The sequence below is a fragment of the Staurois parvus genome, unplaced genomic scaffold (assembly GCF_062004578.1).
Source record: "Staurois parvus isolate SC_StPar_1 unplaced genomic scaffold, SC_StPar_1.0 ptg002753l, whole genome shotgun sequence".
NCBI classification, from domain to species: Eukaryota; Metazoa; Chordata; class Amphibia; order Anura; family Ranidae; genus Staurois; species Staurois parvus.
Window position 1 is genome coordinate 3801202 of NW_028320549.1, and position 68459 is coordinate 3869660.

The 68459-nt window shown below is 49.1% G+C and overlaps 1 protein-coding gene across 1 annotated transcript; it reads left to right on the forward strand.

Moving 5' to 3' along the window:
- Positions 1–23184: 23184 nt before the first annotated feature.
- Positions 23185–59177, forward strand: LOC149429326 (putative proline--tRNA ligase, mitochondrial). Its single transcript, XM_089666561.1, has 3 exons — positions 23185–23271; positions 54728–55326; positions 56973–59177. Exons 2-3 carry the CDS (start codon positions 54738–54740, stop codon positions 57746–57748), a joined length of 1365 nt encoding a protein of 454 aa, XP_089522687.1. The 5' UTR covers positions 23185–23271; positions 54728–54737; the 3' UTR covers positions 57749–59177.
- The last annotated feature ends 9282 nt before the right edge of the window (positions 59178–68459 follow it).

Below are 68459 nucleotides of genomic sequence, written 5' to 3' on the forward strand. Positions count from 1 at the left end.
CCTCCCACTGACACCAATGATGAGGCACTATTCCTCCCACTGACACCAATGATGGGGCACTAATCCTCCCACTGACACAAACGATGGTGCCCCATCATTGTTGTCCCCTCCCTCCTAGATTGTAAGCTCGAAAGAGCAGGGCCCTCGATCCCCTCATGTTTTGCATTATATTGTTATTGTTCTGTCACATGTTCCGTCCCCCTTTGTAATGTACAGCGCTGAACGAACTATTGGCGCTTTATAAATACTGTATAATAATAATCATTGATGTCAGTGAAGGGAGGAATAGTGCCCCATCGTTGGTGTCAGTGAAGGGAGGAATAGTGCTCCATTGTTGGTGTCAGTGGGGTGAGGAATAGTGACCCATCGTTGGTGTGAGTGGGGGGAGAAATAGTGACCCATTGTTGGTGTCAGTGGGGGGGGGAAATAGCACCCCATCATTGGAGTCAGTGGGAGGAATAGTGCCCCATCATTGGTATCAGTGACACCAATGATGGGGCACTATTCCTCCTGCTGACACCAATGATACTTACCTTGCTGACCCCTGCTCCAGCCTGGGCTCACTCCCTCTCTCTCCCATCTACAGCCAGCATACCTGGCTGCAGCAGCACCATCTGCACGGGACAGACACTTACCGGTCAGCTGTCTTCCTTCTCCGGCCACTCTCTTCACTCACTTCGGCTGCTCCCTCACTAGACCTTCTTTGATCATTGCGCTGCCGCTCGGCTCCTCCTCTCCAAGCTCCACCTTCTCGCTGGTGATTGGCCACCTGTGTGCCTTTCCTGAGCTACAATTTAGGCGGCTAATCACCGGCAAGGAGGCAGAGCTTGCAGAGGGAGGGACAAGCTGCCTTAGGCTGTTGAGTGATCCTGGGGGTGTGGCCAGATGACAGGGGCGGCATGTCATCCCGCTCACACATCGCAATCCAGGGAAATGAAGACACCGGATAACCTCTTTACCCCTCCTCCAGCAGCACTTCGTGGACCGGATTGACGTGGGACTGGGACATGGAGTCGCGGACCCAAGTAAGACACAGCAGCCCGCCCATGTACTAAGTATCCCTTCTGTGGGAAAGGGGGGGGGGCGGCGGAGCCGCCGCCGTGCCACCCCCCTAAAATGTGCCGCCCTAGGCAAACACCTTGTTTGCCTCGCGGCAAATACGCCCCTGATCTCAAGGATGATCAGTGGGAACAGGATGCACCAGAGCTCAATTTTGAGTGTCATGGCAAGAGCTGTGAATACTTATGTACATGGGTTTTTTTGTTTTTTATTTTTAATAAATTGCAAAGATTTCAAAATGAACTTCTTTCATGTTGTCATTAAGAGGTATTGTTTGTAGAATGTTAAGGGGAAAAATGAATTGAATCCATTTTGGAATAAGGCTGTAACATAACAAAATGTGGCAAAAGTTAAGCACTGTGAATACTTTCTGGATGCGCTGTACATAAGAAATCTTCTGCTTATAGGCACCCAGGATCTCACAGGCTCAAGATGTGTGCACCCTTTAAAGTACTTGGACTGATGTGTGCTCAAAGAGAGGAGAAGGTTTCCCATAGAGCTGTAACATTTATGAAATATTAATAAAATTCATAAAAATACACTCACAAAATAACAGAAAATCACAGGCTCATGTAAAGCAGACTCATGCAATCCCCCTATTCTATTCAATCCCCAGATTAGTTCCCTTAACATATTCAGACCTCTGATCAGCCCCCTTTACATGCAGAACCAAGATAAACTCCATTAACGTATCCTGGCCCCAGATAAATCCTGTTGGCATATTCTTGCTCGAAATAAGCCCCATTAACATTATCAGACCACTGGTCAGATTCCTTAACATATGCAGACCCCAGATCACCCCCCTTAACATATTCCAAACCCAGATCAGTCCCTCGTAAGATATTCAGACCCCAGATAAGCTCCCTTAACATGCAGACCCCAGGTCAGCAACCTTTTGCATATTAAGCCCCCAGATATGCCCCCTTAAAATTCAGATGCCAGATCATTCCCTCCCTTAACACAATGAAACCCCACATAGTTGATGCATTTGAAATGTATTAAGATTTAAACTGAAAATTCATCTGGGCTTTACCTCATTCAGCCTGCTTAGTTGTGAATTTTTATTAGACATGACAGGTTTCTTCTAACCCAGTTATTGTTTTCTCCTAGTAAAACATACAAAACAATTTACATTTACAATTCTTTTCATGTTATAATGTGCATTTTGAGACAAAAAATGACCTAATACCCCAAAATATTATATATAAAGCAGAGAACCTGTAGAATGAAAGAATAGCTAGTTGCAATTTTTATGTTGCACTATATTTCCGCAATTTTTTGTCAAACCTAAATTTTGAATGTAACCAGGTGCTGGCAGGTCTGTTCCCACTCAATACTTGGAGCCACTTAGTACAGGGAGCTGTAGGTCTCACTTATGCCTGCTCCCTCTCTCTCTCCTCCTCCCTTCCATCCAGCTGCTGCTAAGCCCAAAGGGCAGCCAAGGGAAAGACACAGCCACGAATGGCATTCTGGAACGTGTAGTCCCGTGAAGGTGATATTGTACTGTGTGGAGCAGGGAGAAGACTACCGTTCCCAAGGAGCCACAGGACACTGAGGGTGGGGCAGAGGCATACATACCAAACTGCCCAGGAAAGGTCATGGCAGTTGGCGCTGGGACGATGGAGAGTTAGCTGTTCGGGATCCCAGCCAATGGGAAAGCCTATGCCCTAAACCATCACTACCTGAGGGTGGTCTACAGCCGCACTGTTCACCTTGCCACTGCAGAATAGTCAAAGAGAGAGGGAGATAAAGAGACCACACAACACCACCCACAGCTCTGATCGCCAGAGACACAGAAAGAGACCTTCTGCCACAAATGCTGTTCCGTAGCACTGGGGAGAGGGCTGTCAGGCTGCTATCTGTACTGTTTGGTAGGAACTGAGTTATCCAGAAAGCCGCCATCCACCATACACTTTGCACATACACTCAGACCTGCTACATACATCTTGCAGCAGGCTCTCATACAGCTCTCATATTCAAGATAACAAAATACTTCTTAAAACTGCTCTTATATCTGACTTGATTTTATTCAGTCTCTGTTCCCTAACTATCTTGCAACTGAGCCAAATACTACACTGGTTCGCTAGCATACCCTAACTGGATGCTACCCAATGGTAGCCAGAAGAAGAAACAATTTAAGGACTGCCCCCTACTACACTCAAATTTGCCCATATACCACCTTCTGTTACTTACCCTGGACCGCCTAGGCCTGGACAGTGTCCTTCAGGCATTCTTGGTTTAGCATAGCCAGCCTTGTGCATCTGGGCAGTATAGCTATGGGGTCTTATACACATCTGGTTTTACTGCGGCTCGTTGTTGCACTTCAGGGGATGGCGTTACTGTTTAAGCTGCCCTGGGTGGCTGGTATCAATTTAAGCTGGGTACACATTATATGTTTTTCTTTGTTCAACCCAGCAGGGTGAACGAAAAACAATCCTGAGAGATCGCTGTACTAACACAAGCTGCCCTGGGTGGCTGGTATAAATTTAAGATGGATATACACTATACGTTTTTCTTTGTTCAACCCAGCAGGCTGAACGAAAAAAAAAACCTGAGAGATTGCTGTACTAGCACAAGCCATGTTAGTGTGCAGATCTCCCCCGCTGTGCTATTGTATTCTGACAGAGGGACTGCTCCGACCCCCCCTCATGAAACACACTGATCAGCACTGGCAGCCATTGGATACCGGTTGGATGCTGGTTTTCTACCATGACCGTTTGACAGACCATTGACATACAGAGCATTGTTTACTGCTCTGTATGTTAATTGTACTATTTTATCTCTGTCATTTAATGCCTTTTTCTTTTGTTACTCTCATGTTACATTGTTTACCCCTTACTGTACATCAATACACAAAGTTTGCCTTTAATGATTGTTTTGCTGTCTATTCTTTCAAAGTAGCATTATTGCTGAATGCAAGATTAACTTTAGTGATTTTCTTGTGAGGACTAGTGTTTGTGTACTCAGCCGGTTGAGTCAGAGAGGCTGGGGGTTTTGACTAGGTTGAGGCCAGCATCAGAGGACCCATCTCAATCAGCAGCTCCTTTGGGAGTAGCATTACACTATAATAAGTTTAATATTCACCAACACAATATAATTCCCAATTTGTGTAATGTTTAAAAGAAGAGACTGTGTGGAATATAAATTGTCCTCAAAAATTATACTCAAAATTTATCATAGGCAATGCTTTAAAATCTTTACAGCTCATTGGTTTAGCATTACCCATGAAAAAAGGCCCTAGAATATTCCTCTCATGCTAGCAAGTGTGGTGATAACCAATATGTTTTACCTTAACACTCTTATATACAAGTACATCCTAGGTTTATGCACAGGGGTGTCCAAAAGCAGTGATTTTCTTTTGTTTTTTTTTAAGGCTGACATTTACAAAGGAAGAAAACAAAATACAGGCAAATGACATCTCTCTCCTGCTTATTCTGCATCTCTCTCCTACACACAGACCCCAAAGGTCCCCCAAAATACATAGCAGTCCCTTAAGGGTCTGTTATGTATTGTGTGGAACATGGGAGTGGTTTGTGTGTTCTATTATTTTCTGTAAAAAGAAAATGTCTGCAATTTGAACTGTATCATTTTTTTTTCTTTGTACATACCACTTTAGCTGTAGCTCTTCTATGGCAAGAATGCAAAGAAATTTGCGGAGAGTCTCCACAAAATGCGTACCAGATGCTTTCAGTCTGGTATAGATTTTAAGGGGGTCCCTCATGCAAAAAAAAAAAAAAAGTGTGCGGTCCCCTAGAAAATCTATACAATAGAAATAAGATGAACAAATCGATATACTGCATATATGTCCTACCATCAGGTGATAAAGGGGTGTGGCTACATATTAACACAGAAAAATTTGAATGCACCTGCTGAACGCTGCTATACAGCCTTTCTAGCCATCTATGTATAAAAAACCAGGATTTTTAGTTCACATACATTGCAATACATGTTTAGGTTGGCCAGTCGTGTCACAGTAATCCCCTTCTGGCCAGCCCCTACTCTGCTCTGCAAAATTCAAAATACTTCATGTACTACAGTAGATATAGTTCCAATATAGGGCAAATGGACACAGACTGCAGGCGAGCGACAGTTTCAGATCTGGTCACTGACCTGCACTATACAATAGACACCAATATACACCCTTTCTAGCAGCCTTTGACTAATAACATGGATTTTTAGTTCACATGCATTTCAATACATGTTTAAGCTGGCCAACTGTGTCAAAGTAATCCCTTTCTGGCAAGGCCCTACACTACACTACACTACATTACACATCACTACACTAGCTTACGCTACTCTATACTACACTACTATACTCCATACTAATCTACTCTACATGACACTACACAGTCACTACAGAACTCTACTCTTCACTACACTACACTACACTACACTACTCTTCTCTCCTCTCCTCTACTGTACTGTACACAATCACTACACTACTCTACTGTTCTCTACTATTCTCTATACTACTCTTCTCTACTCTATACTACACAACTGTACTCTATTCTACACTACAGTACACTAAATTGCTCTGCTCTGCACTACTCTACACTATACTACGCTACGCATCACTACACTATACTACACTACTATACACTATTTTACAGCCAGGCAGCCAGTAAATTGGTGATGTAATCACTAACATGTATAAAATAGTTGCTGACTTAAAATAGTATTTTTGACATGTCCGGATGGCAGTTGCTGGAGTTGACATTATCTGCAATATGCTGAAAATAATTGTTGCCCTGGTGATCTTACATAGGCTGCATACTTGCAGGTCTTCAAGTCTTACCCGAGATGTTCTTCAAACTCTCTCTTTTCCAAACTTTGTGGGATTGTCCTTCCATGACCTGTAAAACCATAAATGTGTTCAGTATAATGCAGTCTGTAGAAATGATTGTAACATCAATTGGCCGCAGAAACATTCAGGATGATGGATTTCAAGGTACAGATGGAAATTTGAAACCGCTACTGCCATTCACTTGGGACAACTCAGCAACTTTTATTTTATTACATTGGCTAACTTACATACTTATATCTGTCTTAGGGTGCTTCATAAATATCATTCTCCCTTTACTTTACCAATGCAATGGTTTTCTGTTCATTAAATTGGAAATATCACAAGAAACCATATACAAATGATGAAAGTCTGGTAATAAAGCCACACCTACATCACCCCTTTTTACAAATGCATGACAGATCTATTCACCACTACATGATACAGCCTCCATCATGCTATATCTGTCTTACCTTTTTATGCTCCATATCATATATGGCAAGTTCACATTTTGTGCTATGGCTGTGAAGATATTTTTCATATACACTCAGTGGACTCTTGATGATCATTGCTACCTAGTTTGCCAAATTCTGATTCAAGCTGTACTAGGTGGATAGCGAATTTAGGGCTAGTGTACGCCTGTGTCACCCTCTGAAAAGTGATCCACAGTGGTTTGCTTGTCAGAGGATGTTTGACAGATGGCAAGGAGGTGTTAGGTTGCCTCCTCCCCAACTGTTTACAGCAAGTGTAAATGAACCCTCTGAACATGGCATCCAGACATTGATCTTAGGCAGTTGCACAATGCACTAAAATCTACATTGTTGGGTATTCTAACAACACGTCATGGGGCCTTTGTGGAATCAGGGGATCCATTTTTGGCCATTGTAATCTAGGGCAAAGTTAGTCTATAACAGCACTGAACAAGTGTTTCCATTTTGTGGGCAATTTTGGGAACATTATATGACTTTTGGAGGGTTGTTTTATTTGTCAGAGCTATTCTAAGAGTTTAGACTTTTTACTGTCTTGCTGGCATTCTTCCAGGGAGACCCAGGCCTTCATCCTCATCCTCCTGATGCACTCCCTTGCTGCAGCTTTAAACTGTGGGATCTCGATGAACTTCTTGACCACGGTGTAGATGGAATAGTAGAAGTGGTCATCTTTTTCCATTTGGTTGGCAAGAAAGCTGAAGACACAAATACATGAAATGTAAGAGTCACCCAAACGGATGTACAATTAGGTTTCTATAGGTATGCTTCTTCATATTTGAAAATCCTGCCAGTAGTCATTCTGTAGAGGATGTGACAGAGTCAGCTGACAAGCTTCGTGTGATGCAGTTTGCTGTAATTGCAGTGCAGTTTATCGCTTGACAATCATGGCACAACTGCACTGCATTTTGGTGCCATTAAAAATGAATGGCACCCAAACAGGCATTGTGTGATTTGTCATTTTTGTAGAGCACTTTGGGATTGCAGACAAAACAGTCTACTTTTTTCTGTAAACTATACCCATCCTCTATCAGGGGTGTGGGAAGTTTTTTAAAAACTACTTGTCCAGGGACTAAATCGGGGTCCCAATCTACTTGTCCAGATAAAAAAAAAAATTGTAAGCAAGCCATATTTACAGTGCCTAGAAAAAGTACTCATAACCCTTGAAATTTTCTACATTTTGTCATGTTACAACCCAAAATTTAAATGTTTTTTATTGGGATTTTATGTGATAGACCAACACAAAGTGGCACATAGTTGTGAAGTGGAAGGAAAATGATAAATGGTTTTCAAAATGTTTTACAAATAAATATCTGAAAAGTGTGGTGTGCATTTGTATTCAGCCCCCGAGTCAAAACTTTGTAGAACCACCTTTTGCTGAAATTACAGCTGCAAGTCTTTTTGGGGATGTCTCTACCAGTTTTGCACATCTAGAGAGTGACATTTTTGCCCATTCTTCTTTGCAGAATAGCTTAAGCTCTGTCCGATTGGATGGAGAGTGTCTGTGAACAGCAATTTTCAAGTCTTGCCACAGATTTTCAATTGGATTCAGGTCTGGACTTTGACTGGGCCATTCTAACACATGAATATGCTTTGATCTAAACCATTCCATTGTAGCTCTGGCTGTATGATTAGGGCCATTGTCCTGCTGGAAAGTGAACCTCCGCCCCAGTCTCAAGTCTTTTGCAGACTCTAACAGGTTTTCTTCTAAGATTGCCCTGTATTTGGCTCCATCCCTCTTCCCGTCAACTCTGACCAGCTTCCTGTCCCTGCTGAAGAAAAGCATCTCCACAACATGATGCTGACGCCACCATGTTTCACAGTAGGAATGGTGTTTTCAGGGTGATGTGCAGTGTTAGTTTTCTGCCACACATAACGTTTTGCTTTTAAGCCAGAAAGTTCAATTTTGGTCTCATCTGACCAGAGCACCTTGTTCCACGTGTTTACTGTCCTCTCCACATGGCTTCTAGCAATCGCAAATGGGACTTCTTATGGCTCTCTTTCAACAATGGCTTTCTTTTTGCCACTCTTCCATTAAGGTTATATTTGTGGAGTGCATGACTACTAGTTGTCCTGTGGACAGATTCTCCCACCTGAGCTGTGGATCTCTGCTGCTCCTCCAGAGTTACCATAGGCCTCTTGGCTGCTTCTCTGATTAATGCTCTCCTTGCCCGGCCTGTCAGTTTAGGTGGACGGCCATGTCTTGGTAGGTTTGCATTTGTGCAATACTCTTTCCATTTTCGGATGATGGATTGAACAGTACTCCATGACATGTTCAAAGCTTGGGATATTTTTTTAAACCTAACCCTGCTTTAAACCTCTCCACAATTTTTGTCCCTGACTTGTCTGGTGTGTTCTTTGGCCTTCATGATGCTATTTTGTACTAATGTTCTCTAACAAACCTCTGAGGGCTTCATAGAACAGCTGTATTTATACTGAGATTAAATTACACACAGGTGAACTCCATTTACTACTTCGGTGATTTCTGAAGACAATTGGTTCCACTAGATTTTAGTTAGAGGTATCAGAGTAAAGGGGGCCGAATACAAATGCACGCCACACTTATCATTTATCATTTTCCTTCCACTATCACATAAAATCTCAATAAAATACATTTACGTTTTTGGTTGTAACATGACAAAATGTGGAAAATTTCAAGGGGTATGAATACTATTTCAAGGCATTGTAAATCTGAGGTACTTTTAGGAATCATGAAGTGACGTGAAAAAATGCTGCTCTACACAAACCAATGGTACAAACCATTATATTACCAAAAAAACAAAGTGCAAAAATAATAAAGAATTATTAGAAGAAAAACTAGTAGTAGAAAAAATATTATTGAAATAAAAAATAAATATATAACCACACAAAAATAAAATATAAAAATACAGAATATATTTAGTATGAATCAAATAAAAGCCAAAAATCAAGTTCAATCAATAAAGTGTTCGTTCAGTGTACCCTCCTTTGGATAACAAAAAATATGTGCATCTGTCATCAATTCCCATGCAAAGACATCCTCCACCATATATCTGCTCACCTCACGCAGTGTGACCTCACATTATACAATGTTACTGTCTAAAAGCACTTTTGGTCCCATATGGACTCAGAAGATCAGCTTGCTGAATGAAGACTCCAAAGTATGCTCCCTCCTGATGAGCGTCTTTGCATCAGCTGTATTCCTCATTAAAAAGAACTCCTTTTAAACTTTTATTCATCAATTAAAACATATGAAATACATGTTCCGGAGGTGTATTTTGCACCAGGTATGATGAAGATCCGGTGATGCACTGATTAAACACAAGATGGCAGTATCATCTCAGCAGCAGAGTCCTGTACAAGCTCAAAAGAGACACCATCCGTAACATATTGCAAGGCAAAGCACAGGCCCACTCAATGAATGCTATTGCCTGCTGTAATGCCGTTTCAAGAGCCGTTTGTAGAGTACTACAGGCCGCTATCAGCTTATCTTTTATCCCTTTTGCTGTAAGAGCCGTTTTTGTGTTTTGTGCACCCATTTAAAAAATCATTTTAGGCCTGAAGATTACACAAAACATTATATATTTTCTGAAAGCAGATGCCTTAGAGAATAAAATATTGGTAGTTCCAATTTTTTTATGCCACACGTTATTACCACAGAGGTCTAGGAAATGCAAAATTTTAGTAAAAAACACACTTAAGTTAGTATTAGTGGACAAAAAGGCAATATACGGTATTACCCATTTTTTTGGTAGAATATAAAAGATGAGGTTGCACCAAGTAAATAGATACCCAACATGGCAAACCTTAAATTTGCATGTGCTTGAGAAATGGCGACAAACATTAGTACCCTATATTTTTTATAGGTGACACTTTTAAAGCCCCTTATAGGTCATCAGTTTAGTGTTACAGAGGAGGTCTAGTGCTAGAATTATTGCTCTCAATCCGGCGTGCCCGGCGATGTGTAACGTGTGTCACAAGTGATGTTTTCATTCGTAGGTGTCCGACGTGTGCGTTTATGTCCATATGTGCAAACTGTATATGTTGGGGGGGCCTCAAAACTTTCAGGGAGGAGGGGGTTATGTGCTTGGATGTAACTTTCATTTGTTTACAATCCAAAAAAAATGTATCCACTTTAACTTTTTTTCTGCATCACATAGGGGACAAAGTTCCCTCTGTGATTATTTTTCATGACAGGTTCTCTTTATTAAGACATGCAGGGCCCAAAAAAAAGAAACCTGCTTGCCCGCTGCAGGGCTAAACAAACAAACAAAAAAAATCCACATACCTGGCGCTCAGAACTACATGTCCCGGGTGTCGGGCAATTCAAATCGCACTCCCATGCTCTATGTAATGGAGATGAACAAAAGCAGTAGTAATTGAAGTCCAGCGTGGGTGGCAACCATGACTCCTTCCATAAATACAGTGGAGGAGTGAGCGCAGCCGCTCTAGGGCAGGAATTGTTTTATGCACAGGAACACCATGGGATTGATTAAATTGGAGAGTGTAAAATCTGGCACAGCTGTGCATAGTAGCCTTATGCAGGCTATAGACGGTTCGTTTATCAGCCGATTTTTCGTCCGAAAGAATAATTGGCCGATTTTCGCACTGTTAGTGGGGCAATGGCAGTGTCCGATTTTCGCTGTTCCTCCTCATTTCATTTATCATATATACATGATTTTGCATTTCGGGTAGGAAGCGCGTGACCGCCCTACCCGCGCCGCCAATCGCGGCTGTGGGTGTCAGTCAGTGGGTCCCATCTGTTGATTACCCGCCAGAGCCTGACGATTACCGGCAAACACTGACAGGGAGGAAGGCTGCAGTGCTTACACTGCAGCTCTCCTCCCTGTCAGTTTCCAGCACACTTTTCTGGATCAGTGTGTTATGTGAAGGACACACACCCCACCCCCTAGTAAAGCCCTACCCTCACACAGTTAACCCATTGATTGCCTCCAAAAGTTAACCCCTTCTTCCCCAGTGCCATTAGTACAGTGTCTGTGTTTTTTTTTTTTGCACTGATCACTGTATTGGTGTCACTGGGGATGTCAGTGACCGCAAGTCAGTTCCCCCCCAGTGTCAGAATGTTCGCCGCAGTCCCACCATAAGTCGCTGATCGCCGCCATAAGTCGCTGATTGTTATTATTAGTATAAAAAAAAAAATTCCAGTATATATACTGTCATTTGTAAACGCTATAACTTTCACGTAAACCAATTAATTTACACGTATTGGGATTTTTTTTTTAGCAAAGACATGTCGCAGAATTCATTTTGGTCTAAATTTATGATGAAATTTGATTTTTACATTTTTTTACTGGACATGTTTTAGAGCAAAAAGTCCAAAATATAGTTTTTTTTCTCAAAATTGTCAGCCTATTTTTTTTATAGCGCAAACAATAAAAAAACACACAGGCAATCAAATACCACCAAAAGAAAGCTCAATTTGTGGGGAAAAAAGGACGTAAATTTTATTTTGGTGCAGCATTGCATGATTGCACAATTGTTAGTTAAAGTAACGCAGTGCCATAACACAATCCACTTCTGTAACCACTTCCTGACCACCCTATAGCAGAAATAAATTACATATATATATGTGATTCTCACTGCCATGGTTTTCACACCCCTCCCAGATAGCGTCAGATTGCCCCTCAGTACACCAGTAATCACATTTAACCCCTTGATTGCCAGGAACACGCTCATACACAATAAACCTCCATTGCTAGTATAGTGTCTGAACGGATCAATATCTTTGATCAGATCAGCACTATACCAGCGTTCACATTAGTATTGTGTCCCCAAGAATGCAGCGTTAGCGGGATCAGCCGTGGCACCTTGCAGCACCTGCGTTTAGCCTCTACTCTTACCCCCCTTCTCCCCCAGCAAGTGCAATGTCAGTAGGTCACTGTCTCTTGATACATTGCACACAAAACAGCAGTGTTCGCAGAATCAGGCCTGATCTCTGCTGGCACTTGCCGGTAAATTTTGATGACCCATTACGGTTTCCGAATTTACATTTTTTTTGGGCCTAACCCTCAACATGGGCATTAATAAAAAAATTAATTGTGGTTGTATTGGTCCACAGACCCGATTCATCATATGCCCGTGTTCTCTGCTGCCATAGCCATACATAGATATGAGAATATAATGTGTTTTATGCATTTCAATGACAATACACTCTGTCATCCTCGAGGTGACCCTGAATTTGACCGGCTCCACAAAATTATGCCCTTCGTAAATCACCTTAACCAAAAATTTGCAGATGTCTATACTACCCAGCAAAACATCTGCGTTGATGAGTCCCTGATTAATTTTTCTGGCCGCCGTGCATTCCAACAATTTCTCCCCAGCAAGCGTGCCAGTAATGGGGTCAAGATGTAGAAGACCTGTGAGAGGGCAACAGGCTATACTTATAAGTTTTGGATTTATTAGGGAAAAGCACCCTTGCCCTCCCACGCGCGCACACCTGTGTGCACGAGCATTGACCCTGTGCCAGTATGTAGACACCATGCATGTGAGGTTTCGCCGTGAACGTCAGATCAAGGGCAGTAATTCTAACACTAGACCTCCTCTGTAAATCTAAAATGGTAGCTTGTAAAGGCTTTTAAAATGTTGCCTATGGATATTAAAAACGTATGCAGTTTGTTGCCATTGCGCGGCACATGTACAGTTTTAAATAATGTCATGTTTGGTATCTATTTACTTGGCATACCATCATCTTTTATATTTTACCAAATAATTGGCCAATATATTGTGTTTTTGTGCATTAAAAGTAAAAAAAAGTGTATTTTTAAAAAATTTGCTTTTGAAAAATTGCTGCGAGAGTACTATGTGACATAAAAAATTGCAGCAAACAAGAGATCCCTGTGCTCAAATCCCAACAGCTAGTGCATGTATTTATCCATCAGGTGCTAAAGCTGTGTAACCAGCATGTATTGCAATATGTGTGAACTAAATATCCCTATTTATTGCATAGATTGCTTGAAAGGGTATATACCAGTGTGCAGAGGGTCCTTCAGAATTTCTAGTATAAAAATTGCAGCACCCACCATTTTATTCACTAGGGTGTCTGCTTTAAAAAAATATATAATGTTTGGGGGTTTTGATTAATTTCCTAGCAAAAATTCAGATTATTTCATGTGAACAAAAAGTGTCAGAAAAGGCTTGATCTTCAGGTGGTTAGAAGAGTGAGTGATGTGTGGCCTTTTTGGAAAGTAGACACCTCAATCTATTTGCTGAGAGGCATGTTGACTCAATAGATGAATTTATTTTTTTACCACAAGTTTTTGGAAAATGACAAAATAAAAGTTTTATTTTTTTTTTACACAAAATTGTCATTCAAATGATTTACTGCTCACACATGCCATGAATAAATGTGGAATCACCCCCCAAAATACATTCTGCTACTTCTCCCGAGTATTGGAGTACCACATGTGAGAAACATCTTGACAGTCTAGCCAAGTACAGGACCCCAAAATCCAATAAGCACCTTCAGGTTTTCAAAGGGCTTTATTTCCTCAGTACACTTCCTGACTACCTATCACAGTTTCGGAGGCCCTGAAATGCCAGGATAGCACCAAGGTGATCAAATACCACCGAAAGAAAGCTCTATTTGTGTAAAAAAAAAAAGGATGTAAATTTTGTTGGGCTGCAGCATGGCATGACCACGCAGTTATCAGTTGAATTAGTGCAGCGCCGAATAGAAAAAAGAGGCCTGGTCATTAAAGGGGTTAAATCCTCTGGAGGGCAAGTGGTTAACATGATGAAGTGTGAATGGATCCTAATGTGAATGAGAGGCTCAGGCAGATGGCTGCGACGGTATTCTAGATTGGATATATGGGATGTTGGGCTCTTCTTCTCTGAGCTCCAGTACAGCATCCTTTCTGTCTTCATGGTAACAGCACAAGCCAAAAGTGGAGGGGCACAGCTACCCCGGTGTCCCTGAAGCTAAGGGGTCATGTACATGGGGCGTTTGCAAAACTCTTTTGAATGATGGAAACTGACTGCTGGAAAACGTAGGTTAAAAAACATCAGTTTTGCTGCATTTGCATAACGCATTTAGCTGCATTTATGCACGTTTGCATTTAGAAGCTTTTTAAAAGATAACCTCAGGAGACGTACCCAAATGCCCAGAATGCACTGAAAAATAGTAAATTCACTAAAGAAGGCTATTAAAATACTGCAGGAGTTATTTTATCAAGTCATGTGGTATTTTAGTAGTGAAAAGCATGCATTAATGTTTCAGCTGTCAGCGGGATTCCCACTTGCAACTGAATGTAAAAAGAAAGAATTGCCGGCAATTAAAAAATAATTAAAAAAACAGCGTGGGGTCCCCCCTCCAGTCCATACCAAGCCCTTCAAGTCTGGTATGGATCTTGAGGGGAAGCCCAAAGCCAAAATGAAAACAAAAAAAATGGCGTGCGGCTCCCCCCAAAATCCATACCAGACCAGACCATTATCCGAGCATGCAACCCGGCAGGTCAGGAGAGGGGCCGAACCATACCAGGCCACATGCCCTCAACATGTTGATGGGAACAAGGGCCTCTTCCCCACAACCCTGGCCGGTGGTTGTGGGGGTCTGCGGGTGGGGGACTTATCAGAATCTGGAAGTCCCCTTTAGCAAGGAGGTCCCCAGATCCCGCCCCCCCCCACATGAATGAGTATGGGGTACATGGTACCGCTACCCATTCACAAAAAAAAAGCTGTAGTGTGGGAAAAAAGGAGTCATTCTTTGACAAGCCCTTTAATAAAAGAATGTTCCCCGAAGTAGATCCAACGTCATTCACGTGGGGGGCAGGATCTGGGGGCTAAAGGGTGCTTCCATATTCCGATAAGCCCCCCGCCCGCAGACCCCCACAACCACCGGCCAGGGTTGTGGAGAAGAGGCCCTTGTCCCCATCAACAAAACACCCCCCATGTTGAGGGAATGTGGCCTGGTATGGGTTGGGAGGGGAGGCACTCGCGTTCACTCGCCCCCTCACCCTTTCCTGACCTGCCGGGCTGCATGCTCGGATAAGGGTCTGGTATGGATTTTGGGGGGGAACCCACACCATTTTTTTTTTTTGCGTGGGACTTCCCCTTAAAATTCATACCAGACCCGAAGGGCTTGGTGTGCACAGGACGGGGGACCCCACGCCGGTTTTTTTAATTATTTTTTAATTGCCGGCAATTCTTTCTTACATTCAGCTGTCAGTGGGAATCCCGCTAACAGCTGAAACGTGATGCATGCTTTTCACTACTAAAATACCGCATGACTTGATAAAATAACTCCTGCGGTATTTTAGTAGTCCTTTTTAGTGGATTCAAATTTGTTTTGAAAAAAAAATGCTATGCGGTCTCCTACCGCATACTCAGATGCGGTAGGATACCGCTTAGTGCATTGTGCCCTGGATATGGACCTGTCAAAAAATGCTTTTAAATGCAGTTAGCCACGTTTACAAGCATTTGAAACGCTAATAAAATCTACTCCTGAACGCAAGTTTGCTGCATTTAAAAAAGCGACTGTAAACTCAACTGTCTGTAAAAGACATAGTGTACATGGAACAGAAGCGTAGGCAGGACAGAATGCACAAAGAAGATGGTAAACACACAAAGCTTTATTGAACTATGAAAGGCACTCAATCAGAACAGTTCATGGCACTCCACAACATACGGCTTGTAGGGACACTCACGGTAAGCGGGCTCACGGGGACTCAGCGGGACTTTCAGCACAGCTCCCACACAGCTCTCTAGGGACAACATCTGGCTCATGGGGACTCAGCGGGACTTTGGCTAGGGGTCTGACCTCAGCATAGCTTCCACATAGCTTTCTAGGGACAACATCAGGCTCACGGGGACTCAGCAGGATGTTGGCTATGGGGTCTGGCCTCAGCACAGCTCCCACACAGCTTTCTAGGGACAACATCCGGCTCCCGGGGACTCAGCAGGACCTTGGCTGTGGGGTCAGCACAGCTCCCACACAGCTTTCTAGGGACAACATCAGGCTCACAGGGGCTCAGCAGAACCTTGGCTATGGGGTCTGGCCTCAGCAGAGCTCCCACACAGCTTTCTGGGGACAACATAAGGCTCACGGGGACTCAGCGGGACCTTGGCTGTGGGGTCTGACCTCAGCACAGCTCCAACACAGCTTTCTAGGGACAACATCAGGCTCACGGGGATTCAGCGGGACCTTGGCTGTGGGGTCTGACCTCAGCACAGCTCCAACACAGCTTTCTAGGGACAACATCAGGCTCACGGGGACTCTGCGGAACTCCAGGGGCATATAAACGCTGGGCCCAAGCCCAGGATCCGCCATCCTCCCTGGTCTTGAGCAGAGCACTTTAGCCCCAGGCTTCTCGGGCCTTCCTGGAGCTCACCAGCACAACCTCTCTCAGGAAAAGACTCACTGCTGGTGGTGCTGATGGGCTCACCTGCCGTGTGGGCTGCAGTATCAGTTCTCACCAGCAGGTGCTTTTCAGCAGCCAGGATCTCACTCCTGCAATCAAGCCATCACCTGAGGCTGATTGCAAGAGGTGTATTTAAGCAGTACCAGGCCTGCAATCAGTGCCTTGGTGTTTTCCCATGAGCCCTGAACCTGTATCCTGTCTTCTACCTGCTTGACTCTCCTGCTCGATTCTGACCACAACTGTACTCTGCTCTGCTCCTGACTTTGGCTTTTCCTACTGATTCTGTACCACGCTGCCCGCCTGTTGATGACCTAGCTCTCCTTTTTGACTGTCTGTTTGCCTGCCCCTCTGTGCCATATCTGCCCGATTGTTCCTGACCCGGCCTGCCTGACCACTCCACCTCTCCAGCCCTGACTACGCCTGTGTTCTTGAACATATTGATATTAGTTGAAGGTTTGGTTTTTGTTTGCACTGTGCGTTTTTGTATATTTGTGCAGCTCTTAAAAAATTATATTATTATTACATCATTCCTGAAGCCTGCTGTTCCCTGTGTCAGTCCACACATCTCTGGTCATACCCGGATCCCTTACAGGGGCCCTCACAACGACCAGCTTTCCAGGAACAGCAGCGATTAGCAGGAAGGGGCCCTCAAAGCGGCCAACTTTCCAGGGACAGCACCGATCAGTAGACAGGGACCCTCGCAGCGGCCAGCTTTCCAGGGACAGCAGCGATCAGTAGACAGGGACCCTCGCAGTGGCCAGCTTTCCAGGGCCTGCAGCGATTAGTAGACAGGGGCCCTCACAGCGGCCAGCTTGCCAGGGACAGCAGCGGGAGTCCTGGCTGTGGGGTCTGGCCTCAGCGCAGACCCCACACAGCACTTCTCCCGAGCGCAGGGGATCAACACAGGCTTGCAGGTGCTCAACAGGGTCTTGGCTGTGGGGTCTGGCCTCAGCACAGACCCCGCACAGCACCCTGTCCCGAGGGGGGATCGAGCATACACGCACCGCGTTGCCGGGGCGATAAGGCACGCCCCCTTGACACGGGCCACGCTCTCGAGAGCGCAGCCTTTGTCTCTGGCATGAGACATGGGTACGGATAGTTGGCACTGACTGGCAGCACTGCTGGGCATTGACTGGTGCAATTGCTGGGCACTGACTGGCAGCACAGACTGATGGCACTGCGAGGCTGCACTGATAGGCACAGGTAGGTGGCTCTGCTGGGCACAGGTAGGTGGCACTGCTAGGCAAAACTAGTGGTTGGCACTGCTGGGCACTGATCATCAGGGCACTGATCATCACTGCCCTGATGATCGTTGCCGATCCCTGCTCTGACAACTGCCAGTTCTCGGCAGTACTTTCCTCATGCTCTGACAGTGTGAGGAAAGTGCAGCCGAGAACCTGTAGCGGCAAGATCTGTCTCCCATGAAGATCTGTCTCCCATGAAGATCTGTCTCCCATGAAGCGACTGCGCATGTCCCGGTTTTAGGCATAAGAAGCCGATCGCGGTCTGTAGCACGGAGCTGCCACAGTTAACCCCTTTTAGGCTGGATTACACTTACACGCACCGCTGAGTCTGATCCCTCGGATCACTAGGAGCCGACGATGCTCCCGCAAGATGGTTCTAAGCTGCGTATTGGGGAGCATCAAGGATCGGAGAGAGGACAGTTACATAGGGGAGGGGGATTGTGACATGGGAAGTAAAGTCACATGTGGGGAGGACAGTGACATGGGGGGGTGACATGTGGGGGGATCAGTGACATGTGGGGGCCATAACATGTGTGGGGGGGCCGTGACATGGGGGGGCATGACATGCGGAGGACAGTGACATGTGGGGGGCCAGTGACATGGGGGGGTGAATGACATGGGGAGGACAGTGACATGTGGGGGGAGGACGGGGGGGCGTGACATGGGGAGGACAGTGACGTGGGGGGAGGACAGGGGGGGCGTGACATGGGGAGGACAGTGACATGTGGGGGGAGGACAGGGGGGGCGTGACATGGGAAGGAAAGTGACATGGGGAGGACAGTGACATTTGGTGGGGTCAGTGACATGGGGAGGACAGTGCCACATGGTGGGGTCAGTGACATGGGGAGGACAGTGATGTGGTGGGGTCAGTGACATGGGGAGGACAGTGACATGTGGGGGGGTCAGTGACATGGGGAGGACAGTGACATGGGGAGGACAGTGACATTTGGGGGGGGTAAGTGACATGGGGAGGCAGTGGCATGGGGGAGTACATTGAAATTGGGGGGGCAGTGACATGGGGAGGACAGTGGCATTGGTGGGGGCCATGGCATGGAGAGGACAGTGACTTGTGGGGGTCAGTGACATGGGGGTGGGGCAGTGACAAGGGGGGAGCATGACATGCGGAGGGCAGTGACATGTGGGGGGGCAGTGACATGAGGGGGGGAATGACAAGGGGAGGACAGTGACATGTGGGGGGAGGATGGGGGGCGTGACATGGGAAGGACAGTGACATGTGGGGGGAGGACAGGGGGGCATGACATGGGGAGGACAGTGACATGTGGTGGGGTCAGTGACATGGGAGGAGAGTGACACGAGAGGGGGAAGTGACATGGGGAAGACAGTGACATGTGGGGGGGGTCAGTGACATGGGGGGGCCGTGACATGGGGAGGACAGTGACATGTGGGGGGTCAGTGACATGGGGAGACAGTGACATGGGGGACATTGACCTGGGGGGGCTGACATGGGGAGGACAGTGACATGAGGGGGGGCACTGATATGGGGAGGACAGTGACATTGGGGGGGGGGCAGTGACATGGGGGAGGTCAGTGACATGAGGGGGGCGCTGACATGGAGAGGACAGTGACATGAAGGGGGCAGTGACATGGGGGGCCTCACATGGGGAGGACAGTGACATTTGAGAGGCAGTGACATGAGGAGGACAGTGACATTGGGGGGGACAGTGGGGCATTGGTGGGGGCCATGACATGGAGAGGACAGTGACATGAAGGGGGGCAGTGACTTTGGGGGCCTCACATGGGGAGGACAGTGACATTTGAGGAGTAGTGACATGGGGAGGACAGTGATATTGTGGAGGACAGTGACATGGGGAGGGGGCAGTGACATGGGGAGGACAGTGACATTGGGGGGACAGTGATATGGGGAGGACAGTGGCATTGGGGTGGGCCATGACTGGGGGAGGTCAGTGACATTGGGGGGCAGTGACATGGGGAGGACAGTGACATGGGGGGGCATGACATGGGGAGGACAGTGACATGGGGGGCACTGACATGGGGAGGACAGTGACATGGGGAGGACAGTGACATGTGGGGCGAGGACAGGGGGGGGGCATGACATGGGGAGGAAACTGACATGGGGAGGACAGTGACATTTGGTGGGGTCAGTGACATGGGGAGGACAGTGACATGTGGGGGGGGGGGGTCAGTGACATGGGGAGGACAGTGACATTTGGGGGGGTAAGTGACATGGGGGGCAGTGGCATGGGGAGTACATTGAAATTGGGGGGGCAGTGACATGGGGAGGACAGTGGCATTGGTGGGGGCCATGACATGGAGAGGACAGTGACTTGGGGGGTAAGTGCAATGGCGGGGCCATAACATGGGGGTGGGGCAGTGACATGGGGGGAGCATGACATGCGGAGGGCAGTGACATGTGGGGTGCAAGTGATATGAGAGGGGAAAAAAGACAAGGGGAGGACAGTGACATGTGGGGGGAGGATGGGGGGCGTGACATGGAGAGGACAGTGACATGAAGGGGGCAGTGACATGGGGGGCATGACATGGGGAGGACAGTGACATTTGAGAGGCAGTGACATGGGGAGGACAGTGACATTGGGGGGGGGGGCAGTAACATGGGGAAGACAGTGACATTGGGGGGACAGTGGGGCATTGGTGGGGGCCATGACATGGAGAGGACAGTGACATGAAGGGGGGCAGTGACTTTGGGGGCCTCACATGGGGAGGACAGTGACATTTGGGGAGTAGTGACATGGGGAGGACAGTGATATTGTGGAGGACAGTGACATGGGGAGGGGGCAGTGACATGGGGAGGACAGTGACATTGGGGGGACAGTGATATGGGGAGGACAGTGGCATTGGGGTGGGCCATGACTGGGGGAGGTCAGTGACATTGGGGGGCAGTGACATGGGGAGGACAGTGGCATTGGGGTGGGCCGTGAAATGGAGGACAGTGACATGGGGGGGCACTGACATGGGGGAGGTCAGTGACATTGGGGGCGCAGTGACATGGGGAGGACAGTGACATTTGGGGAGTAGTGACATGGGGAGGACAGTGATATTGTGGAGGACAGTGACATGGGGGGGCAATGACATGGGGAGGACAGTGACATTGGGGGGACAGTGATATGGGGAGGACAGTAGCATTGGGGTGGGCCATGACTGGGGGAGGACTGACATGGGGAGGACAGTGACATGGGGGGGGGGCATGACATGGGGAGGACAGTGACATGTGGGGGGGCAGTGACATTGGAGGGGGGACATGACATGGGGAGGACAGTGACATGGGGGGCACTGACATAGGGAGGACAGTGACATGGGGAGGACAGTAACGTGAGGGGGGAGCAGTGACATGGGGAGGACAGTGACATGAGTGGGGGCACTGACATGGAGAGTACAGTGACATAAAGGGGGCAGTGACATGGGGGGCCTCACATGGGGAAGACAGTAACATTTGGGGGGCAGTGACATGGGGAGGACAGTGATATTGTGGAGGACAGTGACATGGGGGGGCAATGACATGGGGAGGACAGTGACATTGGGGGGACAGTGATATGGGGAGGACAGTAGCATTGGGGTGGGCCATGACTGGGGGAGGACAGTGACATTGGGGGGGGCAGTGATATGGGGAGAACAGTGGCATTGGGGTTGGCCATGACATGGGGGGGCACTGACATGGGGAGGACAGTGACATGGGGGGGGGCATGACATGGGGAGGACAGTGACATGTGGGGGGGCAGTGACATTGGAGGGGGGACATGACATGGGGAGGACAGTGACATGGGGGGCACTGACATAGGGAGGACAGTGACATGGGGAGGACAGTAACGTGAGGGGGGAGCAGTGACATGGGGAGGACAGTGACATGAGTGGGGGCACTGACATGGAGAGTACAGTGACATAAAGGGGGCAGTGACATGGGGGGCCTCACATGGGGAGGACAGTAACATTTGGGGGGCAGTGACATGGGGAGGACAGTGACATTGGGGGGGCAGTGACCTGTCATATCCCCACATGTCACTGCACCCCCACATGTTATGCCCCCCTATGTCATCGAACCCCCCCACATCAGTGGCCTCCCCATGTCACGGCCCCCCTATGTCACTGACCCCCCGCACATGTCACTGTCCTCCCCATGTCACTTCCCACTCTCGTGTCACTGTCCTCCCCATATCACTTTCCTCCTCATGTCACGCCCCCCTCTCCTCCCCCCACATGTCACTGTCCACCCTATGTCATTCCCCCCTCACGTTACTGCCCCCCCACATGTCACTGTCATCCACATGTCATGCCCACCCATGTCACTGCCCCACCCCCATGTTATGGCCCCCCATGTCACTGACCCCCCCCCCCCACATGTCATTGTCCTCTCCATGTCATCGCTCCCACCAATGCCACTGTCCTCCCCATGTCACTGTCCCCCCAATGTCAATGCACTCCCCATGCCTCTGCCTCCCCCCCCAAGTGGTCTTAATTGGGTCATGTAGCGCCCCCGCGGGCCGTGGCGGAGTATAATGAGGGTGGGGGAGGGGAGAGTGGTCTGAATTGGGTCGTGTGGCGCCACCACGGGCTGTGGCGGAGTATAATGAGGGTATAATGAGAGTACTCTGAATTGGGTCGTTTAGCACGCTCACATACCGTGGCAACATAAAACATATGGTGAGGAGAGACATCCTAGGCCCCTCTCTACCAGGTTCCTTATGCTGACATATGCCACACCACCCAATGGGCAGGATCAGACTGGGAGGGCGAACCTGGCTAGCCGCACTCCTCAATTTTATACGTGTGGTGATTGGCTTTTTGCTCAAGACCCCTCAGCAGACAGAGTAGACAGAATGACCCCCCACATCTGCAAGTGGGAATGACATATGTACGGAACCTAGTAGAGACTCTCTCCTCACCTTAATTCTATAGTGTTCCGACTCTTTATATAGTGCTCCACAATCTGTGAGGTTCAGCTCACGGAGAGCTGAGAGCCCATCAATCTCATTTCCTTTATTCCTAGACATGTCTGCTCTGATGTATGTGTAGATGTATACCTCCTACACCGAATACCATACTCATACATGACACACAACCGCTCAGCCTTCACCCCCGGATCATACACCGGCATACCCACAATCCTCTGCGACATTTATGTAAATGAGATGGGCGGGGACTACCAATCAGAAAACGGGGGCGTGGCAGCAGTGCATGGGGGCGGTGCGGCAAAGCCTTAGGGCGGCATCCCTATGTCCTCCCATTGAACATTTTAGGGGGCGTGGCTTTCAGCTCCATAAACGGATGTGATAGGCTGCCCTCCTTTCTACTTCCCGGTCACCTCGGTTTCCACCATGGCGGCGCTCAGGCACCTGTTTGTAGTGGCAGAGGTGAGTATCCCCATGTCACTGTTTTCTGCAGAAGTAGCCGATCGCCATCCATAGCACAGAACTGCCACAGTTAACCCCTTTTAGGCTGCACTGCTGAGTACACGCACCGCTGAAGCTGATGCCGCAGATCAATAGCCGACGCTCGCTCGGAGACACATCTTCATTGGGACTCATCTTGCCGCTACGCCAGCAATTGCATTTCCCTGTAATCAGTGCTATAAACAAAGAAGACCGTCAATTTTGGGGAAATTTTTTTTTGACTTTTTGCTATAAAATACATTCAATAAAAAAAATGTAAAAAGTCAAATTTCATACATTTAGGCCAAAAAATATTCTGCTGCATGTGTTTTGCTATAAAATCCCACTAGGTGTAAATGTATTGGTTTACATGAAAGTTATAGCAAATGGCAGTACAGATACTGGAATTATTATTTTTTTTTTATACTAGTAATTGCAGCGATCAGCAACTTCTAGCGGAACTGCGGTGGGCATTCTGACGCTGGGTGGGAACTAATGGCCACTGACAAACCCAGAGATACCAACACTGTGATCGGTGGTAATAAAAAGCGCTGACATTGTGATAATGACACTGGGCAGGAAGGGGCTAACATCTGGGCCAATCAGTTGTATCCTGTTGCTCCTGCACTGTGCTGTTTCACTAGGGGAACATGCTTCATGTCCATGCTGACAGGAGAAAGATCTATGTTGTTTACACACAGATCTCTCCCCTCTCACCTTTAGCGGTGATCACCAAGTGCCAGCCGGGACCCAGTGAATGGCAGCGCGGGTAGGATGGTGTGTGCGTTCTCTACCCAAGGCATGAGCGTGCAGGCATCGCACAGACCCCTCTTGGGGCCTGAGGGGGCAGGCATCGCACAGACCCCTCTCTGGGCCAGTGGGTGCCGTCATCGCACAGACCCCTCTCGGGGCCTGAGCGTGCGGGCGTCGCACAGACCCCTCTCGGGGCCTGAGAGTGCAGGCATCGCACAGAGCTCTCTCGGGACCCTTCTTTTGGTCTGAAGGTGTAGGCATTGGGACCCTTCTTTGGGTCTGAGAGGGCAGGCATCGGGACCCTTCTTTGTGTCTTAGAGTGCAGGCCTAGGGACCCTTCTAGGGGTCTGAGGGTGCAGGCCTAGGGACCCTTCTAGTGGTCTGAGGGTGCAGGCATCGGGACCCTTCTAGGGTTCTGGGGGTACAGGCATCGGGACCAACATTGGGTCTGAGGATGCAGGTATTGGGACCCTTCTTTGGGTCTGATTTTGCAGGCATCGGGTCCCTTCTTTGGCTCTTAGGGTGCATATATCGGGACCCTTCTTTGGGTCTTATGGTGCAGGCATCTGGACCCATGTGGGGTCTGAGGATGCTGGCATCGGGACCCTTCTTTGGGTCTGAGGGTGCAGGCATCAGGACCCATGTGGGATCTGAGGGTGCAGGCTTCGGGATCCTTCTTTGGGTCTGAGGGTGCAGGCATCGAGACCCTTCTAGGGGTCTGAGGGTGCAGGCATCGGGATCCACGTACGGTCTGAGGGTGCTGGCATTGGGACCCTTCTAGAACTCTGAGAATGCAGGCATTGGGACTCTTCTAGGGGTCTTAGGGTGCAGGCATCGGATCCCACGTAGGGTCTGGGGGTGTAGGCATCGGGACCCTACTAGGGGTCTGAGGGTGTAGGCATCGGGACCCAAGAGGAGTCTGAGGGTGCAGGCATCAGGACCCTTCTAGTTTTCTGAGGGTGCAGGCTTTGAGACCCTTCTAGGGTTCTGGGGGTGCAGGCTTCGAGACCCTCCTTTGGGTCTGTGGGTGCAGGTATCGGGTTCCATGTGGGGTCTGAGGGTGCAGGCATCAGGACCCTTCTAGGGATCTGAGGGTGCAGGCATCGGGACCCTTCTAGGCGTCTGAAAGTGCAAGCATTGGTACCCTTCTAGTGGTCTGAGGGTGCAGGCATCCGGACCCTTCTAATGGTCTGAGGGTGCAGGCATTGAGACCTTTCTAGGGTTCTGGGTGTGCAGACATCGGGACCCACATGGGGTCTTAGGGTGCAGGCATTGGGACCCACGTGGGGTCTGAGGGTGCAGGCATCGGGAACCTTCTAGGGGTCTGATGGTGCAGGCATCGAGACCCTTCTAGGGGTCTGAGGGTGCAGGCATCGGGATCCACGTACGGTCTGAGGGTGCTGGCATTGGGACCCTTCTAGAACTCTGAGAATGCAGGCATTGGGACTCTTCTAGGGGTCTTAGGGTGCAGGCATCGGATCCCACGTAGGGTCTGGGGGTGTAGGCATCGGGACCCTACTAGGGGTCTGAGGGTGTAGGCATCGGGACCCAAGAGGAGTCTGAGGGTGCAGGCATCAGGACCCTTCTAGTTTTCTGAGGGTGCAGGCTTTGAGACCCTTCTAGGGTTCTGGGGGTGCAGGCTTCGAGACCCTCCTTTGGGTCTGTGGGTGCAGGTATCGGGTCCCATGTGGGGTCTGAGGGTGCAGGCATCAGGACCCTTCTAGGGATCTGAGGGTGCAGGCATCGGGACCCTTCTAGGCGTCTGAAAGTGCAAGCATTGGTACCCTTCTAGTGGTCTGAGGGTGCAGGCATCCGGACCCTTCTAATGGTCTGAGGGTGCAGGCATTGAGACCTTTCTAGGGTTCTGGGTGTGCAGACATCGGGACCCACATGGGGTCTTAGGGTGCAGGCATTGGGACCCACGTGGGGTCTGAGGGTGCAGGCATCGGGAACCTTCTAGGGGTCTGATGGTGCAGGCATCGAGACCCTTCTAGGGGTCTGAGGGTGCAGGCATCGGGATCCACGTACGGTCTGAGGGTGCTGGCATTGGGACCCTTCTAGAACTCTGAGAATGCAGGCATTGGGACTCTTCTAGGGGTCTTAGGGTGCAGGCATCGGATCCCACGTAGGGTCTGGGGGTGTAGGCATCGGGACCCTACTAGGGGTCTGAGGGTGTAGGCATCGGGACCCAAGAGGAGTCTGAGGGTGCAGGCATCAGGACCCTTCTAGTTTTCTGAGGGTGCAGGCTTTGAGACCCTTCTAGGGTTCTGGGGGTGCAGGCTTCGAGACCCTCCTTTGGGTCTGTGGGTGCAGGTATCGGGTCCCATGTGGGGTCTGAGGGTGCAGGCATCAGGACCCTTCTAGGGATCTGAGGGTGCAGGCATCGGGACCCTTCTAGGCGTCTGAAAGTGCAAGCATTGGTACCCTTCTAGTGGTCTGAGGGTGCAGGCATCCGGACCCTTCTAATGGTCTGAGGGTGCAGGCATTGAGACCTTTCTAGGGTTCTGGGTGTGCAGACATCGGGACCCACATGGGGTCTTAGGGTGCAGGCATTGGGACCCACGTGGGGTCTGAGGGTGCAGGCATCGGGAACCTTCTAGGGGTCTGATGGTGCAGGCTTTGGTACCTTTCCTTGGGTCTTAGCGTGTAGGCATCTGGACCCTTCTTTGGGTCTGAGGGTGCAGGCTTCGGGACCCTTCTTTGGGTCTGAGGGTGAAGGCTACGGGACCTTTCTAGGGGTCCTAGGGTGCAGGCATCGTGACTCTTCTTTGGGTCTGAGGGTGCAGGCATTGGGACCCACGTGGGGTCTTAGGATGCAGGCATTGGGACCTTTCTTTGGGTCTGAAAGTGCAGACATCGGGACTGTTCTAGGATTCTGGGGGTGCAGGCATCGGGACCCACATTGGGTCTGAGGATGCAGGCATCGGGACCCACGTGGGGTCTGAGGGTGCAGGCATCGGGAACCTTCTAGGGGTCTGATGGTGCAGGCTTTGGTACCTTTCCTTGGGTCTTAGCGTGTAGGCATCGGGACCCTTCTTTGGGTCTGAGGGTGCAGGCTTCGGGACCCTTCTTTGGGTCTGAGGGTGCAGGCTTCGGGACCCTTCTTTGGGTCTGAGGGTGCTGGCTTCGGGACCCTTCTTTGGGTCTGAGGGTGCAGGCTTCGGGACCCTTCTTTGGGTCTGAGGGTGCAGGCTTCGGGACCCTTCTTTGGGTCTGAGGGTGCAGGCTTCGGGACCCTTCTTTGGGTCTGAGGGTGCAGGCTACGGGACCTTTCTAGGGGTCCTAGGGTGCAGGCATCGTGACTCTTCTAGGGGTCTGAGGGTGCAGGCATTGGGACCCACGTGGGGTCTGAGGATGCAGGCATTGGGACCTTTCTTTGGGTCTGAGAGTGCAGACATCGGGACTGTTCTAGGATTCTGGGGGTGCAGGCATCGGGACCCACATTGGGTCTGAGGATGCAGGCATCGGGACCCACATTGGGTCTGAGGATGCAGGCATCGGGACCCACATTGGGTCTGAGGATGCAGGCATCGGGACCCACATTGGGTCTGAGGATGCAGGCATCGGGACCCACATTGGGTCTGAGGATGCAGGCATCGGGACCCACATTGGGTCTGAGGATGCAGGCATCGGGACCCACATTGGGTCTGAGGATGCAGGCATCGGGACCCACATTGGGTCTGAGGGTGCAGGCATCGGGACCCACATTGGGTCTGAGGGTGCAGGCATCGGGACCCACATTGGGTCTGAGGGTGCAGGCATCGGGACCCACATTGGGTCTGAGGGTGCAGGCATCGGGACCCACATTGGGTCTGAGGGTGCAGGCATCGGGACCCACATTGGGTCTGAGGGTGCAGGCATCGGGACCCACATTGGGTCTGAGGGTGCAGGCATCGGGACCCACATTGGGTCTGAGGGTGCAGGCATCGGGACCCACATTGGGTCTGAGGGTGCAGGCATCGGGACCCACATTGGGTCTGAGGGTGCAGGCATCGGGACCCACATTGGGTCTGAGGGTGCAGGCATCGGGACCCACATTGGGTCTGAGGGTGCAGGCATCGGGACCCATGTGGGGTCTGAGGGTGCAGTCATCGGGATCCATGTGGGGTCTGAGGGTGCAGGCATCGGGATCCTTTTTTGGGTCTGAGGGTGCAGGCATCGGGATCCTTTTTTGGGTCTGAGAGTGTAGGCATCGGGTTCCTTCTTTGGGCTTGAGAGTGCAGGCATCGAGACCCTTCTAGGGGTCCTAGGGTGCAGGCATCGGGACCCTTCTAGGGGTCCTAGGGTGCAGGCATTGGGACCCTTCTAGTGGTCTGAGGGTGCAGGCATCGGGACCCACGTGTGGTCTGAGGGTTCTCGCAGCGGGATCCTTTTAGTGGACTTAGGGTGCATGTATAGGGACCATTTTTGAGTTCTGGGGGTTCAGGCATCGGGACCCTTCTAGGGGTCTGTGGGTGCACGCATTATGACCCAGGTCCCATGTGGGGTCTGATGGTGCAGGCATCTGTACCCATGGGGGTCTGAGGGTGCAGGCATTGGGACCCACGTTAGGTCTGAGGGTGCAGGCATTGGGACCTTTCTTTGGGTCTGAGGGTGCAGGCATCGGGACCCTTCTAGTGGTCTGACGATGCAGGCATCGAGACCCTTCTAGGGGTCTGAGGGTGCAGGCATCGAGACCCTTCTAGGGGTCTGAGGGTGCAGGCATGGGGACCTTTCCAGGGGTCTGGGGGTTAGGCATCATGACCCACGTTTGGTCTGAGGGTGCAGGCATTGGGACCCACGTGGGTTCTGAGGGTTCAGGCATTGGGACCCTTCTAGGGGTCTGAAGGTGCAGGCATCAGGACCCTTCTAGGGGTCTGAAGGTGCAGGCATCAGGACCCTTCTAGGGGTCTGAAGGTGCAGGCATCGGGACCCTTCTAGGGGTCTGAGGGTGCAGGCATCGGGACCCTTCTAGGGGTCTGAGGGTGCAGGCATCGGGACCCTTCTAGGGGTCTGAGGGTGCAGGCATCGGGACCCTTCTAGGGGTCTGAGGGTGCAGGCATCGGGACCCTTCTAGGGGTCTGAGGGTGCAGGCATCGGGACCCTTCCAGGGGTCTGAGGGTGCAGGCATCGGGACCCTTCTAGGGGTCTGAGGGTGCAGGCATCGGGACCCTTCCAGGGGTCTGAGGGTGCAGGCATCGGGACCCTTCCAGGGGTCTGAGGGTGCAGGCATCGGGACCCTTCTAGGGGTCTGAGGGTGCAGGCATCGGGACCCTTCTAGGGGTCTGAGGGTGCAGGCATCGGGACCCTTCTAGGGGTCTGAGGGTGCAGGCATCGGGACCCTTCTAGGGGTCTGAGGGTGCAGGCATCGGGACCCTTCTAGGGGTCTGAGGGTGCAGGCATCGGAACCCTTCTAGGGGTCTGAGGGTGCAGGCATCGGGACCCTTCTAGGGGTCTGAGGGTGCAGGCATCGGGACCCTTCTAGGGGTCTGAGGGTGCAGGCATCGGGACCCTTCTAGGGGTCTGAGGGTGCAGGCATCGGGACCCTTCTAGGGGTCTGAGGGTGCAGGCATCGGGACCCTTCTAGGGGTCTGAGGGTGCAGGCATCGGGACCCTTCTAGGGGTCTGAGGGTGCAGGCATCGGGACCCTTCTAGGGGTCTGAGGGTGCAGGCATCGGGACCCTTCTAGGGGTCTGAGGGTGCAGGCATCGGGACCCTTCTAGGGGTCTGAGGGTGCAGGAATCAGGACCCTTCTTTGGGTCTGAGGCTGCAGGTATTGGGACCCTTCTAGTGGTCTGAGGGTGCAGGCATCGGGACCCTTCTAGTGGTCTGAGGGTGCAGGCATCGGGACCCTTCTAGGGGTCTGAGGGTGCAGGCATCGGGACCCTTCTAGGGGTCTCGGGGTTCTGGCAGTGGGACCCTTTTAGGGGTCTTGGGGGGCAGGCATCTTGACCCTTCTTGAGGTCTTGGGGTGCAGGCATCGGGACCCTTCTAGGGGTCTGAGGGTGCAGGTATTTTGAACCCTCATTTGGGTCTGAGGGTGCAGGCTTCGGAACCCTTCTTTGGGTCTGAGGGTGCAGGTATTTGGACCCTCATTTGGGTCTGAGGGTGCAGGCATCGGGACCCTTCTAGGGGTCTGAGGGTGCAGGCATCGGTACCCACGTTGGGTCTGGGGATGTAGGCATGAGGTCCCTGCTAGGGGTCTGAGGGTGCAGGCATTGGTACCCTTCTAGGGGTCTGTGGGTGCAGGCATCGGTACCCACGTGGGGTTTGAGGGTGTAGGAATTGGGATCCTGCTAGAGGTCTTAGGGTGCAGGCATCGGGACTCTTCTAGGGTTCTGGGGGTGAAGGCATCGGGACGCACATTGGGTCTGTGGATGCAGGCATTGGGACCCTTCTTTGGGTCTGATTATGCAGGCATCAGGTCCCTTTTTTGGTTCTTAGGGTACATATATCGGGACCCTTCTTTGGGTCTTATGGTGCAGGCATCTTGACCCATGTGGGGTCTGAGGATGCTGGCATCGGGACCCTTCTTTGGGTCTGATGGTGCAGGCATCAAGACCCTTTGGTTCTTAGGGTGCAGGTATTTTGACCCTCATTTGGGTCTGAGGGTGCAGGTATTGGGACCCATCTTTGCGTCCGAGGGTGCAGGCATCGGGACCCTTCTTTGGGTCTGAGGGTGCAGGCATCTGGACCCTTCTAGGGGTCTGAGGGTGCAGGCATCGAGATCCACATGGAGTCTGGGGGTGTAGGCATCGGGACCCTGCTAGCGGTCTGAGGGTGCAGGAATCGGGACCCTTCTTTTGGTCTGAGGCTGCAGGTATTGGGACCCTTCCAGGGGACTGAGGGTGCAGGCATCGGGACCCTTCTAGGGGTCTGAGGGTGCAGGCATCGGGACCCTTCTAGGGGTCTGAGGGTGCAGGCATCGGGACCCTTCTAGGGGTCTGAGGGTGCAGGCATCGGGACCCTTCTAGGGGTCTGAGGGTGCAGGCATCGGGACCCTTCTAGGGGTCTGAGGGTGCAGGCATCGGGACCCTTCTAGGGGTCTGAGGGTGCAGGCATCGGGACCCTTCTAGGGGTCTGAGGGTGCAGGCATCGGGACCCTTCTAGGGGTCTGAGGGTGCAGGCATCGGGACCCTTCTAGGGGTCTGAGGGTGCAGGCATCGGGACCCTTCTAGGGGTCTGAGGGTGCAGGCATCGGGACCCTTCTAGGGGTCTGAGGGTGCAGGCATCGGGACCCTTCTAGGGGTCTGAGGGTGCAGGCATCGGGACCCTTCTAGGGGTCTGAGGGTGCAGGCATCGGGACCCTTCTAGGGGTCTGAGGGTGCAGGCATCGGGACCCTTCTAGGGGTCTGAGGGTGCAGGCATCGGGACCCTTCTAGGGGTCTGAGGGTGCAGGCATCGGGACCCTTCTAGGGGTCTGAGGGTGCAGGCATCGGGACCCTTCTAGGGGTCTGAGGGTGCAGGCATCGGGACCCTTCTAGGGGTCTCGGGGTTCTGGCAGTGGGACCCTTTTAGGGGTCTTGGGGGGCAGGCATCTTGACCCTTCTTGAGGTCTTGGGGTGCAGGCATCGGGACCCTTCTAGGGGTCTGAGGGTGCAGGTATTTTGAACCCTCATTTGGGTCTGAGGGTGCAGGCTTCGGAACCCTTCTTTGGGTCTGAGGGTGCAGGTATTTGGACCCTCATTTGGGTCTGAGGGTGCAGGCATCGGGACCCTTCTAGGGGTCTGAGGGTGCAGGCATCGGTACCCACGTTGGGTCTGGGGATGTAGGCATGAGGTCCCTGCTAGGGGTCTGAGGGTGCAGGCATCGGTACCCACGTGGGGTTTGAGGGTGTAGGAATTGGGATCCTGCTAGAGGTCTTAGGGTGCAGGCATCGGGACTCTTCTAGGGTTCTGGGGGTGAAGGCATCGGGACGCACATTGGGTCTGTGGATGCAGGCATTGGGACCCTTCTTTGGGTCTGATTATGCAGGCATCAGGTCCCTTTTTTGGTTCTTAGGGTACATATATCGGGACCCTTCTTTGGGTCTTATGGTGCAGGCATCTTGACCCATGTGGGGTCTGAGGATGCTGGCATCGGGACCCTTCTTTGGGTCTGAGGGTGCAGGCATCTGGACCCTTCTAGGGGTCTGAGGGTGCAGGCATCGAGATCCACATGGAGTCTGGGGGTGTAGGCATCGGGACCCTGCTAGGGGTCTGAGGGTGCAGGAATCGGGACCCTTCTTTTGGTCTTAGAGTGCAGGTATTTGGACCCTTCTTTGGGTCTTAGGGTGCAGGCATTGGGACCCATCTTTGCGTCTGAGGGTGAAGGCATTGGGAGCCTTCTTTTGGTCTGAGGGTGCAGGCATCAAGACCCTTCTGGTGGTCTGATTGTGCAGGTATCGGGACCTTTCTAGGGGTCTGAGGGTGTAGGCTTCGAGATCCACGTGAAGTCTGGGGGTGTAGGCATAGAGACCCTGCTAGGGGTCTGAGGGTGCAGGAATCAGGACCCTTCTTTTGCTCTGAGGGTGCATGAATCGGTACCCTTCTTTGGTTCTTAGGGTGCAGGCATCAGGACCCTTCTTTGGGTCTGAGGGTGCAGGCATCGAGACCTTTCTAGGGGTCTGAGGGTGCATGCATTGGGACCCACGTGGGGTCTGAGGGTGCAGGCATTGGGATCTTTCTTTGGGTCTGAGGGTGCAGGCATCCGGACCCACGTGGGGTCTGAGGATGCAGGCATCGGGACCCTTATTTGGGTCTGAGGGTGCAGGCATCAGGTCCCTTCTAGGGGTCTGAGGGTGCAGGCATCAGGATCCACGTGGGGTCTGGAGGTGTAGTCATCGGGACCCTTATTTGGGTCTGAGGGTGCAGGAATCGGGACCCTTCTTTGGTTCTTAGGGTGCAGGCATCAGGACCCTTCTAGGGGTCTGAGGGTGCAGTTATCGGGATCCACGTGAGATCTTGGGGTGCAGTAATAGGGACCCTTCTAGTGGTTTGAGGGTGCAGTCATGGGGACCTTTCCAGGGGTCTGGGGGTTAGGCATCTGGACCCACGTTGGGTCTGAGGGTGCATGCATTGGGACCCACGTGGGTTCTGAGGGTTCAGGCATTTGGACCCTTCTAGGGGTCTGAGGGTGTAGTCATCGGTACCCTTCCAGGGGACTGAGGGTGCAGGCATCGGGACCCTTCTAGGGGTCTTGGGGTACAGGCATCGGGACCCTTCTAGGGGTCTGAGGGTGCAGGCATCGGGACCCTTCTAGGGGTCTGAGGGTGCAGGCATCGGGACCCTTCTAGGGGTCTGAGGGTTCTGGCAGTGGGACCCTTCTAGGGGTCTTGGGGGGCAGGCATCTGGACCCTTCTAGAGGTCTTGGGGTGCAGGCATCTGGACCCTTCTAGGGGTCTGAGGGTGCAGGCATCGGGACCCTTCTAGGGGTCTTAGGGTTCTGGCAGTGGGACCTTTCTTTAGGTCTGAGGGTGCAGGCATCGGGACCCATGTGGGGTCTGATGGTGAAGGCATTAGGACCCTTTTTTGGGTCTGAGGGTGCAGGCATCGGGACCCTTCTAATGGTCTGAGGGTGCAGGCTTCGAGACCCACATGGGGTCTGAGGGTGAAGGCATTGGAACCCACGTGGGGTCTGAGGGTGCAGCCATAGCGATCCACATGGGGTCTGGGGGTGTAGGCATCGGGACCATGCTAGGGGTCTGAGGGTGCAGGAATTGGGACCCTTCTTTGTGTCTTAGGCTGCAGGTATTGGGACCCTTCTTTGGGTCTGAGGATGCAAGCATCGGTACCCTTCTTTGGGTCTTAGGGTGCAGGCATTGGGACCCTTTATTGGGTCTGAGGGTGCAGGGATCGGGACCTTTCCAGCGGTCTGAGGGTGTAGGCATCGGAACCTTTCTTTGGGTCTTAGGGTGCAGCCATCGGGACCCTTCTTTGGGTCTTAGGGTGCAGCCATCGGGACCCTTCTTTGGGTTCAGAGTGCAGGCATTGGACCCTTCTTTGGGTCTGAGGGTTCAGGCATCTGGATCCATCTTTGGGTCTGAGGGTGCAGGCATCTGGATCCTTCTTTGGGTCTGAGGGTGCAGGCATTTGGAACCTTCTTTGGGTCTGAGTGTGAGGATTTGGGACCTTTCCAGGGGTTTTAGGGTGCAGGCATCGGGACCCACGTGGGGTCTGAGGGTGCAGGCATCAGGACCCTTCTAGGGGTCTGAGGGTGCTTGCATCGGGACTTTTCTTGGGTTCTGGGGCTTCAGGCATCGGAACCCACATTAGGTCTGAGGGTGCAGGCATCGGGACCCATCTTTGGGTCTGAGGGTGCAGGCATCAGGACCCTTTTTTGGGTCTGAGGGTGCAGGTATTGGGACCCTTCTTTGGGTCTGAGGATGCAGGCATCTGGACCCTTCTTTGGTTCTTAGGGTGCATATATCGGGTCCCTTCTTTGGGTCTTATGGTGCAGGCATCTGGACCCATGTGGGGTCTGAGGGTTCAGGCATCAGAACCCATGTGGGGTCTGATGGTGCAGGCATCAGGACCCTTCTAGGGGTCTGAGGGTGCAGTCATCAGGACCCTTCTAGGGGTCTGAGGGTGCAGGCATCGGGACCTTTCCAGGGGTCTGAGCGTGCAGGCATCGGGACCCACGTGTGGTCTGAGGGTTCTCGCAGCGGGATCCTTCTAGTTGTCTGAGGCTGCAGGCATTGGAACCCTTCTAGGGGTCTGAGGGTGCAGGCATCGGGACCCTTTTAGTGGACTTAGGGTGCATGTATAGGGACCATTTTTGAGTTCTGGGGGTTCAGGCATCGGGACCCTTCTAGGGGTCTGTGGGTGCACGCATTATGACCCAGGTCCCATGTGGGGTCTGATGGTGCAGGCATCTGTACCCATGGGGGTCTGAGGGTGCAGGCATTGGGACCCTTCTATGAGTCTTTGGGTGCAGGCATTGGGTCCCTTCTAGGAGTCTGAGGATTCAAGCATCGGTACCCTTCCTTGGGTCTTAGGGTGCAGGCATCGGGACCCTTCTTTGGTTCTGAGAGTGCAGGCATCCAGACCCTTCTTTGGGTCTGAGGGTGCAGGCATCGGGACCTTTCTTTGGGTCTGAGGGTGCAGGCATCGGGACCCTTCTAGTGGTCTGACGATGCAGGCATCGGGACACATGTGGGTCTGAGGGCGCAGGCTATAGGTCCTTTCTAGGGGTCTGAGGGTGCAGGCATCGGGATCCTTCTAGGGGTCTGAGGGTGCAGGCATTTGGACCTTTCTAGGGGTCTGAGGGTGCACGCATCGGTTCCCACGTTGGGTCTGGGGATCTAGGCATTAGGACCCTGCTAGGGGTCTTAGGGTGCAGGCATTGGGACCCTTCTAGGGTTCTGAGGGTGCAGGTATCGGTACCCATGAGGATTCTAAGGGTGCAGGCATCTGGACTCTTCTAGGGTTCTGGGGGTGCAGGCATCGGGCCCCTTCTTTGGGTCTGATTATTCAGGCATCAGGTCCCTTCTTTGGTTCTTAGGGTGCATATATCGGGACCCTTCTTTGGGTCTTATGGTGCAGGCATCTGGACCCATGTGGGGTCTGAGGATGCTGGCATCGGAACCCTTCTTTGGGTGTGAGGGTGCAGGCATCAGGACACATGTGGGGTCTAAGGGTGCAGGCATCAGGACCATTTTTGGGATCTGAGGGTGCAGGCATCAGGACCATTTTTGGGATCTGAGGGTGCAGGCTTCGGGATCCTTCTTGGGGTCTGAGGGTGCAGGCATCAAGACCCTTCTTTGGTTCTTAGGGTGCAGGTATTTTGACCTCATTTGGGTCTTAGGGTGCAGGCATTGGGACCCATCTTTGCGTCTGAGGGTGCAGGCATCGGGACCTTTCTTTGGGTCTGAGGGTGCAGGCATCTGGACCCTTCTAGTGGTCTTGCTGTGCAGGCATTGGGACCCTTCTAGGGGTCTGAGGGTGCAGGCATCGATATCCACATGGAGTATGGGGAGTAGGCATCGGGACCCTGCTTGGGGTCTGAGGGTGCAGGATCGGGACCCTTCTTTGGTTCTGAGGGTGCAGGCATCGGTACCCTTCTTTGGGTTTTAGAGTGCAGGCATCGGGACCCTTCTTTGGGTCTAAGGGTGCAGTCATCAGGACCCACGTGGGGTCTGAGGCTGCAGGTATTAGGACCCTTCTTTGGGTCTGAGGGTGCAAGCATCGTTACCCTTCTTTGGGTCTAAGGGTGCAGGCATCGGGACCTTTCCAGCGGTCTGAGGGTGTAGGCTTCGGAACCTTTTATTGGGTCTTAGGGTGCAGGCATCGGGACCCTTCTTTGGGTCTGAGGGTGCAGGCATCGGGAACCTTCTTTGGGTCTGAGGGTGCAGGCATCGGGACCTTTCCAGGGGTCTGAGGGTGCAGGCATCGGGACCCACGTGTGGTCTGAGGATTCTGGCAGCGGGACCCTTCTAGGGGTCTGAGGGTGCAGGCATTGGTACCCTTCTAGGGGTCTGAGGGTGCAGGCATCGGTACCCACGTTGGGTCTTGGGATGTAGGCATTAGGACCCTGCTAGGGGTCTGTGGGTGCAGGCATCGGTACCCACGTGGGGTTTGGGGGTGTAGGAATTGGGATCCTGCTAGAGGTCTTAGGGTGCAGGCATTGGGACCCTTCTAGGGGTCTGAGGTTTAAGCATCGGGACCCATGATGAGTCTAAGGGTGCAGGCATCGGGACTCTTCTAGGGTTCTGGGGGTGAAGGCATCGGGATGCACATTGGGTCTGAGGATGCAGGCATTGGGACCCTTCTTTGGGTCTGATTATGCAGGCATCAGGTCCCTTTTTTGGTTCTTAGGGTACATATATCGGGACCCTTCTTTGGGTCTTATGGTGCAGGCATCTTGACCCATGTGGGGTCTGAGAATGCTGGCATCGGGACCCTTCTTTGGGTCTGAGGGTGGAGGCATCAAGACCCTTTTTGGGATCTGAGGGTGCAGGCTTCGGGATCCTTCTTGGGGTCTGAGGGTGCAGGCATCAAGACCCTTCTTTGGTTCTTAGGGTGCAGGTATTTTGACCCTCATTTGGGTCTGAGGGTGCAGGTATTGGGACCCATCTTTGCGTCTTAGGGTGCAGGCATCGGGAGCCTTCTTTGGGTCCGAGGGTGCAGGCATCGGGACCCTTCTTTGGGTCTGAGGGTGCAGGCATCTGGACCCTTCTAGGGGTCTGAGGGTTCTGGCAGTGGGACCCTTCTAGGGGTCTTGGGGGGCAGCCATCTGGACCCTTCTAGAGGTCTTGGGGTGCAGGCATCTGGACCCTTCTAGGGGTCTGAGGGTGCAGGCATCGGGACCCTTCTAGGGGTCTTAGGGTTCTGGCAGTGGGACCCTTCTTTAGGTCTGAGGGTGCAGGCATCGGGACCCATGTGAGGTCTGAGGGTGTAGGCATCGGGAACCTTCTTTGGGTCTGAGGGTGCAGGCATCGGGACCTTTCCAGAGGTCTTAGGGTGTAGGCATTGGAACCTTTCTTTGGGTCTTAGGGTACAGGCATCGGTACCCTTCTTAGGGTTTGAGGGTGCAGGCATCGGGACCCTTCTTTGGGTCTTAGGGTGCAGGCATCGGGACCCTTCTTTGGGTTCTGAGTGCAGGCATCGGGACCCTTCTTTGGGTATGAGGGTGCAGGCATCGGGACCCTTCTTTGGGTCTGAGGGTGCAGGCATCGGGACCCTTCTTTGGGTCTGAGGGTGCAGGCATCGGGACCCTTCTTTGGGACTGAGGGTGCAGGCATTGGGAATCTTCTTTGGGTCTGAGGGTGAGGATTTGGGACCTTTTCAGAGGTCTGAGGGTGCAGGCATCGGGACGCACCTGGGGTCTGAGGGTGCAGGCATCGGGACCCTTCTAGGGATCTGAGGGTTCTTGCATCAGGACTTTTCTAGGGTTCTGGGGTTGCAGGCATCAGGACCAACATTAGGTCGGAGGGTGCAGGCATCGGTACCCTTATTTGGGTCGGAGGGTGCAGGTATTGGGACCCTTCTTTGGGTCTGAGGATGCAGGCATCGGGAAACTTCTTTTGTTCTTAGGGTGCATATATCGGGTCCCTTCTTTGGGTCTTATGGTGCAGGCATCAGGACCCATTTGGGGTCTGATGGTGCAGGCATCAGGACCCTTCTAGGGGTCTGATGGTGCAGGCATCAGGACCCTTCTAGGGGTCTGATGGTGCAGGCATTGGTACCCTTCTAGGGGTCTGATGGTGCAGGCATTGGTACCCTTCTAGGGGTCTGATGGTGCAGGCATTGGTACCCTTCTAGTGGTCTGATGGTGCAGGCTTCGAGACCTTTCTAGGGTTCTGGGTGTGCAGACATCGAGACCCATGTGGGGTCTTAGGGTGCAGGCATCAGGACCCTTCTTTGGGTCTTATGGTGCAGGCATCGGGACCCTTCTTTGGGTCTTATGGTGCAGGCATCAGGACCCATGTGGGGTCTTATGGTGCAGGCATCAGGACCCTTTTTGGGGTCTGAGGGTGTAGGCATCGGGATCCTTCTAGGGGTCTGAGGGTGCAGGCATCGGGACCCTTCTAGGGGTCTGAGGGTGCAGGCATCAGAAACCTTTTAGGGGTCTAAGGGTTCAGGCATCGGGATCCACGTACCGTCTGAGGGTGCAGGCTTTGGGACTCTTCTAGGGGTCTGAGGGTGCAGGCATCGGAACCCACGTGGAGTCTGAGGGTGCAGGCATCGGGACCCTTCTAGTGGTCTGAGGGTGCAGGCATCGGGACCCTTCTAGTGGTCTGAGGGTGCAGGCTTCGAGACCCTTCTAGGGCTCTGGGAGTGCAGGCTTCGAGACCCTTCTAGGGTTCTGGGGGTGCAGGCTTCGAGACCCACATGGGGTCTGAGGGTGAAGGCATTGGGACCCACGTAGGGTCTGAGGGTGCAGCCATAGAGATCAACGTGGGGTCTGAGGGTGTAGGCATCGGGACCAAGCTAGGGGTCTGAGGGTGCAGGAATTGGGACCCTTCTTTGGGTCAGAGGCTACAGGTATTAGGACCCTTCTTTGAGTCTGAGGGTGCAAGCATCGGTACCCTTTTTTGGGTCTTAGGGTGCAGGCATTGTGACCCATGTGGGGTCTTAGGGTGCAGGCAGCGAGCTCCACGTGGGGTCTGGGGGTGTAGTCATCGGGACCCTGCTACGGGTCTTAGGGTGCAGGAATCGGGACCCTTCCTTGGGTCTGAGGCTGCAGGTATTTGGACCCTTCTTTGGGTCTGAGGGTGCAGTCATCAGTACCCTTCTTTGTGTCTTAGGGTGCAGGGATTGGGACCCTTCTTTGGGTCTGAGGGTACAGGCATCGGGTCCCTTCTTTGGGTCTGAGGGTGCAGGCATCGGGACCCTTCTTTGGGTCTGAGGGTGCAGGCATCGGGACCCTTCTTTGGGTCTGAGGGTGCAGGCATCGGGACCCTTCTTTGGGTCTGAGGGTGCAGGCATCGGGACCCTTCTTTGGGTCTGAGGGTGCAGGCATCGGGACCCTTCTTTGGGTCTGAGGGTGCAGGCATCGGGACCCTTCTTTGGGTCTGAGGGTGCAGGCATCGGGACCCTTCTTTGGGTCTGAGGGTGCAGGCATCGGGACCCTTCTTTGGGTCTGAGGATGCAAGCATCGGTACCCTTCTAGGAGTCTGAGGATGCAAGCATCGGTACCCTTCCTTGGGTCTTAGGGTGCAGGCATCGGGACCCTTCTTTGGTTCTGAGAGTGCAGGCATCGGGACCTTTCTTTGGGTCTGAGGGTGCAGGCATCGGGACCCTTTAAGTGTTCTGAGGGTGCAGGCATCGGGACACACGTGGGGTCTGAGGGTGCAGGCTTCAGGTCCCTTCTAGGGGTCTGAGGGTGCAGGCATTGGGACCCTTCTAGGGGTCTGAGGGTGCAGGCATTGGGACCTTTCTAGGGGTCTGAGGGTGCAGGCATCGGTACCCATGTTGGGTCTGGGGATGTAGGCATTAGGACCCTGCTAGGGGTCTGAGGGTGCAGGCATTGGGACCCTTCTAGGGGTCTAAGGGTGCACGCATCGGTACCCACGTGGGGTCTGAGGGTGTAGAACTTTGTACCCTGCTAGAGGTCTTAGTTGTGCAGGCATTGGGACCCTTCTAGGGGTCTGAGGTTTAATCATCGGGACCCATGAGGAGTCTAAGGGTGCAGACATCGGGACTCTTCTAGGGTTCTGGGGGTGAAGGCATCGGGACCCACTTTGGGTCTGAGGATGCAGGCATCGGGACCCTTCTTTGGGTTTGATTATGCAGGCATCAGGTCCCTTCTTTGGTTCTTAGGGTGCATATATCGGGACCCTTCTTTGGGTCTTTTGGTGCAGGCATCTGGACCCATGTTGGGTCTGAGGATGCTGGCATCGGGACCCTTCTTTGGGTCTTAGGGTGCAGGCATCAAGACCCTTTTTGGGATCTGAGGGTGCAGGCTTCGGGATCCTTCTTGGGGTCTGAGGGTGCAGGCATCAAGACCCTTCTTTGGTTTTTATGGTGCAGGTATTTTGACCCTCGTTTGGCTCTGAGGGTGCAGGCATTGGGACCCATCTTTGCGTCTGAGGGTGCAGGCATCGGGACCCTTCTTTGGGTCTGAGGGTGCAGGCATCTGTACACTTCTAGTGGTCTGACTGTGCAGGCATTGGGACCCTTGTAGGGGTCTGAGGGTGCAGGCATCGAGATCCACATGGAGTCTGGGGGTGTAGGCATCGGGACCCTGCTACAGGTCTGAGGGTGCAGGAATCGGGTCCCTTCTTTTGGTCTGAGGCTGCAGGTATTGGGACCCTACTTTGGTTCTGAGGGTGCAGGCATCGGTACCCTTCTTTGGGTCTGAGGGTGCAGGCATCGAGACCCTTCTTTGGGTCTGAGGGTGCAGGCATCGGGAACCTTCTTTGGGTCTGAGGGTGCAGGCATCGAGACCCTTCTTTGGGTCTGAGGGTGCAGGCATCGGGAACCTTCTTTGGGTCTGAGGGTGCAGGCATCGGGACCCTTCTAGGTGTCTGAGGGTGCAGGCATCGAGACCCTTCTAGGGTTCTGACGGGGGGAAGGCATCAGGACCCACGTGGGCACTGAGGGTGCAGGCATTGGGACCCATGTGGGGTCTGAGGGTGCAGGCATGGGGACTCTCCTAGGGGTCTTAGGGTGCAGGCATCGAGCTCCACGTGGGGTCTGGGGGTGTAGTCATCGGGACCCTTCTAGGGGTCTTAGGGTGCAGGAATCGGGACCCTTCTTTGTGTCTTAGGGTGCAGGGATTGGGACCCTTCTTTGGGTCTGAGAGTGCAGGCATCAGAACCCTTCTTTGGGTCGGAGGGTGCAGACATCGGGACCATTCTTTGGGCCTGAGGGTGCAGGCATCAGGACCCTACTTTGGGTCTGAGGGTGCAGGCATCTGGATGCTTCTTTGTGTCTTAGGGTACAGGCATCGGGAACCTTCTTTGGGTCTGAGGGTGCAGGCATCGGGACCTTTCCAGGGGTCTGAGGGTGCAGGCATCAGGACCCACGTGTGGTCTGAGGGTTCTGGCAGCGGGACCCTTCTAGGGTTCTGAAGGTGCAAGCATCGGGACCCTTCTAGGGGTCCGCGGGTGCATGCATTAGGACCTACGAGGAGTCTGAGGGTGCAGGCATCGGTACCCTTTTAGTGGTCTTAGGGTGCATGTATAGGGACCATTTTTGAGTTCTGGGGGTGCAGGCATCAGGACCCTTCTAGGGGTCTGTGGGTGCACGCATTATGACCCACATGGGGTCTGAAGGTGCAGGCATTGGGACCCTTCTAGGAGTCTGAGGATGGAAGCATCGGTACCCTTCCTTGGGTCTTAGGGTGCAGGCATCGGGACCCTTCTTAGGTTCTGAGAGTGCAGGCATCCAGACCCTTCTTTGGGTCTGAGGGTGCAGGCTTCTGGTCCCTTCTAGGGGTCTGAGGGTGCAGGCATTGGGACCTTTCTAGGGGTCTGAGGGTGCAGGCATCGGTACCCACGTTGGGTCTGGTGATGTAGGCATTAGGTCCCTGCTAGGGGTCTGAGGGTGCAGGCATTGGGACCCTTCTAGGCGTCTGAGGGTGCAGGCATCGGTACCCACATGGTGTCTGGGGGTGTAGGAATTGGGACCCTGCTAGAGGTCTGAGGGTGCAGGTATTGGGACCCTTCTAGGGGTCTGAGGTTGAGGCATCGGGACCCATGAGGAGTCTAAGGGTGCAGGCATCGGGACTCTTCTAGGGTTCTGGGGGATCAGGCATCGGGACCCACATTAAGTCTGAGGATGCAGGCATCGGGACCCTTCTTTGGGTCTGATTATGCAGGCATCAGGTCCCTTCTTTGGTTCTTAGGGTGCATATATCGGGATCCTTCTTTGGGTCTTATGGTGCAGGCATCTGGACCCATGTGGGGTCTGAGATGCTGGCATCAGGACCCTTCTTTGGGTCTGAGGGTGCAGACATCAGGACCCATGTGGGGTCTGTGGGTGCAGGCATCAGGACCCTTTTTGGGATCTGAGGGTGCAGGCCTCGGGATCCTTCTTAGGGTCTGGGGGTGAAAGGAATCGGGACCCTACTAGGGGTCTGAGGGTGTAGGCATCAGGGCCCAAGAGGAGTCTGAGGGTGCAGGCATCGGGACCCACATGGGGTCTGAGGGTGAAGGCATTGGAACCCACGTGGGGTCTGAGGGTGCAGCCATAGAGATCCACATGGGGTCTGGGGGTGTAGGCATCGGAACCATGCTAGGGGTCTGAGGGCGCAGGAATTGGGACCCTTCTTTGTGTCTTAGGCTGCAGGTATTGGGACCTTTCTTTGGGTCTGAGGGTGCAAACATCGGTACCTTTCTTTGGGTCTCAGGGTGCAGGCATCGGGACCCTTTATTGGGTCTGAGGGTGCAGGGATCGGGACCTTTCCAGCGGTCTGAGGGTGTAGGCATCGGAACTTTTCTTTGGGTCTTAGGGTGCAGCCATCAGGACCCTTCTTTGGGTCTGAGGGTGCAGGCATCAAGACCCTTCTGTTGGTCTGAGTGTGCAGGTATCGGGACCTTTCTAGGGATCTGAGGGTGCAGGCATCGAGATCCACGTGAAGTCTTGGGGTGTAGGCATAGAGACCCTGCTAGGAATCTGAGGGTGCAGGAATCGGGACCCTTCTTTTGGTCTGAGGGTGCAGGCATCGAGACCCTTCTTTGGGTCTGAGGGTGCAGGCATCGGGACCCTTCTAGGGGTCTGAGGGTGCAGGCATCAGGACCCTTCTAGGGGCCTGAAGGTGCAGGCATCAGGACCCTTCTAGGGGCCTGAAGGTGCAGGCATCAGGACCCTTCTAGGGGCCTGAAGGTGCAGGCATCAGGACCCTTCTAGGGGCCTGAAGGTGCAGGCATCAGGACCCTACTAGGGGTCTGAGGGTGTAGGCATCAGGGCCCAAGAGGAGTCTGAGGGTGCAGGCATCGGGACCCACATGGGGTCTGAGGGTGAAGGCATTGGAACCCACGTGGGGTCTGAGGGTGCAGCCATAGAGATCCACATGGGGTCTGGGGGTGTAGGCATCGGAACCATGCTAGGGGTCTGAGGGCGCAGGAATTGGGACCCTTCTTTGTGTCTTAGGCTGCAGGTATTGGGACCTTTCTTTGGGTCTGAGGGTGCAAACATCGGTACCTTTCTTTGGGTCTCAGGGTGCAGGCATCGGGACCCTTTATTGGGTCTGAGGGTGCAGGGATCGGGACCTTTCCAGCGGTCTGAGGGTGTAGGCATCGGAACTTTTCTTTGGGTCTTAGGGTGCAGCCATCAGGACCCTTCTTTGGGTCTGAGGGTGCAGGCATCAAGACCCTTCTGTTGGTCTGAGTGTGCAGGTATCGGGACCTTTCTAGGGATCTGAGGGTGCAGGCATCGAGATCCACGTGAAGTCTTGGGGTGTAGGCATAGAGACCCTGCTAGGAATCTGAGGGTGCAGGAATCGGGACCCTTCTTTTGGTCTGAGGGTGCAGGCATCGAGACCCTTCTTTGGGTCTGAGGGTGCAGGCATCGGGACCCTTCTAGGGGTCTGAGGGTGCAGGCATCAGGACCCTTCTAGGGGCCTGAAGGTGCAGGCATCAGGACCCTTCTAGGGGCCTGAAGGTGCAGGCATCAGGACCCTTCTAGGGGCCTGAAGGTGCAGGCATCAGGACCCTTCTAGGGGCCTGAAGGTGCAGGCATCAGGACCCTTCTAGGGGCCTGAAGGTGCAGGCATCAGGACCCTTCTAGGGGCCTGAAGGTGCAGGTATCAGGACCCTTCTAGGGGTCTGAGGGTGCAGGCATCAGGATCCACGTGGGGTTTGGAGGTGTAGGCATCGGGACCCTTATTTGGATCTGGGGGTGCAGGAATCAGGACCCTTCTTTGGGTCTGAGGCTGCAGGAAACGGGACCCTTCTTTGGGTCTGAGGGTGCAGGCATCAGGACCCTTCTAGGGGTCTGAGGGTGCAGGTATCGGGATCCACGTGAGATCTTAGGGTGCAGGCTTAGGGTCCCTTCTAGTGGTTTGAGGGTGCAGTCATGGGGACCTTTCAAGGGGTCTGGGGGGTAGGCATCTGGACCCACGTTGGTTCTGAGGGTGCAGGCATTGGGACCCACGTGGGTTCTGAGGGTTCAGGCATTGGGACCATTCTAGGGGTCTGAGGGTGCAGGCATCGGTACCCTTCCAGGGGACTGAAGGTGCAGGCATCGGGACCCTTCTAGGGGTCTTGGGGTACAGGCATCTGGACTCTTCTAGGGGTCTGAGGGAGCAGGCACGGGACCCTTCTTTAGGTCTGAGGGTGCAGGCATCGGGACCCTTCTAGGGGTCTGAGGGTGCAGGCATCGGAACCCTTCTAGGGGTCTGAGGGTTCTGGCAGTGAGACTCTTCTAGGGGTCTGAGGGTGCAGGCATCGGGACCCTTCTTTTGGTCTTAGGGTTCTGGTATTGGCACCCATGTGGGTATATATATCTTAGTTACATCTTCTCTGTAAATAATTTTATTGCACCTGTGTGACTCTTTTAGTAATAAATCTTTCTTTCTGAAAGTGTTGAACTGTTTCTTCAGCTCTTAATTGCAATTTACGAATCCCTGCCTTTGAAGAGACGCTACTGTTTGTTTAAACCTCTATAACCGGCCTGCGGACCGCTTTATACAGACGATTATTTCAATCAATATAGTGTTATAACTGATAACGCGAGTTTCTTCTTTCTCTGTACAAGAAGGAGGTGGTGGCAGTGTGGCGGGTTAGTTGCATAATTAACCCGACCCAGTAACAATCGCTCAGGCTGTCGGTACATCAATCTGTATCCATTAGCTGGAAAATCGTTGTGCAGGGTGCAGCTGGGCGTGGCATTGTTACGCACGTCACATCGCGGTTGTAGATTGGCTAGTCCTTCGGTCACCAGTTTGGTGAGAAGGTCTGGGGTCTGACGCTGCGACAGTGACATATTGGACGTCGCGATCGTGAGATTGTCGCATGTTGGTGGTGGCGATCTTGCGATCCTGACATGAGCAGGTGCCAAGTCCTGCTGGAAAATGAAGTCAGCATCCCCATAAAGCTCGTCTGCGGAAGGAAGCATGAAGTGCTCCAAAATCTCCTGGTAGACGGCTGCGTTAACCCTGGACTTAATGAAGCACAGTGGACCAACACCAGCAGATGACATGGCTCCCCAAATCACACTGAGCAACAGACCAGGTCTGTTTTTCTTTAGCCCAGGTAAGACGCTTCTGATGTTTGTTGTTCAGGAGCGGCTTGACAACAGGAATACAACATTTGAAGCCCATGTCCAGGATCCGTCTGTGTGTGGTGGCTCTTGATGCACTGACTCCAGCCTCAGTCCACTCCTGGTGAAAGTCCCCAACACTTTTGAATGGCCTTTTCCTGACAATCCTCTCCAGGCTGCGGTCATCCCTGCTGCTTGTGCACCTTTTTCTTCCACACTTTTCCCTTCCACATAACTTTCTATTAATGTGCTTTGATACAGCACTTTGGGAACATCCAACTTCTTTTTCAATTACCTTTTGAGGTTTTCCTTCCTTATGGAGGGTGTCAATGATGGTTTTCTGCACAACTGTCAGGTCAGCAGTCTTTCCCATGATTGTGAATCCTACTGAACCAGACTGAGAGACCATTTAAAGGCTCGCTAACCCTTTGCAGGTGTTATGGCTTAATTAGCGGATTAGAGTGGGACACTTTGAGCCGAGAATATTGCACCTTTTCACAATATTCTAATTTTTGGAGATTGTGGATTTGGGGTTTTCATGAGCTGTAAGCCATAATCATCACAATTATGACAAATCACGGCTTGACCTATCTTGCTTTGCATGTAATGAGTCTCAAATATTAGTTTGCATTACTGAAATAAATGAACTTTTGCACGATATTCTATTCTATTTATATTTTTATTCTATATTCTAATTTTTTGAGTTTCACCTGTACAATAGCTCAGTGGGTGTGACTCCCCCATCCTTTTCGAATGTGTGGACTGGGGAATCAGATCATTTTTTTTATTTTTCGCTCAACGAGCTGGTTGAACGGAAAAAAAAATGATCATGTATGGCCTGCCTAAAGCCCAGTATGCACTATAAGAAAACTGGACAAACGATCTTCTGGTTTTCCTCGATGTTTCACAGCAAGTCAAAACTGAGGATTGGTTTTAATTGTATGAAAATTCTCAAACGTCAAAGGCTTTTTTTTGTTGTTTATTATTTATGATCATGTGCAGTCTTTCATATCCCATTTTTCTGATATGAAAACAGAACGCATGAAACAAAAATCATTAGTTCTGTAAGAAAAAAAATTTGGAGTTTGTCCATTTGGAAATTTTTGCTTGGAAAGTCTGAATCAGATGTAGAAAGTTGTGTGTACGCTATTTATAAATTTCATATACTTATATAGCACCTTCAATTTACACAGCACTTTACATACATATATTGTACATTCACATCAGTCCCAAACCCTCAAGGAGTGTACAATCTAAGGTCCCTAACTTACATTCATACGTATACATACTAGGGCCAATTTAAACAGGATCCAATTAACCTGCCAGCATGTCTTAGGAGGGTGGGAGGAAACCGCAGTAGCTGGAGGAAACCCACGCAGGCACAGGGAGAACATGCAAACTCCTGACAGGTGGTGCCATGGTTGGGATTCGAACCGATGACCCTAGTACTGCCAGGTGGAAGTTAGCCACTGTGCTGCCCAAAAAAGATATTTTACTTATAGATGAAGCCTTTTGGGCTATAAGATAATCGAATGATCGTTCCTCGTAATTTTTCATCTGATTTTCTCTCAGTGTGTACCCAGCTTAAGAAGCTCTCAGGTGGTTCAGCTGTCTAGTGTCTATGAAAAGCTGAAATCATTTTGGATGGACTGATACTTGGTGGTAAGCGTTGGAGAGGGGTGTTTGGCAGTTAATGGTGAAGGGCTCATTTTACAGGTTCAGAGGTTTAGGCTATAGCCTGGAATTCCACTTTTAGATTTTGTTGAGTGTTGAAAATCTCTTGTCCTTCTCTTTGCAAACCAAACCAAGATAAAGGAACAAAAAAAATTGGAATTTGAATATAAATACATAAAATTTAGAAAACCATATTCATCAAACCTTGCTAAAGCAGTCCCATCGGCGTGATGGAGAATGTTTGTTGTTTTTCCAGCATCATCCCAATGTAGCACCAGGACAAAGCTAAACAAGAATTAGAACTATGTGTAAAAAACATATGACAACTCATTGTACCTTCATAGTGTCACTGACCTACACATTGTAAAACTAATAAGCAGCAGGTTCCAGGCATGGCTGCAGCAGCTCACAAACATCTCTGCACAAGTATGAATGTTTTTGTCGACTTAATACAACAACAAGCCATTTTTTGACAGTGATCCATCCTAAGGCTAGGTTCACATTATTGCAGCTCTTCAAGCCCCATTTGCACAAGCACGGTAGCCCATTAATTTGAGAGCTGATTCACACATGTGGTGCGGATTGAAGCTCAGGTTTCACAGCTAATTGATACAGTAGTTGTTCACGTCAGGTTCAGGACAGGATTAGCTGTTCACACATATGCGGTTTAGAAACGGTTCCCGTAGAAGTCAATAGCCTGTAATCCACACCTGTACCAGACTGCACTGCTCAGAAATTGTACAGGACTCTTTTTAAAACTGCACTGAATCTGCACCACCAGTGCACCGGACATATGTGAACAGGCACCATAGGAAGCAATGTGTTTCCACATGTCATGCGGATTAGATGCCGTTTAAACTGCATCCAATCCGCATATATGTGAACGGGCACTGAATTGGCTGCTGTGCCTGCGTTTCATGCAGGAAATAAGTTCCTGCTCCATTTTAAGAAAATGCAGCAATAGGAAAATAATATGGTGCTTTTGGACTATGAGCCCTGCACATTTTTAACCTCTTGGCGCCGGCTGCATGCAAATGTGCGGCCTCCCGACATCTGGGCCTTGACGCCAAGCGGCCGCGCATTTGCGTGCAATTAAGAAAAACATATGTGCTGAGAGCGTGCGCCCTGCGCTCTACCAGCACACATGTCAGTTACTCACGGAAAGGTCCCGTTCTCCTCTTTCGATCGGGACCTTTCCCGATCATGTGACTGCGAATCATGGCGGTCACATGACCCTAAAACCCCGCCCCGCCTCCCGACTTCTGAAACCCTTAAAGGGTCAGGAGGCGCCGGTGCCAAGGGGTTAAAGAGCAGCCCACTTTGGTTGCGGGTGTAGAAAGAACTCTGATATCTGCAGTAGTGTCAACACACCTAGAGTTCTTTGGGCCATGTATGGGTTGCATGCTGGATAATGTATAGTATACAATATTTACATAATTATTATGGTTAAAAGAACAAATTTCTCTCACGTTCATCTCCTGTGCTACATCGGGCAAGCATAGGTTAATTTTGAAGATCTAAGGGCTCATTCATACAAGCTTTGCCTTCTGAAGTGCGATTCGCATTAGTGGGTATAATTGTGGTCACAGTGTTTTTATTAAAATAAGTGTAGTGTCATCATCCATATACTTAAAGAGAAGGGATCATATAAATCCAATATTGTGTGTTTAGTATCACTTCAAGGTTACAAACTGCTTAGACTTCAGAACCACTTTGAGAAGAGATCAACTAGATAATACTGTATGAATGGAAAGTATGAAAGAAAGAATTCATCTGACCTCAAAGAAATATATATATATATATATATATATACATACAACATAACAAAAGGTTCTATACAAACAGAAATCTTCTGCTGTCACAACAGACACTGTGTCCATTGTAAGAGAGTCAAAGCTGCTCACACTAACTCTGTAATGGTTGTGGAAGAACTTCACCACATCCTTAGCTGTGCTTGTATTTTCAAGGCTTTTCCCTTTATTTTCAGCTTGTGATCCTGCCAGCAATAAACTTTCTGTTCTAGGGTGACAACATTCAATCACTCTACAGTATCTATGCAGCAGTGTTGTCACTTTAAGACAGGACTACAGACACTTCCCCCTGTCTTCCATAAGATAGAGGAGAGGGGTATTGTTGTCACAAGGGACAACAAACTTGTCCTAAGGTTGACAGGCACTGCTCCTGCTGTATGGTAGGCTTTAGGTGGGCAGTCAGGTGGTAAAACTGTGGCTCAACTACCCATATTTTACAACCCCCCCCCCCCCCCAAGAGGGACCAAAAAAAGTGAAGTTCACTGTTGCACTTTGCATACATTTTCATTGGCTGCAGGGGTCTCCAAACTTTCAAAACAAAGGGCCAGTTTACTGTGCTTCAAACTTTATGGGGGTGGACTGTGGCCAGTAGGAGTAAATAATGGCACAGGCTTGGTGGTCAGTGGGAGTAAAAAAAAAACTATGTATCATTGGTATCAGTGGAAGGAATAGCGCCCCATCATTGGTTACATAGTTAATCTGGTTGAACAAAGATACATCATGTTCAACCAGCAGAAAACAAAAAACACAACACACACACAAATAGAAATCCTTTATATACACTATCCAATACCTGCAGTTGATCCAGAGGCAGGGCATAAAACCCAATAAAGCATGGTCCGATTTGCTCAAGTGGGGAAAAAAATTCCTTCCTGATCCATTAAGAGGCAATCAGATATTCCCTGGATCAACTTTACAAATGAATATTCAATATACAATGAATATAAAATTATATTATGTGCAGTGGGAGTATTAATTCCCCATCTCTGGTGTCCGCGGGAGGAATAATACCCAATTGTTAGTATCAGTTAGAGGAATAGTGCTCCATCTTTGGTGTCAGTGGAAGGAATAGTGCCTTATATCAGTGGAATGAATAATGCTCCAAGGGCCAAATAAAGGCAGGCAAAGGGCCACATCCAACCTGTGGGCTATAGCTTGGAGACCCCTCTTCTATAGGAACAAATCAAATTAAAACCTGCATTCAAATATGATAATTGGATAAAAAAAAGTTTACTGTGAGCCAAAATAGACAATTCCCTTTTGACACGCTCCTAAATGAGGCTCAAATGTGATTGCTACTGTATATATATGTACCCAAACTGTTCCCATCCCAGGATGGTCTCCAATGTGGGCGCTTCAGCGCCTTTTCTGGAACCAGTCTATTCATCATGCTTAACAAGAGATCTGTCAGGAATGGACTCACCAATAGTGGTGGGACGCACCTGCCTTGTTGGCTGCAGTACCAGGGCTGGCCAGCGGGTGCTCTCAGCAACCAGAGGCTCACTCCTACAATGAGCCAGCACCTGAAACTGATTACACAGGTGTATTTAAGGAATGGCCAGGCCTGTGTTCAGGGCCTTGGTGTATGTTTCCCATGAGCCCCTGTACCCTGTCTGCTTCCTTCCTGATCCTGCTTAATCCTGATTCTGCATGAACTCTGCCTGTCCTGACCTCGGCTATTCCTGACTCCGCTTCCGCCTGCTCCTTGTACCTCGCTGCCCGCACGATACCGACCTGGCCTGCCTGACTACGCTCACTTCACCCGACGATCCATCCATCCCGCACGGATCACTGGTTCCAGTCTGCACCAAGTCCATCCCCACCATCAGGGGCCCTGGTGAACAGCAGGCTGGGACTTAGACCCCACGCCCTGAGGAAATCCCTGCTGTGGGCTCAGCCTGCCTGACCACTCCACCTCACCAGCCCTGACTGCCCTTGTCTGTGTAAATTCTGTTATCAGTTGGAGATTTGGTTTTGTTATACTGAAAGAAAGAATTAATCTGACCTCAAATAGCCTAATGTAACACAACAAAAGGATCTATATAAAGAGAAACCTGCCGCTGTCATAACAGACACTGTGTCCATTGTGAGACAGACAAAGCTCCCACTACCTCTGTAATGACTTTGGGAGGACTTCACAGCTTCACGGAGCAGCATCAATGCTTTGTTAAAAAATAACAGTCGGCTTTGTTCAGGTTCTAGTTTTTTCAAGAAGATTTCATCCAACCTAAAAATGGAAATACTCTATTAAAAATACTGCAAAATAATTAAAATTAAAATGAGTTTATATCAGGAAGTATAATCAATAAGCACTAATATGAACTTTGCTTTCAGAGTCCTAGAACCTTTAAATACTATGTGACTGCACCAATCTCCTCCAGCAAATGGCAATGATTACAGTACAGCCTAGTGGCTGGGTGTGTAAATCGGGTATTGAGACTTCACACTTGTCCATTCTGTTGCAGTGCATTACTGCATACATTTTAAAGCCCAGATAAGCCTTCAGTGTAAATGACCTAAATGATGTTCCAGGTGCATCAATGAAAATGGTGTACAGCCCATCCTGCTTTGGTTTTATTTTCTGTAAGGTAATTACAGCCTGAGCACAAGAGCATCTCCCCTGTGAGCATATTACAGAACATGCCCTTTGCTCTCTGTGTAGAAGCAGTGGTCTCTCTGCGGATGTCCAACGTTCCCCCTATTGAGTCAGAAATAAAGTTCTAAAATCAGCAAAGCTCATGCTCCCTGCTGATGGGAAAGTGCTAGCTGTGACTTTGCAGGGGCTTTGCCCACTGCTTTCAGGCAGCATGCAAGAGTTTTTTTCCCTACACCATGCTACCAGGGACCAGACCTTTCTGCGTAGGCTGTGACTGTTATCTAAAGAAAATATTTGTAAGACTTTGTACACCTTTTTTGATGCTCTGGCATGTATTTAGCTGATTTAAAATACAAGTTTATTTTGGCTTCATTGTGTAGTATTAGTCATGTTAACATGCATAGTGTTAAAGTATATGTAAACCCTCACCTTGTAAACTCAATTTACAATTGAAATGAAAGGCAAAACATTTGTGTATAGATATAAAAAAACAAATATCTTTCTCTTTTTTATAAGTGATCACATGCTGTCTGTTCTCAGCTGCACAGAGAGGTGGGAAAGGAGAAACAGCATCACACTGATCTTCTCAGTGAATGGTTGTGCAGGGGAGGGGGGGGTACAGGACAAGTCTGATCATTGGAGGAGAGCAGGCAGCTCAGTTCCCAGCACAGCTAGAAAGCTGACCACGCTGTGCTCTCATGCCTAGTGTAGTCAGTTTTTAATAGGAAAGCAGAGGGACTGGCAGGAACACCAGGAATTTTATGCAAAGGAAGCAATACAAAGAGAACAGGATACCTTTTCACACATGTACATGGTACAGCAGGCACGTATCAGTAATATGAAATGTTGGGTTTACATATTCTTTAAGGCATCCTATTTTTATTTAGAATGGGCCGTCAAAGCATAGCAATGAAAGAACTTTACAGCATGTTAACGCAGTGCACTACAATGCATGGCATGTAAGTAGCTTGGAGACTACTGTACATGTGTGTTGGGGTGCCATTCTAAATTAATGACATTGCAACACATCACACAAAGTACTGCATGCTGATGTAATTTCCTGAAATGCATAGGTGTGAAGTCGGGCCTAAAAGTCAAAATCAGGCACTGAAAACTTCTTGTAGTTTTTCTGACCTGGGAGCCCAAAACCTGAGGTACCCTCTAAGAAAACATTTACCTATAGCTCTAAATTCATATATCCCCCCTCCCCCCCGCCCCCATACTCCCCTGCAAAATACTAGTCACAAAGACCTGGCATATTGGTTGTGCCAACTATGGAATACCAGGCCCTCCAAAATGACTCCACAAGGTACACTTACTCGATGTCTTGGAATCTTTTTACAAGCTAGATCCTACATTTGCTATGGAACCAACCCACCCATACCAAAATGTAGTCTTACTTGGAAGTGACTTACCGCATACAGAGAGAGGCCATTGTGAAATACCAGCTCCTTTTCTCTTCCAATGAGATCTATAAAATAAACAGCAAACGCAATGTTCAAATATTTGTTCTGGGTTTTAAAACTAACTCTGTGTATTATATTTATTAACATTCAAAAAAGGATTTATTGGACTAGTGATATTTCTTGGTTGTATTTCCATCACTGGAGCTTGTAGGAATACAACATTTGGCATCTACTACTAAGGTCAATACAACACACCTCTGCTGGTATCTCTTCCTTAAGGCTTGGTTCACATATGTGCGGGTGGTGCCGCTGCGGATCCACACAAAAATCCATGGAGCTGCATCACCCACACAGAAGAATGCAGACCCGCGGACGGGTGCAATTAATTCTAATGGCACGCTGCCCGCACTAGAAATTGCGACGACATTGGGAACTGAGACTCCTGTGTGGGCTGCGGTTTCCGAAGAAGTGCAGGGACTTCTTCCCTGCATGTCCCGGGGCACGGGAGTCCATTCAAATGAATGGGCTATCGTGCCCACGCAAAATCAAAGCCATTGATTGTTTACAATTGTCGTGTGATCTGCTGTGATTGGTCACAGCAATCACATGGTAACAGCAGCGGCCCAGCACAGTGATCTGTCACACGTTAACAGATCGTGCCCGCATGACATGTTTCGGGAAGATGTCAACCCAGATCGACAAAAGTCCCACCCAATCGCCATTTTGCAATAGGCCAGACAGGAAGTGGTTAAGGTTAAAGGATAAGTTCATCTTTGGGAACATGTTATAGAGGAACACAGAGGTGAGCTCATTATTCTGCTGCTGTGCCTTCATTATCCAATCAGCAGGCAGGGATTATGTTCATGATTAAAGCGGTTGAAAACCCTTCCATGAAGTGACTGACCTCAGATGATACACCAAGATGAAACCAATCCTCCTACACAAGTTGTACTTGCTCATTTTCAGCCCTCTCTTCTGTAGATTGTTCTAAAAACACACCGATTAAATAATTTTTTTCTCAGCGCTATCAGTGGGGATCTGAAGTCTCACATTGCAGATCTCAGTGAATAGAGCCCTGAATCCTGATTGTAGGGAAGGGACACATCCCCCTTCACACAGCACACAGAAAACATGCAGAGCTAAGGATATGAATCACAGGCTGTGTGCCGAAGCTTTACTCCCCATCACTTTTGTATCTCTTGGGGTCGGGAAAACCTGTCAGAAGTGACTGCTAATAACTGAGGAACGAGTCAACAGAGAGGAATCACACTCAGTGCTTTGGACAGAGGCAAGTACACACTATAGAAGGATGTGATTTGTTCATGTTTCATTTCTGAGGTTTAAAACCACTTTAAGCAGTGCTGCTGCAGCAGAAGTTAAGGAACTAGCTCTGATATATGCCTGGATCAAAAGATAGGGCAGAATTACACATCCTTCGGCAGGCAAGCAAGTTCAGTATATGTTTTTGGACTGTGGTGTTTAGCTCTCGGAGTTCAGTTTACATTTTAGGCGTAAACTTTGTAGCTGCAAAAACATGAATTGTATACTGTGCTGAGAAATAGCAAAATTAAATGTTATGCTTGTCTTTCACAGGGAACCCACAATGGTGAGACTGCTGAGAATATCATTTTCCCACCTTGTGGCCAGCAGATATTATTGCCACAATGCGGGTGAAAGAAGGCACCACTTAATCTCTAAGATTTATAATCCAGGAAATCTGTGGAAAGAAAGTTCTTCAGAACTGCAGCAAAAATCCAATGAGCCCACCAGCAGGAGTCAAAGACTCATGACAAAAGCTGGCTTAATACATCCCTCTAGCCCTGGCTGTTTCCATTACATGCCATACACAGTACGAGCCATGGAGAAGCTAATTTGCCTTGTCGATCATGCCATGCAAGAGATTGGAGGACAGAAGATGGACATGACCACTCTTTGCTCTGCTGCGCTTTGGAGACAAAGTGGACGCTGGGATTTAGTTGCAAAGGAACTGTTCTGTCTGATGGACAGACACAACCAGGAATACTGCTTGGGGCCAACACATGAAGAGTCTGTTACCCAACTTGTTGCCACAGAAGGGGGCATTAGCCAAAAACAGCTTCCTCTGCTGCTCTACCAGATTACTCGGAAATTTAGAGATGAGAAGAGGCCATGCTTTGGCTTGCTGCGAGGCAGGGAGTTTTACATGAAGGACATGTACAGTTGTGTTCAAAATAATAGCAGTGTGTTGAAAAAAGTGAATAAAGCTCAAAATCCTTCTAATAGCTTTTATTTCCATACACACAAATGCATTGGGAACACTACACATTCTATTCCAAATCAAAACATGAAGAAAAATATATCAAATTTGTGTTGTTCCTCTAAAAAAATGGAAGAAAAGTGAATATTAGACTGTTCAAAAAAATAGCAGTGTTTGTATTCTTTTTTACAAACTCAAACATTCACTATATAAACTGAAAAATGTTTGAAAATTTTGCTTTCCTTTGAATCACTTAATGAATATTTAGTTGTGTAGGCACTGTTTCTGAGAACTGCTGTACATCTGTGTTGCATGGAGTCAACCAACTTCTGGCACCTGTGAACAGGTATTCCAGCCCAGGATGATTGGACTACATTCCACAGTTCTTCTCTATTTCTTGGTTTTGCCTCAGAAACTGCATTTTTGATGTCACCCCACAAGTTTTCTATGGCTTAAGATCCGGGGATTGGGCTGGCCACTCCATAACGTCAATCTTGTTGGTCTGGAACCAAGATGTTGCACGTTTACTGGTGTGTTTTGGGTCCTTGTCTTGTTGGAACACCCATTTCAAGGGCATTTCCTCTTCAGCATAAGGCAGCATGACCTCTTCAAGTATTCTGATGTATTCAAACTGATCCATGATCCCTGGTATGCGATAAATAGGCCCAACACCGTAGTATGAGAAACATCCCCATATCATGATGCTTGCGCAACCATGCTTCACTGTCTTCACAGTGTACTGTGACTTGAATTCAGTGTTTGGGGGTCGTCTGACAAACTGTCTCTGGCCACTAGACCCAAAAAGAACAATCTTACTTACAGTCCACAAAATGTTGCGCCATATCTCTTTAGACCAGTCAATGTGCTCTTTGGCAAATTGTAACCTCTTCAGCACATGTGTTTTTTTTCAACAGTGGGATTTTGCGGGGGCTTCTTGCAGATAGCTTGGCTTCACGTAGGCGTCTTCTAATTGTAACAGTACTCACAGGTAACTTTACACCTTCTTTGATCTTCCTGGAGCTGATTGTTGGCTGAGTCCTTGCCATTTTGGCTATTCTTCTATCCATTCGAATGGTAGTTTTTTGCTTTCTTCCACGTCTTTCAGGTTTTGGTTGCCATTTTAAAGCATTTGCGATCATTTTAGCTGGGCAGCCTATCATTTTCTGCACTTCTTTTATATGTTTTCCCCTCTCCAATCAATTTTTAATCAAAGTACGCTGTTCTTCTGAACAATGTCTGGAACGACCCATTTTCCTCAGAATTTCAGAGAGAAATGCACTGTAACCAGCATGTACAACATTTGCTGCCTTCCTTCTTTAAATAAGGGCAATAATTGCCACCTGTTTTTCAAAGAATGAATGACCTCACTAATAGAACTCCACACTGCTATTATTTTGCTATTATTTTGAACATGCCCCTTTCAATTAGTGATTCAATTACACAGAATCAGCAGCATCCATGTCATGACTGTTGGGTCTGTTGGATTTCTATTAGTCTACTACACCTGCTAGTAAATTATTTGCCATGTAGAAGTATCATTTCTACCAAAAACAGTGATTGATCTGGTTAGTGATGTCTGACTGCTATTATTTTGAACACAACTGTATACGTTTGACATGACTGAAGAAGCTGCCTACCAAACGTACAACAACATGTGCAACGCTTACTGCAAGATTTTCCACACTCTTGGCCTACAGTATGTGAAAGTACAGGCAGATACACATGGATTCCACCTACCTGCCAGCATTGGCGAAGACAGGTTAATGTTGTGTGGAAGTTGTGACTTTGCAGCAAATGTGGAGACATTGAAAGTTGAGGAGGAGGACTGTCCGGTATGTTCAGGAAAATTGGTGGAGAGCAAAGGCATTGAGATTAGGCACACATTCTACCTGGGAACCAAATACTCACTTATGTTTAATGCAGTCTGTTATGATTCACAGAGCAAACCCACCATTGCACAAATGGGATGTTATGGCGTTGGCATATCAAGACTTTTGGCAGTATCTATAGAAGTCCTTTCCACTGAGGAGGATGTTCACTGGCCGGGTCTAATTGCCCCATATCAGATCTGTTTAATTTCCCCCAAAAAAGGAAGCAAAGAGATTGCAGCATTACCAGTAGCAGATAAGCTCTATGACGTTTTATGTTCAGTCCATCATTTGAGAGATGAGGTAGTTCTAGATAATCGGGACCATTTGACTATAGGAAAAAGGTTAAGGGAAGCCCATATAATGGGCTATCCATATATAATTATAGTGGGCAAAAAGGCTTTGGACAGTTCACCGCAGTTTGAAGTACATAATCACAAAACTGGTGAGGTCCAGTTCCTTTCTAAGGAAGGTGTGCTAAGCTTTGTGCAAGAAATCCAGGTGGTCTAAATAAAGGTTTTTTTTTTGGGACTAGAATGGGTGTGTGGCTCACATGGTCTTATTTGTATGGTGTAGAGCTTGAGCTTCTAAACAAAAAGGGCCAGTTTACTGTCTGTCAGACTTTGAGGAGGCTGGACTGTGGCCACTGTAAGTAGAAAGTGCCCTTGCATTAATGGGAGTAAATAATGCCCCATCATTGGCATTAGTGAGAAAAATAATGCCCCATTGTTGGTATAAAGGGAAGGAATAGTGCCCCATCATTGGTGTCAGTGAGAGGAATAGTGCTCCATCATTGGTGTCAGTGAGAGGAATAGTGCTCCATCATTGGTATGAGTGGGAAGAATAGTGAGCCATCATTGGTGTCAATGGAAGAAATAGTGCCCCATCACTGATGTCAGTAGGAAGAATAATACCCCATCACTGATGTTAGTAGGAAGAATAATTCCCTATTGTTGGTATCAGTGGGAGAAATAGTGCCCCAAGGGACAGATAAAAGCAAGCAAAGGGCTGCAGTTTGGAGACCACTAGTGTAGAGTATCAAGCTGGGACAAGCAATGATGTGAGCCTGAGAAAAAAGAATTTAATCTCAAAAAATATCTAAATGATAAGAATTGCCAATTTAAGCTGAGCACACACCCAAATGTATTCCCACATCGAAAAAAAAATGTCAAAAATGAATGAAAACAATGCTGGATTGCTAATACCTTCCCCAATAAAAATGTGATAGAAGATATAAAATTATGTAAAATAAATATATCAACACAGTGCCACCAGGATCTATAAGGCATAAATAAAACATAAACAACTTGCTGCCCTACTAGCACAGTATGACAATGTGACACAATATAATCACTAATACCAGGTATGCAAAAGTATGTATATCAACACAGTGCTACCCTACTATATAAAGCATATGTATGTATACGTAAATCAAAGACATATAAATACCAACATGCTGTCCTACTAACACACATGCAAGTAAAAACAAAAGGTGTACTAGAATAAGTAGAAGATAAATATACAGATCATATAGTTAAAAAAAAATCCAAAGACAGTGAGCCCATCCCTATGTGTTGGATCCAAGTGTATAAGATAATCCCACTTCTCAAAAAGGATAGGTAGACCTTCAATTAATATGACACCCATGAATCTTCAATATACTACACCACTGTGCTCCTTCACCATCAGGTGTGCACGCTCACCTTAGTGCCCGGACATACCAGTGTGATATGGGAATTGAGATCGCATCTGGTGAATGTCAGCGTCTTAACGTTTGCAATTTGCTGCAATGCGATTTCTAAAGTAGTTCTTGCATTACTATTTCTGCAGTTTTGTTGCGATTTCACATACATAGAATATAATGGAAATTGCACTGCCAATTGCAAGAAATCATTGATCTTCACAAGTAGCAATAAAGTCTTCTGAAATTGCACACAAATCGTGTGATTTTAAATCGCAGCGGTGTGACCAGTGATTTATGACCAATATATGTAGAACCAGCATACACTACATCCAGAAACTATTCACAGTGCTTAACTTTTGACACATTTTGTTATGTTACAGCCTTCTTCCAAAATGGATTAAATTCATTTTTTCCTCAACATTCTACAAACAATACCCAATAATGACAACGTGAAAGAAGTTTGTTTTGAAATCTTTGCAATTTATTAAAAATAAAAAATGAAAAAAACCACATGTACATAAGTATTCCCAGCCTTTGCTCAATACTTTGTTGAAGCACGTTTAGCACCAATTACAGCCTCAAGTCGTTTTGCGTATGATGCTACAAGCTTGGCACACCTATTTTTGGGCAATTTCTCCCATTCTTCTTTGCAGTGCCTCTCAAGCTCCATCAGGTTGGTTGGGGAGCGTCGGTGCACAGCCATTTTCAATTCTCTCTAGAGATGTTCAATCGGGTTCAAGTCTGAGCCACTCCAGGATATTCACAGAGTTAGCCGTAGCCACACCTTTGTTTTGAGGGCTGTGTGCTTAGGGTCGTTGTTCTGTTGAAAGATGAACCGTCGCCCCAGTCTAAGGTCCAGAGTGCTCTGGAGCAGGTGTTCATCAAGGATGTCTCTGTACATTGCTGCATTCATCTTTCCTTCGATCCTGACTAGTCTCCCAGTTCCTGCCGCTGAAAAACATCTCCACAGCATGGTGCTACCACCACCATGCTTCACTGTAGGGATGGTATTGGCCAGGTGGGGAGTGGTGCCTGGTTTCCTCCAAACATGACGCTTGGCATTCAGGCCAAAGAGTTCAATCTTTGTTTCATCAAACCAGAGAGTTTTGTTTCTATGGTCTGAGAGTCCAAGCAGGCTGCCATTTGCCTTTTACTGAGGAGTGGCTTCCATGTGGCCACTCTACCATACAGGCCTGATTGGTGGAGTGCTGCAGAGATGGTTGCTCTTCTTGAAGGTTCTCTCTCCACAGAGAAACACTGGAGCTCTTTCAGAGTGACCATTGGGGGCTTGGTTACCTCCCTTGCTAAGGCCCTTCTCTCTCGAGCGCTCATTTTGGCTGGGCGACCCGCTCAAGAAGATTCTTGGTGGTTTCAAACTTCTTCCATTTACAGATGATTGAGGCCACTGTGCTTATTGGGACCTTCAAAGTTGCAGAAGTTTTTCTGTACCCTTCCCCAGATCAGTGCCTTGATACAATCCTGTCTCGGAGGTCTACGGACAATTCCTTGGACTTCTTGGCTTGGTTTGTGCTCTGACATGCCCTGCTAACTGTGGGACCTTAAATAGACATGTTTATGCCTTTCCTAATCATGTCCAATCAAGTTGTGGAAACATCTCAAGCAGTGGTGTATTTTGGTTTTGTGCTGCCCTAGGCAAGACTAAAATCGGACACCCAACCCGCATCTAAATTTGTCCCACCCCTTCCTGTTTAAGATCCACCCCTTCATCTGTAACCCCAACCCCTTCCTATTTAGGCTCCACCTCTTCCTATTAGAGCTCCACCCACTGACAACGATGGGCTCTATTCCTCCCACTGACATAAATGATGGGGCACTATTCCTCCCACTGACACCAACAATGGGGCACTATTCCTCCCACTGACACCAATGATGGGGTGCAATTACTTCCACACTGACACCAGTGATGGGGCACTATTCCTCCCACACTGGCACTAATTATGGGACACTATTCCTCCCACTGACAACAATGATGGGGCACTATTCCTCCCACACTGGCACTAATGATGGGGCACTATTCCTCCCACTGACACCAACGATGGGGTACTATTACTTGCACACTGACACCAATGATGGGGCACTATTCCTCCAACACTGACACCAATGATGGGGCACTATTCCTCCCACTGACGCCAATGATGGGGCACTATTCCTCCCACTGACACCAATGATGAGGCACTATTCCTCCCACTGACACCAATGATGGGGCACTAATCCTCCCACTGACACAAACGATGGTGCCCCATCATTGTTGTCCCCTCCCTCCTAGATTGTAAGCTCGAAAGAGCAGGGCCCTCGATCCCCTCATGTTTTGCATTATATTGTTATTGTTCTGTCACATGTTCCGTCCCCCTTTGTAATGTACAGCGCTGAACGAACTATTGGCGCTTTATAAATACTGTATAATAATAATCATTGATGTCAGTGAAGGGAGGAATAGTGCCCCATCGTTGGTGTCAGTGAAGGGAGGAATAGTGCTCCATTGTTGGTGTCAGTGGAGTGAGGAATAGTGACCCATCGTTGGTGTGAGTGGGGGGAGAAATAGTGACCCATTGTTGGTGTCAGTGGGGGGGGGAAATAGCACCCCATCATTGGAGTCAGTGGGAGGAATAGTGCCCCATCATTGGTATCAGTGACACCAATGATGGGGCACTATTCCTCCTGCTGACACCAATGATACTTACCTTGCTGACCCCTGCTCCAGCCTGGGCTCACTCCCTCTCTCTCCCATCTACAGCCAGCATACCTGGCTGCAGCAGCACCATCTGCACGGGACAGACACTTACCGGTCAGCTGTCTTCCTTCTCCGGCCACTCTCTTCACTCACTTCGGCTGCTCCCTCACTAGACCTTCTTTGATCATTGCGCTGCCGCTCGGCTCCTCCTCTCCAAGCTCCACCTTCTCGCTGGTGATTGGCCACCTGTGTGCCTTTCCTGAGCTACAATTTAGGCGGCTAATCACCGGCAAGGAGGCAGAGCTTGCAGAGGGAGGGTCAAGCTGCCTTAGGCTGTTGAGTGATCCTGGGGGTGTGGCCAGATGACAGGGGCGGCATGTCATCCCGCTCACACATCGCAATCCAGGGAAATGAAGACACCGGATAACCTCTTTACCCCTCCTCCAGCAGCACTTCGTGGACCGGATTGACGTGGGACTGGGACATGGAGTCGCGGACCCAAGTAAGACACAGCAGCCCGCCCATGTACTAAGTATCCCTTCTGTGGGAAAGGGGGGGGGGGCGGCGGAGCCGCCGCCGTGCCACCCCCCTAAAATGTGCCGCCCTAGGCAAACACCTTGTTTGCCTCGCGGCAAATACGCCCCTGATCTCAAGGATGATCAGTGGGAACAGGATGCACCAGAGCTCAATTTTGAGTGTCATGGCAAGAGCTGTGAATACTTATGTACATGGGTTTTTTTGTTTTTTATTTTTAATAAATTGCAAAGATTTCAAAATGAACTTCTTTCATGTTGTCATTAAGAGGTATTGTTTGTAGAATGTTAAGGGGAAAAATGAATTGAATCCATTTTGGAATAAGGCTAAAACATAACAAAATGTGGCAAAAGTTAAGCACTGTGAATACTTTCTGGATGCGCTGTACATAAGAAATCTTCTGCTTATAGGCACCCAGGATCTCACAGGCTCAAGATGTGTGCACCCTTTAAAGTACTTGGACTGATGTGTGCTCAAAGAGAGGAGAAGGTTTCCCATAGAGCTGTAACATTTATGAAATATTAATAAAATTCATAAAAATACACTCACAAAATAACAGAGAATCACAGGCTCATGTAAAGCAGACTCATGCAATCCCCCTATTCTATTCAATCCCCAGATTAGTTCCCTTAACATATTCAGACCTCTGATCAGCCCCCTTTACATGCAGAACCAAGATAAACTCCATTAACGTATCCTGGCCCCAGATAAATCCTGTTGGCATATTCTTGCTCCAAATAAGCCCCATTAACATTATCAGACCACTGGTCAGATTCCTTAACATATGCAGACCCCAGATCACCCCCCTTAACATATTCCAAACCCAGATCAGTCCCTCGTAAGATATTCAGACCCCAGATAAGCTCCCTTAACATGCAGACCCCAGGTCAGCAACCTTTTGCATATTAAGCCCCCAGATATGCCCCCTTAAAATTCAGATGCCAGATCATTCCCTCCCTTAACACAATGAAACCCCACATAGTTGATGCATTTGAAATGTATTAAGATTTAAACTGAAAATTCATCTGGGCTTTACCTCATTCAGCCTGCTTAGTTGTGAATTTTTATTAGACATGACAGGTTTCTTCTAACCCAGTTATTGTTTTCTCCTAGTAAAACATACAAAACAATTTACATTTACAATTCTTTTCATGTTATAATGTGCATTTTGAGACAAAAAATGACTTAATACCCCAAAATATTATATATAAAGCAGAGAACCTGTAGAATGAAAGAATAGCTAGTTGCAATTTTTATGTTGCACTATATTTCCGCAATTTTTTGTCAAACCTAAATTTTGAATGTAACCAGGTGCTGGCAGGTCTGTTCCCACTCAATACTTGGAGCCACTTAGTACAGGGAGCTGTAGGTCTCACTTATGCCTGCTCCCTCTCTCTCTCCTCCTCCCTTCCATCCAGCTGCTGCTAAGCCCAAAGGGCAGCCAAGGGAAAGACACAGCCACGAATGGCATTCTGGAACGTGTAGTCCCATGAAGGTGATATTGTACTGTGTGGAGCAGGGAGAAGACTACCGTTCCCAAGGAGCCACAGGAAACTGAGGGTGGGGCAGAGGCATACATACCAAACTGCCCAGGAAAGGTCATGGCAGTTGGCGCTGGGACGATGGAGAGTTAGCTGTTCGGGATCCCAGCCAATGGGAAAGCCTATGCCCTAAACCATCACTACCTGAGGGTGGTCTACAGCCGCACTGTTCACCTTGCCACTGCAGAATAGTCAAAGAGAGAGGGAGATAAAGAGACCACACAACACCACCCACAGCTCTGATCGCCAGAGACACAGAAAGAGACCTTCTGCCACAAATGCTGTTCCGTAGCACTGGGGAGAGGGCTGTCAGGCTGCTATCTGTACTGTTTGGTAGGAACTGAGTTATCCAGAAAGCCGCCATCCACCATACACTTTGCACATACACTCAGACCTGCTACATACATCTTGCAGCAGGCTCTCATACAGCTCTCATATTCAAGATAACAAAATACTTCTTAAAACTGCTCTTATATCTGACTTGATTTTATTCAGTCTCTGTTCCCTAACTATCTTGCAACTGAGCCAAATACTACACTGGTTCGCTAGCATACCCTAACTGGATGCTGCCCAATGGTAGCCAGAAGAAGAAACAATTTAAGGACTGCCCCCTACTACACTCAAATTTGCCCATATACCACCTTCTGTTACTTACCCTGGACCGCCTAGGCCTGGACAGTGTCCTTCAGGCATTCTTGGTTTAGCATAGCCAGCCTTGTGCATCTGGGCAGTATAGCTATGGGGTCTTATACACATCTGGTTTTACTGCGGCTCGTTGTTGCACTTCAGGGGATGGCGTTACTGTTTAAGCTGCCCTGGGTGGCTGGTATCAATTTAAGCTGGGTACACATTATATGTTTTTCTTTGTTCAACCCAGCAGGGTGAACGAAAAACAATCCTGAGAGATCGCTGTACTAACACAAGCTGCCCTGGGTGGCTGGTATAAATTTAAGATGGATATACACTATACGTTTTTCTTTGTTCAACCCAGCAGGCTGAACAAAAAAAAAAACCTGAGAGATTGCTGTACTAGCACAAGCCATGTTAGTGTGCAGATCTCCCCCGCTGTGCTATTGTATTCTGACAGAGGGACTGCTCCGACCCCCCCTCATGAAACACACTGATCAGCACTGGCAGCCATTGGATACCGGTTGGATGCTGGTTTTCTACCATGACCGTTTGACAGACCATTGACATACAGAGCATTGTTTACTGCTCTGTATGTTAATTGTACTATTATCTCTGTCATTTAATGCCTTTTTCTTTTGTTACTCTCATGTTACATTGTTTACCCCTTACTGTACATCAATACACAAAGTTTGCCTTTAATGATTGTTTTGCTGTCTATTCTTTCAAAGTAGCATTATTGCTGAATGCAAGATTAACTTTAGTGATTTTCTTGTGAGGACTAGTGTTTGTGTACTCAGCCGGTTGAGTCAGAGAGGCTGGGGGTTTTGACTAGGTTGAGGCCAGCATCAGAGGACCCATCTCAATCAGCAGCTCCTTTGGGAGTAGCATTACACTATAATAAGTTTAATATTCACCAACACAATATAATTCCCAATTTGTGTAATGTTTAAAAGAAGAGACTGTGTGGAATATAAATTGTCCTCAAAAATTATACTCAAAATTTATCATAGGCAATGCTTTAAAATCTTTACAGCTCATTGGTTTAGCATTACCCATGAAAAAAGGCCCTAGAATATTCCTCTCATGCTAGCAAGCGTGGTGATAACCAATATGTTTTACCTTAACACTCTTATATACAAGTACATCCTAGGTTTATGCACAGGGGTGTCCGAAAGCAGTGATTTTCTTTTGTTTTTTTTTAAGGCTGACATTTACAAAGGAAGAAAACAAAATACAGGCAAATGACATCTCTCTCCTGCTTCTTCTGCATCTCTCTCCTACACACAGACCCCAAAGGTCCCCCAAAATACATAGCAGTCCCTTAAGGGTCTGTTATGTATTGTGTGGAACATGGGAGTGGTTTGTGTGTTCTATTATTTTCTGTAAAAAGAAAATGTCTGCAATTTGAACTGTATCATTTTTTTTTCTTTGTACATACCACTTTAGCTGTAGCTCTTCTATGGCAAGAATGCAAAGAAATTTGCGGAGAGTCTCCACAAAATGCGTACCAGATGCTTTCAGTCTGGTATAGATTTTAAGGGGGTCCCTCATGCAAAAAAAAAAAAAAAAGTGTGCGGTCCCCTAGAAAATCTATACAATAGAAATAAGATGAACAAATCGATATACTGCATATATGTCCTACCATCAGGTGATAAAGGGGTGTGGCTACATATTAACACAGAAAAATTTGAATGCACCTGCTGAACGCTGCTATACACCCTTTCTAGCCATCTATGTATAAAAAACCAGGATTTTTAGTTCACATACATTGCAATACATGTTTAGGTTGGCCAGTCGTGTCACAGTAATCCCCTTCTGGCCAGCCCCTACTCTGCTCTGCAAAATTCAAAATACTTCATGTACTACAGTAGATATAGTTCCAATATAGGGCAAATGGACACAGACTGCAGGCGAGCGACAGTTTCAGATCTGGTCACTGACCTGCACTATACAATAGACACCAATATACACCCTTTCTAGCAGCCTTTGACTAATAACATGGATTTTTAGTTCACATGCATTTCAATACATGTTTAAGCTGGCCAACTGTGTCAAAGTAATCCCTTTCTGGCAAGGCCCTACACTACACTACACTACACTACACATCACTACACTAGCTTACGCTACTCTATACTACACTACTATACTCCATACTAATCTACTCTACATGACACTACACAGTCACTACAGAACTCTACTCTTCACTACACTACACTACACTACACTACTCTTCTCTCCTCTCCTCTACTGTACTGTACACAATCACTACACTACTCTACTGTTCTCTACTATTCTCTATACTACTCTTCTCTACTCTATACTACACAACTGTACTCTATTCTACACTACAGTACACTAAATTGCTCTGCTCTGCACTACTCTACACTATACTACACTACGCTACGCATCACTACACTATACTACACTACTATACACTATTTTACAGCCAGGCAGCCAGTAAATTGGTGATGTAATCACTAACATGTATAAAATAGTTGCTGACTTAAAATAGTATTTTTGACATGTCCGGATGGCAGTTGCTGGAGTTGACATTATCTGCAATATGCTGAAAATAATTGTTGCCCTGGTGATCTTACATAGGCTGCATACTTGCAGGTCTTCAAGTCTTACCCGAGATGTTCTTCAAACTCTCTCTTTTCCAAACTTTGTGGGATTGTCCTTCCATGACCTGTAAAACCATAAATGTGTTCAGTATAATGCAGTCTGTAGAAATGATTGTAACATCAATTGGCCGCAGAAACATTCAGGATGATGGATTTCAAGGTACAGATGGAAATTTGAAACCGCTACTGCCATTCACTTGGGACAACTCAGCAACTTTTATTTTATTACATTGGCTAACTTACATACTTATATCTGTCTTAGGGTGCTTCATAAATATCATTCTCCCTTTGCTTTACCAATGCAATGGTTTTCTGTTCATTAAATTGGAAATATCACAAGAAACCATATACAAATGATGAAAGTCTGGTAATAAAGCCACACCTACATCACCCCTTTTTACAAATGCATGACAGATCTATTCACCACTACATGATACAGCCTCCATCATGCTATATCTGTCTTACCTTTTTATGCTCCATATCATATATGGCAAGTTCACATTTTGTGCTATGGCTGTGAAGATATTTTTCATATACACTCAGTGGACTCTTGATGATCATTGCTACCTAGTTTGCCAAATTCTGATTCAAGCTGTACTAGGTGGATAGCGAATTTAGGGCTAGTGTACGCCTGTGTCACCCTCTGAAAAGTGATCCACAGTGGTTTGCTTGTCAGAGGATGTTTGACAGATGGCAAGGAGGTGTTAGGTTGCCTCCTCCCCAACTGTTTACAGCAAGTGTAAATGAACCCTCTGAACATGGCATCCAGACATTGATCTTAGGCAGTTGCACAATGCACTAAAATCTACATTGTTGGGTATTCTAACAACACGTCATGGGGCCTTTGTGGAATCGGGGGATCCATTTTTGGCCATTGTAATCTAGGGCAAAGTTAGTCTATAACAGCACTGAACAAGTGTTTCCATTTTGTGGGCAATTTTGGGAACATTATATGACTTTTGGAGGGTTGTTTTATTTGTCAGAGCTATTCTAAGAGTTTAGACTTTTTACTGTCTTGCTGGCATTCTTCCAGGGAGACCCAGGCCTTCATCCTCATCCTCCTGATGCACTCCCTTGCTGCAGCTTTAAACTGTGGGATCTCGATGAACTTCTTGACCACGGTGTAGATGGAATAGTAGAAGTGGTCATCTTCTTCCATTTGGTTGGCAAGAAAGCTGAAGACACAAATACATGAAATGTAAGAGTCACCCAAACGGATGTACAATTAGGTTTCTATAGGTATGCTTCTTCATATTTGAAAATCCTGCCAGTAGTCATTCTGTAGAGGATGTGACAGAGTCAGCTGACAAGCTTCGTGTGATGCAGTTTGCTGTAATTGCAGTGCAGTTTATCGCTTGACAATCATGGCACAACTGCACTGCATTTTGGTGCCATTAAAAATGAATGGCACCCAAACAGGCATTGTGTGATTTGTCATTTTTGTAGAGCACTTTGGGATTGCAGACAAAACAGTCTACTTTTTTCTGTAAACTATACCCATCCTCTATCAGGGGTG

What these genes read in the sequence shown, in the direction of transcription:
- LOC149429326 (XM_089666561.1), top strand. Translation starts at nt 54,738, where the DNA reads ATGGTGAGACTGCTGAGAATATCATTTTCCCACCTTGTGGCCAGCAGA. An exon ending in GGAGTTTTACATGAAGGACA is followed by an intron (nt 55,327 to 56,972) that starts TGTACAGTTGTG and finishes TTTGAACACAAC; the next exon opens with TGTATACGTTTGACATGACT.